Genomic DNA, 72,089 nt, shown 5'->3' with positions numbered 1-72,089 from the left:
AGAAGCATACATCCATAATTGATTCAAGGATTAGAATAAATCAAATATACAAGCATCAATACACCATTGAGACACATGCATATAGAAGAACCTCAAATACTTTATTAATGGAAGAAGTAAAGTTCTGAGAGTGTTACAACCATAAGAGGCCCAATCCAGCAACACCTCCCAGTAGAAAGAAATATCCTCTTCACCTCCTTCAAGCAAATCACCCAATAGTTCTATACTCAAACCAACAGCACTTCCTTACATACACAAGATTCCAGCCTCCCTAGACCTCATGAGAGAGCTCTATATATAGGAGTTTTGGAGAAAGGATGAGTCAGCTTGAGACTGGCATGAAGCTGACTAGTGTCCTCTCCCACTTCAGTTATTCTTCAGTTCTTGAGTCCACTTGGAGTTTCTTGCTTCCACTTGGAGATCTAGATCCTCTTACTCATCACAAGGCGAATTCCCTGATCCAAGTGTCATTTTGGAAGCTTCCTGGGCATTTGACACCTTGCAGAATGGCTGTGCCACTTGGCCAATCTCGCCCAACGCAGGTAGCCTTCATTGCTTTTGACATTCAGCGCAGGTACAAAGTGGAGCAGTTGACATTCAGCGCAGATGCTCAGTGGAGCAGCTGACATGATCCAGAAATAGCTTGTTTTTGAGTGTTTTCAGGTGGAGAACTGATTTTTAGTGCTGTGGTTTGTTGACCTTGTTCCTCTAGGGGTAGGAACAACATGTTTAGGGACTTTGGATCCCTTAGATTATTGACATTTCATGCTTCATGCTGTAAGGCACAAAAATGTCTATAACAGTTGCCCCCTAAAGTATGAGGTCATTTATCGGGTGAAATGCTTTATCAGGAGGATCCGAAGTTCATTCAATCGCTGAGAGGTGCCATGTAATAAAATACAATACAATACATTATTTTTCATTCTGCTTTCATGATCTAGCTGAGGCGGGCATTCCCATGCTCAGCTTTATAAATTCATTTTGGTACATATAACAGACGACCGTCTGATGGTAGACTGATAATTCTCTGCTACAATTATCATCCTTTGAGTAGGATGATCATCTGCTGCAATAATGTACATATCAAATGTCTTTATATCTCCTGAATATATATCGCAGCCCGAATGGATGAAACTAGATCCGGGGTCTTCAAACTCGTTCGATCTTCACTCTAAGTACAAGCCGATCCATGTGAGAATTGCACTGAAGTCGAACATGGAAAGACATCGCTTGATTACCGGTCAATAATGTAAACCGTTAACAAGCGCGAGAGGAATCACCGATAATGATAATGACCCTCAAGGTACTACAGTACAATTCACGTGGTGTGAATATAGGACTTGGCGTCGAACACCATGCAAAATCTTCTGGTCGAAGGTCATTGATGTATACCTGTCGCCGGAAGTGAGAAACTTGCCATTGAGGTATGCAAGCTTCAAAGTACTTGGGGGGTTGTTCCTAGATCAACTTCTTGGATAATGAGCTGAAGTCGACAAGAAGTGATCCGTCAAAGGAGGGCCTTAATGAATCCCACATCAATGACACGGAACGGAGTTAATGATTTTAGTGGAGGCGAAAACAATATGTGAGATATGATTCAGGGTGGCGATCATGGGTGGATGAAGGATAATGTATGGCAGTGGATGGGACACGGTTGACTCTTTCTGAACAACATCTCTTGAACATATAATGACACTGATGTGATGGATCGGTAGCATTACCCAAAATGTGGATGGTTTGGCGAAGACCATGGTGATGAGACCGGTGAATGAAACAACCCAACCCGATGTGATACGGAGGACAAAGTGCCATGTTCAAGAGTGACTTGCTACCATTAAAGCTTTGAGGTTCTCCCAATTTTTCCCCAGTCATTTCTGACCAGTACCTCTTTATTTTTGTCAAGCTTGAGGAGGATAACATATGCCTGTTCTATAACCTGCCCTTCGGGCAAGCCCATCACTATGTTTTAACGAGCCTAGCGATAGGGAAACTCGTTCTCGTCTAAAGACAAGCTTGTCGCTATTTAATTATTTTAACGAGTCTAGCGACAAAGACAACTCGGTTCTTTTCATTTTTAGAGAGTCTGAAAAGATACAGAAAGTTAACTCCAAAATTCCTTTTTCGTCATCTAATCCCTTAAGTCCGAAAAAGTATAAAACAATACAGAAGGGATGAGTTTTCGATAACTTTAACGAGCCGAATAAACACGTGCTCGACCTTTTTGTGTAATAATCCCTCAGGTCCAAAAATATTAAAATCTAGAGGAGGGATAGCTCCTCCGGTCCTTTTAACGAGCTGGAAGGCCAAAACTCGGCAAACTTTTCATATTTTACGAGTCAATTGAAAAGAGCTCAAAGAAGACTCATCTTTTGAGGAACGAGTGATAAACAGGGATAGCAGCAGATTCCAGGTACAGGTTGGAATTTTCCAATCACGGCAGTGTCACAAGGATGGCTAAGTGAAATCACTCTTCGCAGCTGTTCCTCAAAATGGGTAAACAATCATATGGGGGTGAACGATCGGCCAAATGGAATGGAGGTGGCAAGTGAAAACATGACCAAGGATTTTTTATGGCTAATAAATTTACGATCACAATGTTTATTTACTGAAATAGGTTCATTTTTTAGATAAAAATGAGCTTAAACTCTGGAGGAAACATTGCTCACTGCTTATATTTATTTTTTAACGAGCATGAAGACCGCGTTAAAACTGCTCGGATCTTGTGTTTATTTTTTAACGAGCATGAACTTTATGCTAAAACTGCTCGATATACCAGTCATAAGATAAGAAATGTCTTCTGTGAGATCTCTATTTTTTATAGAATTTCATCTTCACTAAGCTTTGCTCCCTCTCATCCTTTCTTTATGCAAGTTCGGAAACGGCTAATCCTACGAGTTTAAAGGGTTAGACCTACAGGTTTAAAGGGAGGACCTAAAAATTTAAAAAAATAAATAGTCGTCCCTTGCTTGCATTCCAAAAGGTTGCATGCCCCCAGGTATAAAGTACAATTTCAAGGCTGCCCCTACTTATCCGATAAAACATTTGTTTTAAAGGGTGAGGCTTGCCTCTTTCTGGTTACCCAAAGATTGTTTTGTTAACACCATCAAACGAAAACATTTCCTCGGCACTGCCTACCGAAGCAGACAATTGTGAATGACTGTTGTCAAACAAGTAACCTTAACAAAAGAATCTTATCCCAGAACAACCCCTCTTCCAAATACGGACGGGGTACGGACTAGTCATATTCTTCCGCGGAAATTCTACCTTATACCCAGGGTTTCCTCTGCCCGAAGCAGACCAGGATGCATGCCCCCTGGGTTCCAGTCCCATCTTTCCGAATCACTCACACTCATCGGGAAGGAGGACTGGGGGTGGAGACATTTCTTGAGTGAATAGACCATTGAGGGTTGGTATTTGACTATTTGCGATGCGTGATCCCGGAAATGAAAGTTGGTCTACGAGCTTGACCACCCTTCCTTCGTGTGGAAAACACATTACTCTAAAGAGTGAGGAGACTATAGCTCCCATGCAATATATGTAGTCTCGTCCAAGGAGTAGGTTATAATCCAAGGGTCCTTGAACGACCATCACGTTCAATTGAACGGTCTTCCCTTTCAACGTAACAGGCACATTGGCGAGGATCCCTAATGGTCGACTGGTTCCTTTGTCAAAACCCGAGAGATTTCTTATCTCAGGCAAAAGCGCCGGGGAACCCAGTGCTTTCCAAGCAATAGAGGAAAGGATACTCACAGATGCCCCTTCATCAATGATAGTCCCAGCCATCACCATTCTATAAATTTGGACTATGATTCTGAATGGTATACTGGCTAGCAACCGGGGTCTGCCTAGTTGGTTCCAATCAAAGGAAACAACCAGGTTGCTTGGTGGTGGGACCGAATACACGGCCGGATACGACCCTGACGATGTTCCTTCCTGCGATAAAGGAATGGGCGCATTGCCCTGAAGCTCATCAGAATCTGTGTTGATGAAAAGAATCTCGATGGTGTCATCCTTATTCTCTTTAGTGAGGGTGTCATTTGAAGATGAATCTTCAGTGACGGTGTCATTTGAGGATGAAACCTCTGAAGGAAGAACCGGGTCAACTGTCGTATCGACCTTTAGACTTTCGTCTGGTCTGGATTCAGTAGGTTCATTTTCAATGACTGACGCTTCAGCTGACCACTTGAGTGGGCCAGCTGTATTTTCAACCAACGAAGGACTTGGCACGAGTTTTTTTTATCCAGGAGGAAGTCTCAACGGTGAAACCGGGCGATCTTCCAAAACACTCTTCGCTTCGTCTAAGAAGGGACAACGGTGGATGGTGTGATCGCCTTCACACAGTCTACAGGGGGATCTTGCTCCCCCCTTTTGTCTTGAACCTTCACTTTCGCTGGTTGACGGTAAGCATTCAACATGGCTATCAGAGGTTGATGCTCCCGAATTGTGCAACCGAGGGGACCAGTCCCTTAGTATCCGGGGAATACAGGGACAATATCTATGGAAGTGGTCTCCTCTACATATGACACATGGCGATTTAGGCCCGGTCTGTGCTGTGTGTGGATTTTTGTCAGATGTCTTTTGCTTGCCCCCAGTCGCCTTAGGCTCCTTCTTCTTCTTCTCTTTCTTCTTCTTCTCCTTCTTCTCCACGGGAGCTTGGCTTTTGCCGGCTCTACCTTTCGAAGATGAAGGATTGGAGGAAGAGTTATAGGAAGTAGAAGGCTGGTGGGCAGCTCTAGACTCATCTAACTGTTGACTCGACTGTTCAGGAACCATGGTGTTCTGAACTACATTGGTTGAGAATATCCAAATAGGCAGGCCAATTGTCAATCCTGGAAGCGATAATGTGGCCATGTGGGGCGCACCAACTTCTCCCCAAGAGGAGAAAGGGCTAGGATTTCCATCATGTGGAATTCCTTGGTTGGGGCGTTCCATGTTCTCAACCTAAAGATCAACGCAGGAATAGGAGGTGATTATGTTCCGTTTAAAATAAATTTTATAATGACGCTTTAGACACAACTTGCTTTTTCACTTTTTAAGAGTCGAGAAAAAGCTAAAGATGACTCTAGTCTCCTTCGATGTTTTAACGAGCCCGAAGTGACAAATGCTCGGATGGACTTTTTCAGTTATAGAGTTTGAAAAAGGCCAAAAGAAACTGCTCTGGAGTTCTAGGCAGAGGGTGTGCCAAACTTTTCGCAAAACCACAGAATACGTTTTACGGTACGAGTGGTCGATCTTCGTGAATGCTGTGTTCACTGCATTGCGATCAGTAGGGCAGCCGACACAGTTTCCTATGGATAAAGGCTTTGATCCTATAGGGGTCTCCCAATATATACACGATGGTACGTGGGAGCACAAGTCTGTATTGATACTTATCGCTTCACCGTGGAGGAATCACCCAACCACTCAACGCTAAGATATCACGTTTAACGACGCCAGAACACGTCTCTAGCTTAGACCTCTATGTGTTTGCGTTATGTTTCAATGCGTTGTTATGTAAATTCAATTTATTTTAAGGTTGATCTTGTTTAGCAGTTTTCCTTTATGGATCACCACGAGATGTATAGTAACACTCCTAAATGCAGTCTAAGATGATAAGCAAACTTTTCAATCTTTCAACTTTGAAAATATTAACTACTGAGGGAAAAGAAAGATAACACCTTTTCACACAGATCATAGAGCACACACTAATGCATTTTCCCTAAATCAACATGCAAACTGTCATAATGCACATGCACAATGCAAGTATTTCTTTTCTCTTTCTTAATGTTTGTGTGACACAAAAAGAAAGCTGTTGTATAACTTTGAATTTAATTTCAAGTGAAAGCAAACAAGCTTGTCCAAAATCAAAAGACACCTTAAGATTTACTTGTTTCGACACTAGAAATATATAAACTCAAACCATATGACGAAAGAAAAAGCTCAATCAGCTATGAACAGCAAACAAACTAACTCTTAAGATCAAAATGACACTTAATCACAGGTCTAGATATAAGAGGCCACAGCAAGACTAGTTCACTTTCATCATGGGAAACTGTAAATGACACAAGAAATACACAAAGAACAAACACAGTTTCTTTATACAACCGAGGCGGAATAGTGGCAAGGAAAGTTGGTTTCAGGTAGGCACATTGACTGGTAACAGGCAGCAAAAACAAGGGTGAAAACAGGGCAAGAAACAACAGGAAACCCCAGTAGCACTAGGCAAAACTGGTCCAACGCAGGTGGTACACAGGCAGTTTGACCTTCAGCGCAGGTAGCCCCTTCGGGAACTGCGCTGAAATGCAGACAGCCTTCACACAGCCTGCACTGAAGAACGAAACTTTCGTTTCTCTTGGTTCCCGGGTCACAGATTGCTAAAAAATTCACAGTTTTTGGCCAAATCAGAAGCTATCAGTCAAGTACACACTAAGGGATGAAAAGGAGGATGAAAAGCTATCACTAAGAGCTTATTAGAGTCCTTGTGAATCAGCTCTTCAAATCATAAACTTGCCCAGAAACTGAGCTAGAGTAGCTGCCCTCTACTTTGCATTTGAAAGATCCAAATGCAGTTCGATTCGGTACTCCCTTTGTTTATGAAATGAATAGCAAAAACACAAACAACCAACAAGATACGTTCCCCAGCGGAGTCGCCAATTTGTTGTTGGGAAAAGTATCCAATACGGAATGACCCTATCCCACTCTAAGGGTGATAGTACCTCAGCAACAACTGAATGCAAAGCTATTCAAGATTACTTCTTTATGAGATGAGAGAGAGAGGAGAAAGGGATCCACTAACCGTTATCTTCCGCTAATGATTGATCCAATCTTCCCTCTTTGCTGCTTGCTCCCAGCTCCTTGCTCTTTCACTGACCCAGCTACACAAAGATCCTGTAAAAGCACAAGAAAAGGAAACTACAAGAAGCATACATCCATAATTGATTCAAGGATTAGAATAAATCAAATATACAAGCATCAATACACCATTGAGACACATGCATATAGAAGAACCTCAAATACTTTATTAATGGAAGAAGTAAAGTTCTGAGAGTGTTACAACCATAAGAGGCCCAATCCAGCAACACCTCCCAGCAGAAAGAAATCTCCTCTTCACCTCCTTCAAGCAAATCACCCAATAGTTCTATACTCAAACCAACAACACTTCCTTACATACACAAGATTCCAGCCTCCCTAGACCTCATGAGAGAGCTCTATATATAGGAGTTTTGGAGAAAGGATGAGTCAGCTTGAGACTGGCATGAAGCTGACTAGTGTCCTCTCCCACTTCAGTTATTCTTCAGTTCTTGAGTCCACTTGGAGTTTCTTGCTTCCACTTGGAGATCTAGATCCTCTTACTCATCACAAGGCGAATTCCCTGATCCAAGTGTCATTTTGGAAGCTTCCTGGGCCTTTGACACCTTGCAGAATGACTGTGCCACTTGGCCAATCTCGCCCAGCGCAGGTAGCCTTCATTGCTTTTGACATTCAGCGCAGGTACAGAGTGGATCAGTTGACATTCAGCGCAGATGCTTAGTGGAGCAGCTGACATGATCCAAAAATAGCTTGTTTTTGAGTGTTTTCAGGTGGAGAACTGATTTTTAGTGCTGTGGTTTGCTGACCTTGTTCCTCTAGGGGTAGGAACAACATGTTTAGGGACTTTGGATCCCTTAGATTATTGACATTTCATGCTTCATGCTGTAAGGCACAAAAATGTCTATAACAGGAGGAATAACTTTTAAACTCCATTGTTGAATAGAGTTCATAGGCATAACCTCTAGATTTATTTGTTTCTTAAAAGATGGAGGCATAGTCTCTGGATTTCTTTGTTGATTAGAGGGTGGAGGAAAAGCCTCTACATTCCCTTGCTAATTACAAGGTGTAGGCATAACCTTTATATTCCCTTTCTAATTAGAGGGTGGAGGCCCATCCTCTATATTCCCTTGCTAATTAGAGGTTAGAGGCACAACCTTTGGATTCCCTTGTTGATTTGATGGCGGAGGCACAACCTCTAAATTCCCTTACTATTGTTTGGGTGGAAGCATAGATTTTGGATTTTTTAGTTGAATTGAAGGGTGGAGGTGGTGAACTTCTCGATTCCATGAGTGGTACCGACTACATGAAATCGCTGGTGGGTGAAGGTGGATGGTCTTATGAAGTCCCTGTTTTAGGTAGAAAATGTGGTTGATCCCTTAAGCATTCATCCTCAAGCTTTGAAATCTAGCTTAGAGGTGACTACTACAAGAAAGATTTGGCTATAGTGTGTCTAAGTTTGGGTGGAGAGTTGAAGTCCTAATCTCAATTGTCAGGATCAATTTATCGAAGTTGAGTGTCTGATCATGACTTTGTTGTCTTCAATGCTATATTCTTGTTTAGTGTATTATTTCTATCATGGATTATAATGATAAATAATGTGGTTTTGTTGCTCAAATGAGCATTATTGTTAATGACATGGATATGGAATGGTTTAAGTTCCTGTGTTGGCCTAAGGCCTGTACTGATTAAGCCGACAGGCTCATTCTACAACCCAGTATGAGGGGGATGAGTAAGTTTGTCTGTGCGCTTGTTGAGTTGACATGCACCCCTTTAAAATAAAAATAAATTATGCTTTAAATACGAAAATATTGTTGGATATAATAAAAAAATGAATATGTTGTAAAATAATTAGAAGTAAAAAAAAAATGTGTGCATAAGTTGTTTAAACCTTATACTTTTCAAAATTATTTTAACTAGAGATTTAAATAAACTATTTGAAGATCTATGCTAACTAATTTATGTCAATATTAACTTCATATATATCTAAATATAGAAATGCTTTTGTTAAAATACGATATTTTAATATTGTATATAAAAAATATTCAATGTGGGCTATTAATAAAATATTTCAATACTAATTAATATTTAATATTTCTACAACCCAATATGAGAGGGATGTGCTAGCCCCACGGGGGTAGGCAAGTTGGTAATCACAATGTGGTGAAGTTCGTTAGAAACGTGGGCTCAGTACTGAAAGTCACAAGTTCAAATCCCCCGGACTAGCTTGGAGCTATGGAGAGGGGCGGGCACAGTTCCCAGGGGTTATAGTGGTAGCGGTCAGAATCGACCCCGTGTTACGCAAGTTGCGAGGCTGCTCCAGTTGCCGATTCCTCTGTAATCAAAGAAACAAAAACAAAAAAAATATGAGAGGGATGTGTAATTATGTCTGTATGTTCATTGAGTAGACATTTTCCCCTTTAAAATAAAAATAAATTATGCCTAAATAGGAAAACAATATTGGCTATAATAAAAAAATGAATATGTTGTAAAGTAAAACATATTAACAAAAGATTTAAATAAACTATTTGAAGATCTATGCTAACTAATTTATGTCGATATCAACTTCATATATATCTATATATAGAAAAACATTTGTTAAAATAAAATATTTTAATGTCATATATAAAAAAATATTCAATGTGGGTTATCAATAAAATATTTTAATACTAATTAATATTGACATTTACTTAAAAATATATTAATAATAAAAAAATTCATTTTAATTTGAATTGATAAAATGTCTTGATGTAGATTTCATGTAAAATATTTTAATAACAATTATGTATATATTATATATCATTTAAATTTTTTTTTGTGTATATATAATGAAAAAAAAAAGTTTTTATGGTTAAAATGTTTATTTTTTCCTTTATATATTATATATAGTATTCAAAAATACAATTTAAATAATGAAAATTACATATTGTATTTTTCTCTATAAAGAAGTTTTCACGTGAAGAAATTTGATCCCTATCGGCTCATGTTAGATCTATACTTAAGATGGATCTATAATGGTATGTATCCAATATAGAAGTTCAATACATATGTCATGAAATGAAATATTCTCAGCTTGTTTGAGGAAGGATGTGTGTGTGTGTGTGTGTGTATTACTTCAGTAAATGGAAGGGTTTCCACCATGTAACCATAGGCTTGTTTTCTACTGGTCATTGGTTTGAGAGTCCTATAGCTCTCTGAACTATTATGAGCTTAATATTCATCTAATGGGCCATAATGAAAATGAACGAGCATGCCTCTATGTATGAGTTATGAAATTAGAAAGAATTGGTCACTCTGATATTATTTCAATATTACTAAGCTCAAGAGGAAGAACTATATATATATATATATATATATATATATATATATATATATATATATATAGTATGGACTAAACCAAGCCCTATCAAAATCTTAAGAGAAATATATGCAATGACAAAACTCAGGAGGGATAAAATTAGACACAAACACAAACACACACACGCACACATATAACTAACCATGTAATCACAGGCTAAAATGTGGCCTTAATAAGCTTAAAAGGGATAACTAGAGGGGCTTGCATATACCCCTATATGTATCTACACATTATGTGCTGGAGGCCTAGGCAAAGGCTCTGTATAAATGTATTAGCGGTTGAGAGTGGGAATAGACATTGCTTACACAAGATTTTATGCCACAGGACTAGGAGTTAGAACCCTAAGATGTGTGAAGGAGCTCACATATAAGTGCCATATAACTAGGAGCCACACCCATGAGAAAAACTAGAGAGATTAGAATTTTCAAATGATACAAACGTCGCAACTGTCCATGTGTCTGAGAACTTTATCCTCGAAGATTTCAAGGGGAGCCATAAGGGAGTGTTAGCTTAATGGGGCCTGACCTAGTTTCAACATTATCTATGCCAAACAACAAAACCCTAACTATCGGCCCTTTCAGCAACAACCCGCGTAGCGCGGGCTGCAATATCACCCGAAGCACTATTGAGGGATGAAAAAACTAGGTTTCTGCATCTAGAGGCCTATGTGATAGGTTCATGTAGTTCCTAGTGCTTATTTCTATCTTCACAAACCCTAACTCTTTTGAAAAATATAATTACAGTAATTTACTTTAAACAACTTCCACATCTTGGTAAACCCTAACTCTTCCGAAACATATAATTAGAGTAATTTACTTTAGAAAACTTCTAGATCTTCGCGAAGGCCTTCAATTATTCATAACATGTATAAACAATAAATATCTACCACTTTCATGCACAAGATAAGCATTAATTCATATAAATTGCATTACAAAGCGAAAATACAAAAACTTGTAGAATTATGAAATATTACACATATACACAAGAATTGGCTCAAAACTGTCTCTATTAGATATACTCATTCAAGTATAGACTCCTTTTCCCTTCACACTCAGTTGTAGGGGCCCATGCACTTAGCCTACGAACTTAGCAAGGTCTTCGCGCACTCCGCTGCAAGAGCCTTCCCCTTTGCCTAAGTATAGGAGACAAACCTTTCCTAACTTATCTGACTTGCCCTTACAGATATTTCTATCAATTCGATCATCCCTTAGACTCATTATGACTTGTATATTTATAGCCTTGATTTTATGATACCATGGTTTTTGGACCATGGGTGGGTCTCAAAACCTTCCTATCACTTACCCACCTAAGGGATTAAAGCCCATTTGGCTCTGAATATCTTTGCACTCCGCTTCCACATTTCATGGACGCTTTACATCTTTACAAAAATAAATTACAAAATTTACCAAAATTTACCCTTGGGACCTCATCCCAATAGGCCCCCAACACAATTTGGTGACTCGTCCTCAAGTCACTCAGCGGGTGCTGCAATCTTGTCCTCGAGTTCACAGAACTCCATCTTCATAACCTACAGATCAGTTGTGCCTTGCATAGCTTCCTATTTTACTTCCTCGACAAGATTTTCTATAGTGGGGCCTTCCGCTATGAGGCCCATAATCCTTCTGTCAATTGGATGCCCTTTAACTTGTTCTGCACATACAGAGTGATTTGGCTGACTTCCTCTGTCCAAGGGTGGGTTATGGCCCTCAGAATGACCTCTTTCCTACACATCTCTTCAATATCAGCTTGGAGGTGCTTTCCTTCACGTAATCATGTGAACCTATAGACTGGAGCCAAAGTGCACGTATTCAACCTTCTCTCATCAAATTGTTGGTTCTTTTCCCTAAGGTCAGTGCCAATCTTCTACAGAGTGGGGTCTTCCTACAGAGATGTCCAAAGTTCAATGGCCTACTCAAATAATTTAGTTTAGTCCTTGACTGCTGCATCTAATGTCGCCATTCCTTTCTTGATCACTGCTTCGCACTGCTCCCGGAGCTCTCATAGATTTGTTGGCTATAGCTTCAATTGCAACTCCGAAATCTATAGTTGTAGTTCAAATCGGACTTGTTCGATTGAATCCTTTGACTCCCTAAATTCTGCAGCTAACTTTTGTATCTTCTCTACAAATTCTTCTTTTCCTGGAATATTGAGTTCAAGCAGTGCATTACATGGCTCTGTAATTGCTACTTCCAAATGCTAGCTACGTGTGGAAAGTTACTCTTTCTATTTCAGTGCATGTGCCTTTTTTGCAAAGATGTGATAGTTGTTGGTCTTGACTTCAGTGATCACCAACAGTGCGCATTGCTACCTTACCCTGAGTTCATTGGATATGCCTTGGTGCAATTCATGTAGGGTCTAGATAGGGAGGGATGCGAGATTGACACCCAGATCCTTGATCTGTGACAATTTGGTGTTGGCTTCTTCTGACTGGGCATGAAGGGCCCCCTCTGGCAACTAAATCAGTCAAAGATCCAAAGTCCTATTGGTGTATAGGACTATCGCACTCACTTGTTAGAGGCTCGCCTAAATCCCACTCGTTTGACCAACACTCGCTTGTAGTCGTCCTATCTAGAGTTGCTTGTCACGAAGATCCTTCTGCACATTTCCCAGTTCTTGCCGGTACTCATGCTTGAATTGGGTCCATAACTCTGTCGTGGTATCTCAAACCTATCTCCAATCTCATCTAAGTGCCCCTTAGTGAGGACTAGGGAATCCACCTGGGAGAATCTATTGGACTTCTACTTCTTTTGTGGTCCCGAGGTAGTCTGCTTCAGTATTTTCTTGAGCACAAATAAGGTTCCTTGCTTCGTGCCCCTGCCTCCTTCAACATCTGACCCCTCATGGTCCTGAGTATTCTAGGAGTTAGACTCCTCAACCTCTATTGTGGTTTCCTTGTCCGTCTGCTCTTTGTTAGCAACTGCCTTAGCAACAACTTCCTTGGCAACAACTTCCTTCTGCTGCGTAGCTTTCTCCCGAGCTGTAGCTTGTGCTACCTCCTTCTATTTTTGTGTTGTTTTGGTCTGCATGGAGGTAACTTCCATTGCCTTACTGGTTCCTGCACCCGAATTTGATGGGTGTAGCCACTCCCCTAGCCATTTCCTAACAATCTCCTGTATATCTACCTCACCCACAAGGTAAGGTAACTTACACCACGTCTTCCTTGGATCTCGTCGCACACAAATTGATCTATTGTGGAAATCTGCCTTGAATTCTAGATAGGGCTCAAGTTTTTCATATAAGGTAGGCGAAAGCCTCAGCCTTTGGTTTTTCACCGTACGTAGATCCATCTTGGCTAGTACCCAAAAAATATTGGTTTCAGTGAACTGCACTGCATCTTTAGTTACCCAGAGCAAAGAAAACTTCGCTATCTCTAAAAGGTCTGGGTCTTGTGGAGGAAATTGACTATCCTCCAACATCCTCCATGCTACTAGTACTATGAGAAGTAATAACTAGACATAATGAAATTCCTTTCCCTCATCGTGGGCCTCGCGATATTTTCCAAAAACTCCTTGCATAGGTATTGAGCCTAGTTGTACTACACTCTTTTGGCACACTGCACAACTAAGGATATTACATGTGTCAGATCCTCATCTGTGTGACACTTCCTGATGATCTTGTAGGCCAAAATATATGCCATGAATTGCACAGCTTTGTTTGAAATGGAGTGGATGGAATATCCGTGTGACTTCTTCACTAGCTTGAACTCGCTCTTCATCTAATCCGTGAGTTGCTTCTCTTTCTTTTTTCCTACAAACACCTTTTCTAGATCTACCCCTTGGGAAGGCAAAAAAGTGATCCTGTGTATCAACATGTCAGTAATAGGGATGGGTTCTCCCATCCAGAGGCACCCATCGTGCACCAGGGTGAGAAATTGTCTAACACACATGGTGTTAATGTTTGTTATGCTGAAGTGTGACACCCATAGGATGTTCATAAGGCCCACTTTCTCAATTCTCGCAACCCACTTCATTGGTTCTAAATGCATGACCCCAGTTTCCTCATAGTAGATTTTTGTCAAATATTTATTCAGCACAAGATGAGGGAACTTCTCATGATCTACCAAGTCCTAATCCTTCAGCTTGAGCGATGGAATGCGGCCCAACAGCATGCCCTCAAACACCACCTTATCTGGAAAGAGTGTTGTAGAGACCATGAATTTGGTGGTGTCCCGGTCCTTAGGCACCTTGTCTTTGCCCTCACGGATTGGATGTACTTTGGAATTTGAGTTATAGGCTCACCCTCTTCGACATCCATCTCCTCAATACCTCCGCAAAGTTCTTCTTCATCTAAGTCAAGGGGCTCATGCAGATGCTTCGCTTTGTCCATTATCCCCTTCTTTTGGATCTCTGTGGGGAATTTTCGCGGTGATTGCCTCACCAGAAATTGCTGCGGTTTTTTCTTCTTTTTATCAGTTGTAGAGGGATTAGGTTGAGGAGAACTAGGTTTTGAAACGCTCGTAGGAACAAGGGTCGGTGCCTCAGTGGAGGGCGTGACTTCTGTTGCATGGGGAGTAGCAGTAATTTTCACTAGATATGGCTTACGGAAATCCTTAGGGATGTTAGCCAATCCTGGCCTTGAAAATATTTCTTCCCAATCTAGTTCAGACAAATAGTTCGTCTCTTGGCACAACACAAGGAAGAAAAACTTAAATTCAATTCTCAGGATGTAAAGTGTTCTAATGTGGGGTGGCATGCCATATTTATAGGTGAATTCAAATTTAAATCCAACTTTTCCCTCAAAATATCTATCATTAATGCATCTTTGGTGGCAGATTTCCAAATATTTTCCCCATAAATGTGCCCTCCCTGCTCCTCCTAACAAAATTCTTTCCACATAATCATCTACAATGCACCCAATGACTAATTTGTGACGAGGTTACGTTGCACCAGCCTTTGTGGCGCAACCCCTGTGGCGTAGCTCCCATCAGCGCCCTTCTTTCTTCCATCGTGCAGCCTTCTTACCTCGTCTTTCCAATTTTCAGGCAGTGTAATTTATAGTCCAGTACTTCCTTGTAGCTACCTGGAGTACTAAGACTATCCCACCATCATATAGTCATTCCACAGGGGCAAGATCATCCTTGTACAACTTCAATCAACTGCCATTGACTCTTCCCGAAAACAATTATCCATTTAGCTCCACGAGTTGAACTGCGCCACCATCTTTAATTTCCTTTACCACATAGGGTCCAAGCCAATGCATTTGAAACATACCAGGAAATTTCATAAACTTGCTATTATATAATAAGACAAAATCATCAACTTGGAAGGTTCACTGCTTTATATGTCGATTGTGCCATGCCTTCTCGAGCTCCTTTTGTACCTATTGGTGAAATCTTGCTAAACACTGATCCTCCTCCAATTCCATCAGCTAGGCGAGGTGCTCCTCCACAGTCTCATGATCAACCATATCGGTCAACACTACAATCTGCAGAATCGAAGCAATATATTCCATGGGCATCACACCCTCCTATCCATAGACCAACCTAAAATGGGTTTGGCCTGTCATCTTTTTACAAGTAGTTCCATATGCCCACAACACTGTTGGTATGCACACATCCCAGTCATTTCGCTTTGCATTGCAAAACTTTGTTAGAGCACTCTCGAGAATTTTGTGGAAGGCTTCAAATGTACCATTAGCTTGAGGATGATAAGGCATACTTTTCTTATGATACACTTGGAATTCTTCAATATTTGCAATAGTCGTTTCATTTAAGAAATGTGTATCCCTATCACTCATTAATACCTTAGGACAACCAAATCGTGACAGAATATACTCAAAGATAAAATTCGCACTGGTAGTTGTGGTACAATCCTTTACCGGCTGTGCTTCTGCCCATCGCGTCAAGTATTTAGTCACTATAATAATATATCATGCTTTAGTCTTCTTCCCTGGTGGCTGGATCAGATCCACAAAATCAATCGCCCACTTATCAAACGACTGTAAAGTTATCTGTGTATTCAAGGGAAATTCATCCCTCCGCGATGGTCTTCCTGTCCTTTGGCAATCATTTCATGCCCTACAATATGCTTTTGCATCATTATGCATCGTTGGCCACTAAATTCCTGCACGCATGATCTTCTACGCGGTCGCTCTTCCTGCATAGTGGCCTCCTGCCACTCCTCCATGTGCTTCTGTGAGGATGCTTGGTTGTTCAAACTATGGGACATATCGGTGTAGTATCTCCTCGAAACCCATTTTATATAGGTGTCCAATGATCATAGAAAAATCAGCCGCGTGAACCATCAAATCCTTCTTTTGATGTGTAGAATATCCTTCTAGGGTTGTGCCAGTTGTTAAAACTGGATTATATCAGCAAAGTGATTTTCTGCGACATAAACAGCAAAGAGCTATGCTTCAGGAAACCCTTATTCCAAACTAGTAGGCTCATCACTAGTCTCAATTGGGGAGAGATGATTAGCACCAACATTCAATCATCCAAGCTTCACAATCACCTCAAAATGGTACTTTTGAAAGAGAAACAACCATCTACAGATCTTCTCCCCCAACACAGGCTTATTGACCAAGTATTTTAGAGCAGAATGGTCTGTATACATCTTGAAGTGCGTGCCTAATAGATAGTGTTACAATTTCTGTAGCACATACACCACAGCCAGTCCTTTGTGCTCTATATTCGAGTAGTTCTTCTCCACCTTAGACAACTTCCTACTCACAAACACTATAGGATGATCATTATCGTCTTCATCTGGTTGGGTCAATACCGCACCCAACGCAATACAAGAAGCATCCACATGCACATGAAATTCCTTTTTCCAATCATGGAACACCAGAATGGGCGCAGTGACCATTTTTTTCTTCAAAATACCTAAATTTTTCTCAAACTCTTCATCCAAGCAGAATGTCGCCTCTTTCTTCAACAATTTCTCCATTGGTGCAGTGATTTGCACATATGCCTTAATAAACTTTCTATAATACCCCATATGGTCCAGTGTCACACACAACTATTTTATGTTCTTCGGGGCCTCCAAATTAACAATAACTACTATCTTTGCAGGATCTACCATCAATCCCTGTTTACAAACCACATGGCCTAGCAATATTCCATAAGGAACACAGAAGATGCATTTTTTCAAATCCAGGGTGATCTGATGTGTGCGATAGGTGGCCAACATAACAATTAAAACATATCTTCTTGAAAAAACTTTGAGTGATGGAATCAAACATTTTATAAGCTTTAAAAGTTGTACAACAAATAAATAAAATACACTTAATTTCTTTGGCATCTTGTTTTCTTTTGTTTTCTTTGTGAATGTGTGAAAATTTTGTACAACCAAAAATTATGAAATGTCAAACTTCTAGTTTAAAACCATAACAAATTTAAAAGGCATCTTATGCTCTAATAGTTTGGTTAAACTTCTATTTTTTAGAAATACAACAATATTAATAACTTTTGCCCAAAAACTATTAGATAAACCATGACCTTTGATCATACTTAGAGCAAATTCAAACATTGTTTTGTTCATTCTCTTAGCCACTTTATTTTGTTGATGTGTATGTGGCACTATATATTGCTATTTAATTCCATTACCTTTGCAATCCTTCATGAAGGATCTTTGTGTATACTCTCCCCCTTAATCTAATCTAAGAATTTTGATATAACTTCCTTTTTTTTTAGCCATATTCTTGAAATTTTAAAATATTCAAATACATCACTTTTCTTCTTGATAAAATATACCCAAGTATATCTATTACTATCAGCAATAAAGATAAGAAAATAATATGCTCCTTCAAGAGACCTTTTTTGCATAATCCACATACAAATAAGAAAATAATATGCTCCTTTAAGAGACCTTGTTTGCATAATCCACATACATTAGTATGTACTAATTCAAGAATTTCAGGTTTTCTCTCTTTATATGTATAGGAAATCCTTTCCAATACTGTTTATCTAGAGAGAATCCTTCACACTCATAATGTTCATACTTAAGATTTGGAATACCTTTTACCATATATCTCTTCTGAAGAAAAATAATATCATTATGATTCAAATTTCCATATATTTTATGTCAAAACGGCTCATTTGACATGGATGTAGATGTTAACGGTTGATGACCTCTCCTAGTTACATCAAGTTTATATAGTCCCCCAACTTTTACCCATGTTGCTACAACTTTATAGTGATCTTGCATATCCTTCACTACACATTGAGATTTCACATATTCAACCTTTTAAACCATGATTTTCTATAGCGGACATAGAAATCAAATTCTTCTTTCTACTTGGTATATACATAACATTTTAAATTTATTTTTCTTGTCCATTATGAAAAGCCACAAATATTTATATACTTCCTTTGACTTCATTGATATCTATTATCTCTCAAATAAACATGAGCACCATTAATGTTTTCATAATATGTATCAAACCAATCTTGTGTTACAAGACATATAAAATGATGCACCAAAATTTGTGAACTAAGCATTGATATAATCATTGTCAATAGATAAAACAACACTAGAAACAAACTAATTCATATTACTTATGGAGGTATGATTGTTAGCAAAGTGTCATGTATGCCTTCTATGTTTGGATTGATCATACCTAATTTTGGGACAATATCTAGCAAAATAACTATAAGTATTACCACAATAGTAACAAGCCTAATTTTTCTTCACATTTGTATTTGTTTTTGTAGGTGGAGGCCCTTGAAATGGCTTATGGTGTGGCTTTACTCTACTTTTTTCCCATCGCCTAACTTTGAAAGCATGTTTTCCCTTTGCTACCAACACCAGATCAAAACTTTGATACCATTGATTGAAGTTTCTTTCATCTTTCTTACTCCTCCATAAGAATAACTTCCAAGTCATCAAAAGTAGGAGCCTTCTCTCTTGTTGCAAGGCATTTGATGAACATTTGGTATTCATCCAACATAACATTTAAAGTTATAGTAACTAGATTAGTGCTAGATACTTTTCACCTAGTATGCCACCTATGTTAGCAAGTTTATCTTTAATTTATTAGATTCTTCGGATGAAATTTGATGATACTTTCATTCTCCTTCATATTAATTAAAAGAAGCTTTCTCTTTGGAAATAGAACTCAATTTGTATTCTTTAGCTTATAGATATCTTTGAGTGTCATCCACATCTCATTAGATTTCTTGAAGTATGATATGGGTTATGATGTTTTTCATTAAGAATATTATTTGTAGCACATTTTACTTCTAGTCTCTCATTACTCCTACTTTTGAATTCATGTTTATATAGCCCATAAGGCTTCTATATTAGCTTCTTCGCCAAAACGTTCAAGACTAAACATTATATTCTTCCATTAATACATCTATTTTAAATTTCCAATTTTCTTAGTTTTCACTATTTGACTTGGTTGATTGATTTGAATAAGATTCAGCGATTGAATTTTCCATTTTAACTATCACTTATTCTCTTATGATTAAAAAACTAAAACCTTTATGAAAATTCCCTTTACAAATTTTGGATTCTAATGGCTTTACTCATAGCCCCAAATTAAAGAAAAACACAAATCCAACTAAACTAATAAAAATCCAACCTCAACTCTAACGATTTGACAATGGTCCAAATATTTATCCACCTCCACTATCTAATCCACAACAATTTGCTTCAGTACTTCAAATAAAAAATTGCTCAGTTTTCAATGGCTCTCTAATTACAACAGCTTGCACGTCCCTTTTTCAATGCACACCAATTCAATGCTTCGAAGGTCTTCAATCTCAACTTAGCACCATCGCTCCTCAGGTATATTTCTTGGTATCTAGCTCCACACATCTCAAAACAGTTTGTTAACATGTTGGCATTCATTTCAACTTGGTATTAATGATATGCTTGTACATGGTCGTAATGAGTGTTGGTGCTATAGTTGATTGGACTGATGCTTAGAGGTTGTATTACAAGTGTAATAATGTTGTGTTTCATTGTTGGTCCAAGCAGTTTATCAGGAAATAAAGAAATGAAAAGAAAACTGAATGGGAAACTGAAATATACACAAGTAAACAAAAAATCTTTATGTGGTAAAGCCTTGACAATGTGTCAAGGAAACCTCCACGAGGCAAGGGATTGGAAATATTTATTAATCAAGACTGATTCTCCATGATACATCCTCTTGGGAATTCACCAATTTAATATGAGCCTCTCCTCTATTACATAACTGCTATTCGTTATGAGCCAACTTACAAAACTAACTCATAGTAATTAATAAATATTTTACTCATAATTATATTATTTATTGTCACATTTGTACAAACTCTACCTTGACAACAATTTTGATAATCCCTTGCCCATGCCCATTCATCATCTCTTCTACAAGCCAAGAGAAGCCAAACACCATCGCAACTTCTCTACTCTAACTAGCTTCGTGAATATGTGTGCACAATTCTCCCACATATGGACCTTCTTGAGAGCTACTTTTCTGCCATCAATCACATGTCCTTGAAAATGATACCTTACATGAATGTGCTTAGTCTTGTTGTGATAAGATGGATTTGTAGCCAAGTGAATAGCACTCTGACTATCACAGAATACATTCAATTTCTCATGCGTCCTTCCAATATCATCAAGTAGACGCTTTAACCAGATTGCTTCTTTACTGGCATCTGAAGCAACTATATATTCTGCTTTGGTAGTGGACAAAGCAACTGTTTCTTGAAGCTTTGGCATCCATCTAATTTCTCCACCTGCAAGGGTAAAGACATAACCTGTAGTAGATCTCTTTTTGTCCAAATCACGTGCATAATCAGCGTCCGCATATCTGGAGACTGATCCTTCACTACCATTAAAGGTTATACAATGGTCACTTCTGCCTCTTAAATACCAAAACACCCATTTCACTACTTGCCAATGTTCTTTATGTGGATTTGCCATGAACCTACTGACAACTCCAGCTGCATGTGAAATGTGAGGTCCTATAGATACCATCGCATACATTAATTTTCCTACAACATTTACATATGGTACATAAGACATATACTTCTTTTCTTCATTAGTTCTAGGACTCAAGACGAAGAAAGCTTAAAATGGGAAGCTAATGGAACATTAATAGGTTTCACATTGTTCATACCAAAATTTTCAAGTACTCTTTCCACATACTTCTGCTGTGATAACCAAATCTTACCATTTTTCCTCTCTCTATGTATCTCCATGCCCAAGATATGTTTTGCTGCCCCAAGATCCTTCATATCAAATGTCCTAGAGAGCTGAGCCTTTAACCTGTTGATCTCTTCCATGCTTTTCTTGCAATAAGCATATCGCCAACATACAAAACTAAGATAATGAATATGCCACTGAAACTCTTGAAGTATACATAATGATCATACTCAATTCTAATAAAGTTCTAGCTCACCATGAAGGAGTCAAACTTCTTGCAGCATTGCCTGGGAGACTGCCTGAGGCAATACAATGATTTCCTGAGCTTACGAACTAATATTCTATTGCAACCTTGTACAAAACCTTTTGGTTGTTCCATATAGATTTCTTCATCCAAATCACCATGTAGAAAATTTATTTTAACATCTAATTGTTCTAACTCAAGGTCAAGTAATGCAGTTAGTGCCAACATAGTACGAATAAAAACAAGTTTTATGACTAGTGAAAAAATATCATGAAAGTCAATACCTTCAACTTCAGAATATCCTTTTGCTACTAGCCTCGCCTTATGCCTTTTGCTACTTCCATCAACTTTGCGTTTCAATTTGAAGACCCATTTGCATCCGATAACACTTCTCCCTTCGGGAAGTTCTACAAGATCCCAGGTATTGTTCTTGGCTAAGAAATCCATTTCTTCTTCCATAGCCATTTTCCATTTGTCGCTATCTGCATCATCCACTGCTTCCTGATAACAAGAAGGTTCCCCATCTTTAGTAATCAATGCAAAAGATGAAGTGGAATATTAATACCTTTTGGGTGTTTTTCTTTCCCTTGTAGACGTTCTTAGAGCGACTAGTTGCTAAATTGGTTCTAAAACTTCCTTTGCATCTTCTTCACCTTTTCCTTCACAAGTCTCTCCTTCCTTTCAACTTTCTGAAAAAGGTCTGGTATCCAACTGAATTTGTTGACTTGGTAATACGTGTTCATGTTCAATTTTTTCAACATTTGATTTTAAAACAAAAGATTCATCAAATGTTACATCTCTACTAATGACTATCTTCCATGAAGTAGAATCCCACAACATGTATCATTTCACCGCATAATCATACCCAACAAAGATATAACATTTCTATTTTGGATCTAATTTTGAATGCTGGTTTTTAGGGATAAGATCATAGGCATCACAACAAAAAATCCTTAAATGTGAATAATCACAAGAGTGACGTGACCAAACTTCTTCAAAAATTTTACAATTAGTTGCAACTCAAGGTGATCTATTAACTAAATAACAAGCAGTGGATACTTCTTCGACCCACAACTCCTTTTGCAAGTTAGAATTATTGTTCATGCTTCTGGCTCTTTCCATAAGAGTCTGATTCATACATTCAACAATGCCATTTTGTTGAGTATAAACAACAGTTTTATGTCTAACAATTCCTTCATCCTTACAATATTGTTCAAATTCTAGAGAAGTAAATTCACCACCATTGTCAATTCTCAAATATTTAATTAATTTTCCTATTTTCTTTCTACCATTGCTTTAAATTGTTAAAAAACATTAAATACATCAACTTTCTTTTTCAAAATAAAGACCCAAACTTTCTGGAAGAAATCATTAAGAAATGTTAAGAAATATGGAGAACCTCCATACGATACAACACAAGATGATCCCCACACATTAGAATGAATATAGTCCAAAATTTCTTTACTATTATGACTTCGAGTTTTAAACCTCTGTTTACATTGTTTTCTATACACACAACGTTTACAAAAATCCAACTTCAAGGATTTCAAATGAAGAAGTAATTTACAATTCATCAGTACCTGAAAGCCTTTCTCGTTCATGTGACCCAATCACTAATGCCATAGGCGAGTACCTTATCCTTATTTCTCTAACACAATCATTGCTTCACTGACCTTAGTACTTCCTTTGAGTCTATAAATATTTCCGGCCTTTTCTACCTTCATAACAACTAGGTCATCTTTTGAGACTTTCAGCACTCCATTTTGACGTGTAAACTTATAACCATTCAAGTCCAACATACCCAAAGAAATCAAAATTTTCTTCAATTCACGTACATGTCTAACATTAGTTAATTTTCTAATTGTGTTATCATACATCTTAATTGTGATATTTACCATTCCAACACTCTGAAAGGATACATTATTACCCATAAATACTTAGCTACCATTTACAACATCATATGAAGTAAACCAATTTCTGTGCGGACTCATGTGATGAGAAGCACCAGAGTCTAACAGCCAATTTTCAACATTCTGAGGGACATTACATACAGCTAAAGTTTCATCTACCATACATCTTCAATAGATAAATCTTCATCAATCATACGTGAATCAAATCGATTTTCTTCTGTCAGGACAGGAAGTAACTCCATATTAAGGCAAAAATGATTCGTCTGTTCTATTCCATCAGGTAGGTCTTCATTATATACATGAGGGAGAGACTGTTCAGTTCGTCTCCCGATGACTGTTCATATTTCATATTTATCTATTTACATAAATTCACCCAATCACAAGGATTAGGTGTCAACATTCCCCCCTTAATTTGAAGAGATGTTGGTGAGTCCAAGCATCATTCTGAATCATTCAAGCTTTTCTCTTCCAAGCGCTTTGGTGAAGATGTCTACAATTTGCTCATTTGTGGAACAATGATGAAGATGGACTATTTTGGCCTCAACATGATGTCGAATCAGATGATATTTAGTATTGATGTGCTTCGTTCGATCATGGAACTTTGGGTTCTTGGCCAACTTTATTGCAGAGGTATTGTCAATCATGAGTGGAGTTGATTGTACTTGTTTTACCTACAAATCTTCAAGAATTTTCCTGAGCCACACAATTTCGTTTTTTGCTTCAGATGCTGCCACGTATTTTGCTTCTGTTGTGGAATCTGCTGGAACTAATTGTTTGTGTGATATCCAGGAGACAACTCCTGATCCAAGACTCATAGCATATCCTGAATTTTATACCCCAGTTTCTTTGTCTCCATCGAAGTCTGAATCAGAGCATCCAATCAAGCTGAAGTCGTCCACCTGTGTATACTTGATTCCAAAGTCTTGAGTTCCCCTTAAGTACCTTCTAAATCTTTTTGCAGTAGACCAATGTCCCTCACAAGGCTTTTGCATAAACCTGGAGAGGATTCCAACAACAAACGAAATGTCTGGTCTGGTAGTAGTTAGGTAGTTGAGACTTCCTACAAGCTATCCATACTTTATTGCATCCTCAAATTCTTTTCCTTCAATAGATGTGAGTTTTAAGTTTTGTTCCATTGGAGTAGTAAGAGGATTGCACTATGTCATGCCAAACATGTTCAACAGATCTCCAATGTATTTCTTTTGAGAAAGAAATATGGACTTTGGATGTTGGGTTACTTTAATGCCAAGATAGTAATGAACATAGCCCAAATCATTCATTTCAAAACTTTTCCCCAATTCCTTCTTTATGGATGCAATGTAGCTTTCATTGTTCCTTGTCATCAAAAGATCATCTACATATACCACAAGATATACAACTGTTTTGCCAACTTTCTTGAAAAATAAAGTTGCATCATCAAGATAAAAATGTTTGAAATTGAGTTTCAGAAGATGCTCAATTAGTTTTCCATACCAAGCTCGCGGTGCTTGTTTAAGGCCATACAAGGACTTCACAAGTTTGCATACTTTATGTTCATGTCCTTTCACAACAAATCCTTTAGGCTGGGACATAAAAACATTCTCTTTTAGATATCCATTCAAGAAAGCGGTTTTTACATCCATTTGATGGACTTTCCAACCGTTCTGAGATGCTAGTGCAAAGAGTGTCTGGATGGTAGCCCATTTTGTTGTGGGGACAAAAGTATCCTCATAATTGACCCCTTCCTTCTGTGCAAAACCTTTTGCCACAAGCCTAGCTTTGTGCTTGTCAAGTGAGCCATCAGTGTTATACTTGTTCTTGTAAACCCACTTGCAGCCAATTGGTTTAATTCCTAATGGAGGATCAACCAGCTTCCAAGTGTCGTTCTTTATGAGGGCATCATACTCCTTTTGCATCACTTCTTTCCATTCATCATGAGAAGCAGCTTCTTTGAAGGAAGTTGGTTCAAAATCTATAGACAATTTCAATTCAAAATCATAAGAAACATCCATATCAACAAGTTAATTAGAGTCATCTACATCACTTCCATTTTTCCAGTTCGAATTTATGGTTCCTGTCTTTCCAACTTCATCAAGATGAACACTTTCAAGTGTCTTTGTTAGCCACTTTGGGGGACCTTTCCCAGATGGTCCAGGTTGCTCTGTTCATTGAGTTGGGACTGAATCAAGATTGAGTCTCCCAATTCTATCAATCACATCACTTAAAGCATCATCCGTTGTTGGAGTTTCATGTGGGGGAGATTGTTCTTCAAGAGAAGATTCCACATGTTGATCTAGTATAGGAATCCCCCCTTCAAGATGTGGAATCTAATTATCAAATTCTTGAAATGATTTTGCTTTTGTGAATCTATCCAAGCGATCAAGTTGCTACTCAACAACATTGTCAGTTTTGGATGATTCAAGAAAAATTACATCTCTAGATACAACAAACTTTTTATTTACTTCATCATAGAGACAATATGCTTTGGAGGTGTTTGAATATCCTAGAAAAATACACTTACGACTTCTAGCACCAAGTTTGTTTCTATGTACCTTTGGTATCAAGGCATAACAGGTGGAACCAAAGACCCTGAGATGCTTTACCGAAGGAACATGTCCATACCACATTTCATATGGAGTCTTGTTTCTTATAGCATTAGATGGACATCTATTCTTTATATATGCAGCACATAGAACAGCATCAACCCAAAACATTATCTTTACATTTTTGAAGAAGAGCATGGATCGTACCATATTTAATATTGTCCTATTCATTCTTTCAACTACACCATTCTGTTGGGGATTATAAGGCACAATTGTTTGATGTTTGATCCCATGTTGGCGAAGATAGTTTTCAAATTCATTTGATGTGTATTCTTTTCCATTATCAGTGTGAATAGACCCAATATGAGTTTGTGCATCATTTTCAATCCATTTATGAAAATTCTTGAATGTTTGAAAAACATCAGATTTGTTCTTCAATAAATAAACTCAACACATTCTGGTGTAATCATCAATAAATGTCATGATATATTTATTTCCATTTGCAGAAGGAACAGGCATTGGACCACATAAATCTGAATGAATGAGTTCAAGTTTTCTATGTGCTCTTGAATGTGAATCATGAAAACACTGTTTGCTATGCTTTCCTAGAATGCAAGCATCACATTGCTTAAGTTTCCTAGGAATTGTAGGCAAACCAACAACACCATTTTTCTTCAATAAGCAGAGACTGTCATAGTTCAAATGTCCAAATCTAGCATGCCATAATAAACTTGATGGAAGTGTACCTTCTTCATGATGAGAAATGTATGAGAAATGTTGTGCATGAGCAGAGGTTCCTTGCAGCTTGAGAAGCCTTTCTTCTTCTATTCCCCTCATGACAAGTGAGTGATCAGATGCTTTTCTTACCTCAAGCTTTCCATCAAACATATGAATGGAGTGACCTTGTTGGTGGATGTGGACCAATGACATCAAGTTTCTCTTGAGCTGTGGTAGGTATAGAACATGATGCAGAAGAAAGTCTGGAAAACCAGGCAGTTTAAGCCTGATTTTGCCAAGCCTTGATGGCTTGATTTTTGATTGGTCTGCAAAGTATACTGCTCCATCAACATTGTGAGTAAAATCTTCAAAAAAAAAATTTCTATGAGTCATGTGGCAGGTTGTTCCTGAATCAAGCAACCAATCATTTTTCCAAGAAGCAAGTGAAGCATTAAATAAATCTTCATTTGCTCCAATGTTACATTATGCCACAACATAGTGAGCGGATTCCGGTGCTTTACCTTTGTCTGTATCATCAGTTTTACCTTTTTGTTGATTTCTTTTCTGCTCAATTTTATCCCATCGTAGCTTGCATGTAGAGGCATCATGTGATCCATTTCTTTTGCAGCATATGCAGTGTAAATCTGCGTTTTCTCCTTGAGAATGTCTGCCCCCCTTACCTCTGAAATATCTTCCTCTTCCTCTTCAACCACCTCTTCCTCTTGTAAAATCTTGAGGAGGATGCTTTTCTTTATGACCAAGGCACACAGCCTCTTCAGAAGATTCAGGGGTTGTCTTCTTTCCAAAAGCTTTCTCTCTTTCAACAAACTTTTTCACAGGAGTGTCAAAGGTTATATCTTTGAGATTTCCATTTTCTTGCAATGACTCAAGATAATTGGAGTAAGTAGGATAAAGTGCCTTGAGAAAAGAAATAAGAGGAATATCCAATTCAATCTTAGTGGATTTGATATCATGCATTATAGACTTTACTTCAGATGTAAGAGCAAGAGGGTCATTATTTTGTAGTTCAAGAGTGAAGAGTTTAATCATGAGTTGAACAACTTCAAGTGCATAATGTGAGTCATAGAGTTCTTTCAGCTTTTGTAAGGCTTCAAAGGCAGTTGAATATAACGAAATATGGAGACTCACCTCTTCATTTATAGATGCTGCGATTAATGCATAAGATTTGTTGTTCTTTTTTTCCTAAATGACGAGCTCTTTGTCTGGGGTAGGCTTTACTGGTTCATTGTGTCCGTCTCCGACACACACTTCTTTCCACAACTCATTGAAAACGAGGGTGTGTTTTATCATCCGGGACCATTGAGGATAGTTCTCCTTGCCAGTGAGAACTATTCCCACCATGGATATGATTGAATGCATTCTGTAACAAACACTTCTGCTGCAAAATTTTACTCCTAATAGGAAAAAATATACATCTGATATGATGGGACAGCAAATTCAAATATCAATTTGCATTCATCTGCACAATGTTAAAGTATAGAATATGGCGGTATACTAAGTCCAAAAAATACCCTCAACAGCATAAAGCACTGCGTCCACTAAAAGGCCGAAGAACGTAGTCCAGACGTATTTGGACTCTCAATATCACAAGTTAACATATATGAACAAATGGCCTACCGCCTTTTCTTGCTTGATTTAGAATTACTAGGTTTGGATGGGATACCAATAAGTATATAAACCCCACAACGATTGTAAGGACGGACATTTAAATATTTGTATGTCCACGTTTCCTCATGAAGAATTTAGAATTGCCAACTTCAAAACCCAGGCGCATTACTTAATATAGAACCAGAGTGAATAGAGTTAAAAAATACGAAGTCTTCATGTGAACAAAAGAGAATTCTAATCTGTGATACCAAAGTCAGAGTAACGAAGTGCCGAAGCGAAACAAAACAAATTTCTTTGCTCGTACTCAATAATCGACATAGATAATGAAACAACTATCCAAAACAACCATATTTTTATATACCATATGTTTTGGAGCCTTGCAGAGCATTCATCGATTGCTTCTTCCTAGTGAGAACATTACATTACAAACAGTCGACATCCCTCCGAGCACACGTCGAATTCCTTAAAACAAAGTCATTTCTGTCGTGGGGATTACACTTCGAATGGGATTTGAAATGCTCGATGTGAATCAGTGCAGACCGCCACAGCAAGGCAAATGGAGAATATTTTTTCGGCAATGGAGGGCATGCTGGGTTTGAACGTATGAGACATAGCAAGTAATCAGAATAGCTACCATGTGAGGTCAATCAAAAATCAGGCCACTCACACCAACGTATATGAAGCAGCGCTTTGTATGAAACATTTATAGAGAACCAGAGAGTGTAGGTAATGCAGCGTTTAGACCTAGCAGCGACTATGGAGGGGGTAAGACTGTATATATGGAATATGGCAAACAGAGAGCGTAGCTAATTGTATGGAGGAGCAGCACAGGTATAAGGAGAGCAGACAAGGGAGTTACAAGGGACATAAGAGCTAAAAAAAAAAGGAGCTGGCTCTGATACCATGTCAGGCTAGGCAGTAACTCCATAAGGCAAAAATGATTCGTTTGTTTTATTCCATTAGGTAGGCCTTCATTATATACACGAGGGAGAGACTTTTTAGTTCGTCTCTCGATCACTGTTCATATTTCCTATTTATCTATTTACATAAATTCACCCAATCACAAGGATTAGGTGTCGACAACTTCCTTCTTTGGGTTTTGAGACTCTTTCCGTTTCCAACAACCTTTCTTGAGCTGTCCAATTTTATTGCAGTACTAGCATTTGGCCTTACACTTTTTACCCTTTGTTTTAGACCTTGAAGAGCCCCTTGTTTTTTCCCCTTTCTTTGACCATCCTCTCGCTACGACAACTTTTGATGTAGAGGTTTCAACATTGGATTTCTTCCTTACTTCTTCAGCTAACAGAGCTTCCACAACTGAAGCAAATTCCAAGGACTCAGTTGTGCTCAAACTGATAGAGGTAATGAAGTGGTCCCATGACTCAGGTAGCGAATATAGCAAGGTGATAGCTTTGTCTTCTTCATGAAATTTAACTTCCATATCTTACAATTAACAAATAAGTGTATTAAAAAAATTTAGATGTTTTACAATTTTTATACCCTTCTTCATCCGAAGACTCTACAATTGTCTCTTTGGATAAATTGTGTTGGTTAATGATTTGGTCATATATAATGTTTCTAGTTTTCTCACAAACCAAGTTTCTTCAACTATATTGAAGAGAACTTCATGTGCTAGGCATAACTTGATGGTAATGAGAGTTAGGGCATCCAAGTCCTCCGAGTCCGAATGTGTCATGCTAGCAAGTTTCTTCATCCCCTCGTCCAATGCTTTGTGCAACCCTTGTTTCACAAGCAAATCCATAATTTTCATTTTCCATAGAGAAAAATTATTCTTGCCCATGAATTTCTCCACCTTGAACTTTTCATTAGTCATTTTAGTTATTTCTTTCCTACAAATCCTTCCTCCTAAGATTTGTGTCTTTCAAATAGGATTTCTTGGTTACTTGAGTTTCCTTTTTTTTTAATTGTATATTGTTGTTACATTAATTGTATTGATATGGTCACCAAAATAACGAGTAACCAAATTAATGAAGGTGTGATGGATATCATCCTAATTCCAATTGGTTGATGCATCTAGGCTTGAGCCTATGGAGCAATGAAGTATGAGTTCCCTGCCTCGAATCAATGAAGTATGAGTTCCTTGTTGATCTGGTCATATTTGGCAATTCAATTTGGTCACTAGGCCGTGTCCATGGAAGTGTTTATAGAGGGGAGGAATGGGTGTGAGGGTGAAAAAGATTTCAATAAACTGTGTTGTAATAGTGTTTGAATCATGTATTGGATGGTGGAAATAGGTTCAACACTATCAAAAATATGAGTAGCACCCAAAACCTTGAAGTTTGATAGCTATAACCTAAATTTACAAAAATTCTTACTCGAATTTATCAAAATCTAATTAAACTAAGACCTGTTGGATCTGGTCCAAATTAATTGTTAGAAACATGGTTAAATTACAGTAACTTAATTTGCCAAATTAAAAATTGAAGTTTTAAGCCTTTGCCCATAAATTAATTAGAAGTTTAGATTAGGTATTTTTAATTTCATTATAGATTCTTCAAATATTTTAAAATCTTATAAAGATAGATAAAATCAATTATTTAACCTGCCCATATGCCCAGCAATTAGGCTAAAGTTGAAGGATTGGATGCCATTAGAGGCTATGAGCCTTTATAAGAGCGGGTCGTCTACTGGACTAGGCCATTTTCAGCTGGGAGGACTCCTCATGCACTTTGCCGTCTGGGCCCGGGGATATAAATTTCTTGCTGGGGTTATATGCTGTGCCCATATCTGGAACAAATGCTGACAACGTCTTTGGTTGGTTTTCTAGTTTTTCTTTATCCATTATGCTTCAGACTTAATTTCTCCAGGTATTTTTGAGGGCTATAGATGTCGGATTAGTAGAATGCGATGGTATAGTTGTATTCTGAATTCTGTGGACAATGAAGAGCTGGTCGATAATTCTCTAGTGTTTGTCCATAAGAAATTATGTAAACTTTGATATAACATTAAATCAAAGTTCAAAGTTCAATTTGTTCTTTGTGAAATGCAAGAAAAGAAGGTCCATATGCATTGGCAATGTAGGGTGTTAACAAAGTTTTTTATGACAAATAAATTCAAAATTTTGTAGTGTAAATGGTATCAGTTTTTTTTACATTTAAATTATCAAATTTTTTTTTAAGTGCAATTTTTTTAGAGTGAAAAATACAATTTGTTATTTTTCATTATTTTAATTGTATTTTTAAACTCTAAATTTAATATATATAAAATCAAATATCGAACAAGCTATTGGACTGGCAGGGATACTTTACGAGGTGGTGGTTCTTAAACAAGATCAATTGGGATCAACGGATTAGAAAACGTCAAAGTAAATGACTGGGTAAACTACAATTATTGGTGCTACTTGCTGCCCATAGTGAAATTTTTTTGTAAAACATAAAATTTAAACATCTTATTCACACAATTGTTTTTACATTATTTTTTTATTTAAAACATAATTTTATTTGAAACCTCGTAAACTTACACATCCCTCGTTTTTAAAGGTAGAATAAACCCCCCAACTCAATAAAAAGATAAATTACCTATAGCTTCTCAACTTAATAAGACGGTCAATTACATATACACATATGCAATGCAATTAAAAGTTAATCATCAGTTTTATTGGTTTTATGTGCTGTGCAATGGTCAATCTCCATGTATTATAGTGTACCTGTCAATTCAAGTTGATGCTTTGGTATGGAATAAGTTCTGAGAGGGGTTTTGCCAGAGATTGGACATACAGCGATTATAAAGAGTGCACACCTGTGAGTTGAGCAAACCAGAACAATGTGTGAGGTGGATCGATGGCAGCTTGCATTTGGTCGATGGAAAAGTGTGATGACGCAATATATTTCTCTGCGAAGCCATGTACACGTTCATCAGTATGAATCACTGCCTCGAGCATGAAGAAAATGCAGTATTGGTTGTTCGCGGGATATAATCTAGTACGTGAGGTGAATCCAGTGATTGTTGTTCGCGGGATATAATTAGAGTGACAGAGCAAGTGTGAGTTCTCAGATATGCGGATGTCGCAGGTAAGCAACTTCAAATTGACGGTGGCTTGTGCAGTTAAAGTGTAATGGACAGTTTGATTGTTTAATCCCCGGAGTTGAACTAAGCAGGTAATTGATGTAGAGTATTGATCTAGTATGTCATGGGTTATGTAAGGATATAGACCAAAGCATACATAACACACAGCAGATTTATACTCACAGACTTAGACAGAAAAAATAGAGAATAGACAAATAGAGAAACAATAATAATTCACAGAGACAAACAAATAGAGAAACAACAAGATTATTCAATAAAAATCAGCAAAATGGATAAAACAATCACTGGAGAATAGAAATCACTTAACATTACATAACAGGCTTGTCCCTTGGCTTGGTTTCCTTTACGAGACAATTACAAATTTAGGAAGAAGAAGGATCTAGAATTCTGTATGTGATTTAGATCTGGAATGATCTAGAAATTAATGGCGGTGTAGAAAAATCTAGAATCTTGGAGATCTAGAAGGATGTGATCTAGAAGGATCTAGAATCGTGCATGAATTTGGCTTCACACTTAACATTCTCCCAATTGAACCCAAATAAGAGTGATCAAATCACAACGAGTCTTACCATGCCTCTACATAAATCATGTTTATTTCGTGGTAGAATCTTAGTGAACATATCACCGGGGTTCCTATCTGTATGGATCTTTTCTAAGGATAACTCTTCTCCCTCCAACACATGCCGGATCCAATGGTACTTTAAGTCAATGTGCTTCGTTTTTGAATGAAATGTTGGGTTTTTCGCCAAGTAAATGGCACTCTAACTATCACAATATAACACATACTTGTCCTGCTTTATTCCTATCTCTCCTAATCGCTGCATCAACAACATCTCTTTACAAGCTTTTGTTGCGGCTATGTACTCTGCTTCTATTGTAGAGAGGGCTACTATTCTTTGTAGCCTTGACACCCTAGTTACTGCTGCACCCGCAAATGTATACAAATAACCTATAGTGGACTTTCTGGTATCCATATCTCCAGCCATATCCACATCTGTAAATTCTTCAAGCACAATCTTATCATGACCAAAACATAAACAATAAGGACTAGTACCCTTGAGATACCTCAAAATCCATTTTACTACTTGCCAATGTTGTTTGCCTTGATTGGCAAGGAACCTAGTCACTACTCCCATTGAATATGCAATGTCTGGTCATGTGCATACCATGGCATACATCAAACTGCCAACTGGTGAAGTGTAAGGAATATTGATCATCTCTTCTTTCTCCTTGTCATCACTAGGACATAATTCAGTACTCAACTTGAAGTGTGTTGCAAGGGGTGTACCAACTGTCTTAGCATCCTTCATACTAAACCTGTCAAGCACCTTCTTGATATATTTTTCTTGTGACAGCCACAACCTTTTGTTTTTCCTGTCACCCATAATCTGCATGCCCAATATCTATTGTGTTGGTCCCAAATCCTTCATTGCAAATTTGCTACCCAAATCTTTCTTCAACCTATTGATCTTATTCTTATCATGCCCAACAATCAACATGTCATCCACATATAACAATAATATGATATATTTTCCTTGATCATACCTCTTGATATAGACACAGTGGTCAGCTTCCAACCTCTGAAAACCATGTTCCAACATGAATGAACCAAATTTCTTGTACCATTATTGAGGTGCTTGTGTCAACCCATAGAGACTCTTCGTCAACCTACAAACAAGGACTTCTTTGCCTTTTATTATGAAGCCTTCTCGTTGCTCCATATAAATTTCTTCCTCCAATTCACCATGAAGGAATGCAGTTTTTACATTTAACTCTTCACATTCTAGGTCTAAAGCAGCAACTAGACCAAGAATGACTCTAATGGATGACATTTTAACAATAGATGAGAAAATTTCAGTGAAGTCAATACCTTCTTTTCGGGCAAAACATTTCACCACTAGCCTTGCTTTATACCTCTCCTTCTTTTCGTCACCTTCATGCTTAATCCTGTACACCCATTTGTTTTGTAGAGCCTTTCTACCTTTTGGGAGATTTACCAACTCCCAAGTTTTATTTTCCTGCAAATAGTTCATTTCCTCTTCCATTGCTTTCTTCTATTCTTTACTGTGCTTGACTTTACAAGCTTCTTGAAAACAATTAGGTTCACCTTCATCAGTCAACCAAATATAGTTTGAAGGAGCATATCTTTGTGAAGGCTTATGAGGCCTAGAAGATCTGTGAACCAACTGTGGTGGTGCATTATCAGGCTGAATCTCCTATAAAGGTTCTTGCAAGATTCCTTCTTCTTGTTGCTCATTATTTTCCACTTGTTGTTCTTCATGCTCCTGAATTTTCTATTCATTTTCTTGTATTAGTGGTATGTTTTCCTGCTGCTCTCCAAACTTGTCAATAACCTTCTTAACCTCCAACTCACCTACAGTCCTCTTGAACATTTCTGACTCATTAAATATAATATCCATGCTTCTAATAATTTTATGCTTCACTGAATCCCAGAGACGATAACCAAAATTTTCCTCTGCATATCCCAAAAATATGCATTTCATAGATTTATCATCTAGCTTAGTTCTATTTTCTTTGGGAATATGTACGAATGCTTCGCATCCAAAGATTTTCAAGTGAGAATAATTCAAATTCTTACCAGTCAAAACTTCTTCAGGGATACCACCATCCAAAGCTGTAGTTGGAGATCTATTTATGAGGTAGCAAGTAGTCCTGAGTGCTTCAACCCAAAAATTCTTCTCCAAACCGAAATTGGACAACATACTTCACACCTTTTCCATAATGGTGCGATTCATCCTTTCTGCGACACCATTCTGTTGAGGAGTACCAGGCACAATCTTCTCATGTTTTATGCCAAACTTGTTACAATATTCCTTAAATGCATTTGAGCAATATTCTCCACCATTATCTATTCTTAAACACTTCAGCGATTTGTTAGTCTCTCTTTCAACAACAACATGGAATTTTTGAAATATTCGAAACACTTCACTTTTATTTTTCATAGGATATGCCCAAAACTTCCTGGATGCATCATCTATAAATGTTACAAAATATGATGCTCCTCCTAATGATTTGATGTTAACAGGCCCAAACACATCTGAGTGTACCAATTCTAACACATTTTTCTTGCTGTCATGGCCACCTCCAAGGAATCAAACCCTTCTTTGTCTACCATATATACAATGCTCACAAAGATCAAGATTGTAGGATTTCAAACCTGGCAATAAATTTTTACCAACAATGATTTTTAAGCCCTTTTCGCTCATGTGACCCAAACGCTTATGCCACATATCTGCTGAATTTTCTTCTTTTGTGATAGCAGCCAAATTTGATTTTCCTATCAGTGTCTTCAATGTGTAAAATGTCCCTGTCTTGGGTCCTTTGGCCACGACCAATGCATCTTTGCTAATTTTCCAACCTCCTTTTCCAAAGCTTGTCGAATAGCCTTCATCATCGAGTCGTCCCATAGAGATTAAACTCATGCACATTTCCCATACATTCCTGACCTGTTTCAACAATATATCTTGTCCATCTTTCATCTTGATCTCGACATCCCCCACTCCAACAATACTACAAAAATGATTATTCCCCAAATGCACTCTACCATAATCACCGGGATTATATGAAACAAAACTATTTTTGCATGGGCTTACATGGTGAGATGTGTTGGTAATAATACTCAGAGGCGGGGTGAATCAATATTATCAAATTCTTTTCAATATTTCTTCCTTATTTATACTTTGAATTATTCTTCAGATATTGATCGTTACTTTGTATGTCAGTACCATAAAATAATGAGCATGAACAAGAAAAACAGATAGTCACACCAAAGAACACCAGATATAAGGTGGAAACCCAATGTGGGTGAAAACCACCTGCTGCAATATGTCTCTATCTTCTTTCAATTAGAAACTCCTTTTACAATGATTTTGTACTGGTCCAGTCCTTTACCACTACGCAGGATGCAACCTGCAGAGAGCTACAACTCTCTCTCATTTTCCAGTCTCTTCTAGAAGGGAGCTACAACCCCCTTACTTCTTTTCTTTCAATGACCACTTTTCATAAATTTTCAAACTGGATCCAAGAAGATCAAATAGTCATCAAGTACATGCAAATCACCCAAAACTTCTTATACAATCAACCAAAGAGTCACCCAACTTCTCAGAATGCTGTAAACAGAAAGGTAGTACCAGAAATATAAACCCAGAACTCTGCAGCAATAGATAAAAGATAATCAACAAATGTTTTAAGACAGATCCGCAGTTTTTCCTTATCTGGACTACGTGACTCCGCACCAAGCCTTATGTTTTCCTGCGTATCCATGCAGAGCGCCTTCTGGTACGCTGCGTATCTCCGCACTTCGCTTTCTGTCTTACTGCGTTCCTCTACTGTGCTAGCGCATTTTATCCTTCTATCGCGCCGCATACTTCTATGTATCTCCGCAACTTCTCCTTCTATCGCGCCACGTACCTCTGACCTTGCTCCGCACTACTTCTTCTGTTTCGCCGCGTGCCTCCGCACTGTAGCCTCTGTTACGCCACGTACCTCTACTGTATTTCCGCACTGCGCTTGCGATCGCACCGCGATCCCACGCACTGTGCCTTTCTGCGGACCGCGTACCACCGCACTGCACCTTTCACCGAACTGCGAACCTCCGCATCTGCACTGTGAATTACCTGCAGACCTTTGATTTGAACCAAACTAACAACCCTCCAACGTGCCACTGACAGTCAGATGCACAGATCTAATCATGCGCCCAAGAGATCACGACTTAATAGATTCACCTTCAAATTTACTTTGATTTAGATCAAGCATTTAACATTGACAACCCAATATTTCAGATCTTAAGATATTCAATTGCAAAGATGCCTTAGCCAAGTGATCTCCTTCCCTATTTATAGTCAAGCCCTTATTCACACCATAGGACAAAACCATCAAATAACCAATACAAGGGATCCAAACCGGGGCTAAATTAGATCCTATACCACGGGCCAAAACCATAGGATCATGAATGATGGGCTAAATACCACGGGCCAAACATAAGAAACCCCACATGAGCACGCTTCTCTGCCTTGAAGTGAGTGAACTCGGGGACCCCACCTTCTGAACGAATAACATGCGGGTATGACCGCACTTCTTGCACGGAGGACCTGCGGGTCCGCACCTTTTGAACCATTCACCTGCGAACCTCTTAATTTCCATCATTTTAAGAGTCTGAACAGACCATTGCCACTTGAGTGAGTTGCCATCAAGTACAACACCTGTATCATAGAGCCATACCAGAATCATAATGCCAACAATCACCCCCTTTGGACTTAATGGCAACCTCAAGATCGTCAACATCATTCTCCCCCTTTGACATCAAGGGCAAAGGGTTATGCTCCCCCTAAGAACATGCTCCCCCTGAATATAAACCAAATCTGCAAAGAAGAACCATAATCCACCAAACACCATAAATGACCATGAAAGAGATAGAGACATATTGCATCAATATTCAGACTAGCATCCATGATCTCCTCCTGTGCTTCCTCCATAATGCCAACAATACATTATATGCTCCCCCTGAACCTGTGCCCTTCGATCTTCGACCAATTCGCAACCCAGCACATGTACGCATATACCCAGATGAACCTTGCGTACAACCAACAATCAGAAAAGATTCAACAACAAGATGATGCATCAACAACCCCCAGCTTTTTCCTGAGGTATTCAAAGGTCTCCGTGGGCAATGGTTTGGTGAGTATATCAGCAACTTGTTCCTTAGAAGGAACATACTCCAACTTGACCTTTTGTTCAAGCACTTGTTCCCGGAGAAAATGATACTTGATCAGTATGTGCTTGGTCTTTGAATGCATGACTGGGTTCTTTGAAATGCTGATTGCACTTGTGTTATCACATAAGATGGAGATCGTTGGTGTACAAGTGATTTGAAAATCCTACAAAGTCTGCATCATCCCAAGGAGTTGAGTGCAACAGGATGCAACAGCAACATATTCCGCTTCAGCTGTAGACAAGGCAATCGAACTCTGTTTCTTGCTGAACCAAGATACTAATCTGGAACCCATAAAGAATGCACCATCACTTGTGCTCTTCCTGTCATCCATGCTTCCGGCCCAATCTGCATCTGTATAAGCATGAAGTGTGAGATCTGTATCTATAGGATACCATAAGCCATAATTTTGAGTCCCTTGAAGATACTTGAAAATTCTCTTCACTGCCTGAAGATGAGTTTCCTTTGGATTTGCCTGAAATCTTCCAACTATTCCCACTGCATGCATGATGTCTGGTCGGGTACCTGTCAAATAAAGTAGACTTCCAATCATAGATCTGTAGGTTGGTTGATGCACTGCTGCTGATTCATCATTTTCACTAAGGCTACATCCTGTGACCATGGGTGTACATACTGGTTTTGCATCTTCCATGCCATACTTCTTCAAAATCTGTTTGAGATACTTGGTTTGAGACAAGAAGATCCCTCCTTCATTTTGTTGGATTTGCAAACCAAGAAAATATGTCAGTTCTCCAAGCAAGGACATTTTGAATTCTTTCTGCATCACCAAGGCAAAGCTTTGACTCATAGCTTCTTCATTGCTGCCAAAGATAATGTCATCTACATACACAACAAGTATTAGCAATTTGTCATTTTCAATTTTTATATAAAGATTGCTATCTGCTGATCCTTTTGAAAAACCTTGTTGATGAAGATATTTGTCCAAATGATAGTACCAAGCCCTTGGAGCTTGTTTAAGACCAAGAGAGCCTTTTTCAGTCTGCATACAGGACTTGGATCATTTCCAAGAATGAAACCATCTGGCTGCTCAATGTATACTTCTTCTTCTAAGTCTCCATTCAGAAAGGCTGATTTCACGTCCATTTGAAATACTTTGAACTTTTGAAAGCTTGAGAGAGCAAGGAACATTCAGATGGCCTCAAGTCTTGCAACAGGAGCAAAAGTTTCTTCAAAATCTATTCCTTCTTGCTGCGCATACCCTTTACAAACAAGTCTAGCCTTGTTTCTAATTACTTCCCCATTTTCATTCAACTTATTTTTGAAGACCCATTTTGTCCCTATAACATTCTTATCCTTTGGTCTAGGAACCAACTCCCAACTGCTATTCTTTTCGATCTGCTCAAGTTCTTCATCCATTGCTTTGACCCAACATTCATCTTTGCATGCCTCTTTTACATTTTGTGGTTCAGTGGAGGAGAGTAATGCCAAATAACTTGAAGCTTCTGCAATTGTTCTTCTTGTTTGTACACCTGCTTCTTTCTGCCCCAAAATCTGAGATTCTGGATGATTCTTCTGAACGTACCTCGATGGAGTCTTCTCTTCTATCCTTATCTGTTCCTCTGGTGCTTCTTGAGGTTCTTCTTCTTCATCATTCTGTCTTTGAGGGTAGTCTTCATCTTCTTCGATATTTTCATGATTTACTTGCCTAAGAATGTATCCTTTTTCATCAACCACTACATCAATGTTGTCAACAATTCTTCCAAGTATTTTATTGTAGCACTTATATGCTTTGCTATGAGGAGAATAACCAAGAAGAATGCCTTCATCTGCTCTAGGTTCAAGTTTTCCAAGTTGCTCATCAATATTCTTAATATAGCATTTGCTCCCAAAATTTTTGAAATGCTTTACCGAAGGAGTCTCACCATACCAGAGCTCATGAGGAGTTTGAGTGCTATTCACTCGGACATTTGTTTTGTTGAGAATAACAACCGCAGCATATGCAGCTTCACCCCAGAAAGTTGCAGGAGTTCCGGATTCATCAAGCATAGCACGAGCCATTTGTTGGACTGTTCTGTTCATCCTTTCTACCACTCCATTTTGCTGAGGAGTTCTAGCTGTAGAGAATTCCCTTCTTATCCCATGCTCTTCACAGAAATCAAAAAAATCATTTGAGGTAAACTCCCCACCTCTGTCGGACCTGAGACACTTAATTTTGTAACCTGATTCATTTTCAACCAAGGCTTTGAAGGATTTGAATTTTTTGAATGCTTCGTCTTTGTGCTTCATAAGTCCTAACCAAACAAACCTGGAGAAATCGTCAATGAATAATATCAAGTATTCTTCTCCTCGAGGTGTCCTTTTCCTAAAAGGACCACATACATCTGTATGGACTAGCTCAAGAGGCATGCTAGCTGATCCTTCCTTCTCCGGAAAGTTAGTTCTGGTTTGCTTTCCAAACTGACATGATTTGCATATGGTGTTGTCTGGAATTTTGATATCTGGAAGACCACGAACTGCCTGGTATTTGCATGCTTTCCTTATTTGTGAAAAGCTTAGATGCCCCAACCTCCGGTGCCATAACCAGTGTTCATCATCCTTGCTCAAATAGCATTGTTGTTGTCCTTCTTCAAATATGTATAGATTATTTGGAGTTCTTCTACCTTTGATCACTATTTCACCTGTATCAAGATCACGAACACGACATCCATTTGATCTAAATATTACCTTGGTTCCTTGATCACACATCTGGCTGACACTCAGAAGATTATGCTTCAATCCATCAACATACAAAACATTTCTAGATTTGACCTTTTCCTTCAACTGAGCAGTGCCTTTTCCTTTTATAACCGCAGGAGTATCATTTCCAAAAGAAACTTTCTTTCCCTTTTCTAAAGCAGAATATGATTCAAGTTTTTCTTTATCACCTATCATATGCTTCGAACATCCACTGTCGATGTACCATAGGTTTTCCTATCCCTCTGCATAAAAGGCTATCCCACATCTTTCTGTTTGTGGTTCCTTTATTCTCCATGTTTTGGTGCTTGAGGCTTGTTCCTTTGTCTGCTGAAACCTGCTCCTGCATTCAGAATCTTCATGACCAAAGTTATTGCAAATAGAACACTCAACTTCATTTTCAAGAGCCAAAAAGTTGTTATAGGTCCTTTTTGTAATCCGAGTCATACTTCTTTATTTTTGAGCTTCTCTAGTCATGATTGTTTTATATGCAACACATTGAGCTGCTTTGTGACCAAATTTATGGCAAGAGAACATTGTCCATTGAAGAAACTTCTGCGGTTATCAAATCTACCGGCCAAATGATTGTAATTTCTATTGTCATCCATTCTTGAAGCAAATTGAGAAGATTTTACCTGTGGCTGGTTGTAGCTATTGTTCACCCTTAAGATGGATTGCCCCTGGTTTACCTGATAGTCTTTGTTTATTCTTGATGTAATTCGTCCCTGCTTTACCTGGTGATCTTCATTGTGCTTTTGCTCATTCCTTCTTGCTGCATCAAGATAACTCTTTGAGGTGGATGCTTGAGATGTTTCTCCATTATACCCCAGACCTGTCTTGTTTAGCGGAGAACGCTGTACATTGATGATCTCATCCAGAGTTTCAGATCCTTTGACAAACTTAAGATTAATAGCCTTTGTTTTCTCAATTTCTTTTCTAAGGCCAACAATTTCACCTTCTAACTTTTCAAGAATTTTTTATTTTTCATCAATTTGAAATTGTAGAGTATCAATGATCACATTCTTTTCTTCTATACATGTCTTGAGTCTAGAAATTTCTTCATAAAAGCTATCCACATCTATAGCATCCATGTAATCATCATCTTCAAAGGCCATTAAAAGTTTATAGTCATTACCTCGTTCATCTTCATCACTATTTGATAGACCATCACTGTCTTCATGAGTGTAGTAGCTCTTCTTATTTGCATTCTGTTTCTTGTTCCATCTAATAGGTTCCTTTCCCTTGTCGATCTTATCCTTATGAGGACATTTGGCAGCATAGTGACCTACTCTTCCACAAGCAAAGCACTTGAAAGACAACTTACCTCAGAATCTTCCAACACCCCTTTGAATATTTTTGACAAAATTTGATTCTTCTTCTTCTTCTGACCCATGTCCTGATTCATAGTACTCTCCTTTGCTTGAAGCCTTGAAGGTAGCTTCTCTCCTGTCATATGGACCTCCTTTCCTCATTTCATAAGTAGTTAGAATTCCATGCAGTTGTGACATTTTAAGATGTTGTAGATTCTCCTTTTCTTCTATAGCAGAAACTTTAGATTCAAATTTAGGGGACAAAGGCCTTAGAACTTTTTCAACCACAACAGCCTCTTTTATTTCTTCACCCAAATTTTTCATACAATTAACAATCTCATCCACATGAAGAAAATAGTTAGCCACACTTTCATCATTATACATCTTTAGATTTTCATACTGAATCCTGAGGGTTTGAAGTTTTGCGCATTTTACCTGATCATCTCCTTCATAGCTCAGAACAATCTTGTCCCATATTTCTTTTGCGGATTTATACTGCAATACTTTCACAAATTCAGATTGAGATAGACATCCTAGAAGAGTATTGACCGTCTTTGCATTTGTTTCATATTTCTTCTTCTCATCTGGATCTGTAGGAGTAGCTGAAGGAAAAGTATACCCTGTTTCTATGATGCCCCATACTTCTGTACCCAAAGATTGAAGATAGGCAGTAACTCTTACCTTCCAATATACGAAGTTTGTCCCATCAAAAATCGGTGGCCTGATTGATGCTTCCCTCTCGTAGTTGCTCATGATGTTAGATCTTCCTTCAAGCGATCAAGCTCCTTCAGAAGGACCTGCTCTGATACCAATTGTTGGAAATAATACTGAGAGGGGGGGTGAATCAGTATTATCAAATTCTTTTCAATATTTCTTCCTTATTTATACTTTGAATTATTCTTCAGATATTGATCATTACTTTGTATGTCAGTACCATAAAATAATGAGCATGAACAAGAAAAATAGATAGTCACACCAAAGAACACCAGATATAAGGTGGAAACCCAATGTGGGTGAAAACCACCTGCTGCAATATGTCTCTATCTTCTTTCAATTAGAAACTCCTTTTACAATGATTTTGTACTGGTGCAGTCCTTTACCAGTACGTAGGCTGCAACCTGCAGAGAGCTACAACTCTCTCTCATTTTCCAGTCTCTCCTGGAAGGGAGCTACAACCCCCTTACTTCTTTTCTTTCAAGGACCACTTTTCATAAATTTTCAAACTGGATCCAAGAAGATCAAATAGTCATCAAGTACATGCAAATCACCCAAAACTTCTTATACAATCAACCAAAGAGTCACCCAACTTCTCAGAATGCTGTAAACAAAAAGGTAGTACCAGAAATATAAACCTAGAACTCTGTAGCAATAGATAAAAGATAATCAAAAAATGTTTTAAGACAGATCGACAGTTTTTCCTTATCTGGACTGCGTGACTCCACACCAAGCCTTATGTTTTCCTGCGTATCCACGCAGAGCGCCTTCTGGTACGTTGCGTATCTCCGCACTTCACCTTCTGTCTTACTGCGTTCCTCTACTGTGCCAGCACATTTTCTCCTTCTATCGCGTCGCGTACTTCTATGTATCTCCGCAGCTTCTCCTTCTATCGCGCCGCGTACCTCTGACCTTGCTCCGCACTGCTTCTTCTGTTTCGCCGCGTGCCTCCACACTGCAGCCTCTGTTACGCCGCATACCTCTACTGTATTTCCGCACTGCACTTGCGATCGCACTGCAATCCCACACACTGTGCCTTTCTGCGGACCACGTACCACTGCACTGCACCTTTCACCGAACTGCGAACCTCCGCATCTGCACTGTGAACTACCTGCAGACCTTTGATTTGAACCGAACTAACAACCCTCCAATGTGCCACTGACAATTAGATGCACAGATCTAATCATGCGCCCGAGAGATCACGACTTAATAGATTCACCTTCAAATTTACTTTGATTTAGATCAAGCATTTAACATTGACAACCCAATATTTCAGATCTTAAGATATTCAATTGCAAAGATGCCTTAGCCAAGTGATCTCCTTCCCTATTTATAGTCAAGCCCTTATTCACACCATGGGACAAAACCATCAAATAACCAATACAAGGGATCCAAACCGGGGCTAAATTAGATCCTATACCACGGGCCAAAACCATAGGGTCATGAACGACGAGCTAAATACCACGAGCCAAACATAAGAAACCCCACGTGATCGCGCTTCTTTGCCTTGAAGTGAGTGAATTGGGGGACCGCACCTTCTGAACGGATAACATGCGGGTATGACCGCACTTCCTGCACGGAGGACCTGTGGGTCCGCACCTTTTGAACCATTCACCTGCGAACCTCTTAATTTCCATCATTTTAAGAGTCTGAACAGACCATTGCCACTTGAGTGAGTTGCCATCAAGTACAACACCTGTATCATAGAGCCATACCAGAATCATAATGCCAACAAGATGCTCCAGAGTCAAAGATCCAATCAAAGCTACTGCTAGATGTATATACACATGCATCCTCTACTGAAACAGTAAATAACACATCACCATCTGTGGCTACAACAGTAGTCTTACCTTCATTTGTGCTGGATGACTTGTGATTTGTACTAGACGGTTTTTGATTCTTTTGTCCTTTTTTCCAGAATCGACATTATTTCTTCATGTGCTCGGGTTTGCCACAATGAAAGCAGATGATTTTGCCTCTCCTTGATTTTGATCGGCTTCTCGATCTTGATCACCCTTGCTGGCCTCGATCCATTCTCCTACCACGATCAGCTAGAGCTAGAGCTTCTCTTCCCTGGTTTTCCGCAATTGACTTGCATCGCAGCTCCTCATTCATTAAACTACTGCTAACATCATCAAACTACAGGGTCCCTGCAGTTTTTGAAGTGCTCATAGCTACAATTAAATTTTCCGAGCTGTCTGGCATAGAACACATTAGCAAAATAGCTCTAATTTCATCATCTAAAATGATTGTAACAGAGACAAGATGATTAGTAATAATATTAAATGCATTCAAGTGCTCAGCAACTGAAGCACCCTCCATTTTGAGATTATAAAGCTTCTTCATCAAGAACACTTGGTTTGATGTTGTGTTCTTCTCATATAGATCATGGAGCTTCTTCCATAACCCTTCTGTCATCTCTTCTCCAGACACACTGAAATAAACATTCTTTGCTAAATGTTGGTGGATGTTGCAATCGTCTTTCTATCTAGCTTATTCCACTCTTCATTTATCATCGATGAGGGTTTCTTTGTTGTGTCCTCAATCGGCAAACACCGATCCTTTAAAATCAGTATATCCTCCATCTGTGATTTCCATAGGGAAAAACTAACCCTGCTCAACTTCTCCATATATGTAACTGCTGTCTCCATTTTCAATCAAATTCACGCCCCAAAACACAAAAACTCCACTTAAAAATAAAACTTTAACTATTACTCCTTAAAATTTAGTAATAATAACCTTCCTTCTTTTAAAATACCCTTTTCAAAATTCTTGCTCCTTTTAAAAATATACTTTTCAAAATTCCAACATATAATTATATATTTTCATAATAAATATAAAAACATATATAATGTTTTAACCTTTTCACATTTCACACATACATATGTTGGTTTGAGAAAAAACTTGACGTATACGTGCAAGCTTGATGTAAAAAAAACTTACGAACACCACGTTTCAACTCCAAACTCCACGGATCTCCACTTTTCAAACTCCAGCAACACGTACGGATCTCCACATTTCAAACTCCAGCGACACGTTTCAACATAGATCCATGACCTTGTTTTTCTTGCAGCAACTGCCTTTTAGTTCCAGCGTTCCTCAACTATTTCCTGGACATATCCTTCAACAACTCTAGGGTAACAACCAACGTTTTAACGAACGTTGCCAGAGTAAGGCGATGGCACTAAGCGGCTTGCACAATGGATATTCAACCCTAGCTCTCATACTAGTTGTTAGATCAGAGCATACATAACACATAGCAAATTTATACTCAGAGACTTAGACGGCAAAAGCAGAGAATAATTCACAAAGACAGACAAATGGAGAAATAACAAGATTACTAAATAAAAAACAGCGGAATGGATAAAACAATCACTGGAGAATAGAAATCACTTAACATTACATAACAAGCTTGGGCCTTGGCTTGCTTTCCATAGCTAGAGAAATTATAAATTTATAGAGGTAGAAGAAGGATCTAGAATCTTGTATGTGATTCATATGGAGATCTGTAATGATCTAGAAACTAATGGCGGTGTAGAAAGATCTAGAATCCTGGAGATCTAGAAAGATTTGATCTAGAAGGATCTAGAATCCTGCATGAATTTGGCTTCACACTTAACATTATGATAGTTGCTTGTAGAAGTGTTGAGTTAATATGCTTCTATGCTTGGGTTAATATGCCACTATGGTTGAGTGCATCGCTCATTGTGTTATTGTCAATGTATTGTCTTGAGAGATGGTAAGTGGGTATGTGTGCATGCTGCTAGGGTTTAGGTATGTAGATGAGCAGAGAGGGTATTAATGTTGCTAGTCAGAGTTTGTATGAAGGATGAGCTCCTAGTAGAGGTTTATGTTTCCTCGGGTTTGTATTGCAGAGAGGGTGTCATGATTTGATGTTGCACTTATATTAAGTAGATTGTGTTTGGGCATAGTCTGAAAATGCATGAAAGGATGGTCCAAAGTGATTGTGGAGGGGGGAGTCGAGCATGGCAGCTTGTTAAAAGGAGTTGGGTTTTTCTAGTTAGTAAAGGTCAGCAAATTGATGTAAAGGGATTGAAGAATAATAAAAGAATAAGAAAACAAAAATAATGTGTGGTGTTTTTCCAAGAAGGGTGGGTTTTCATTTATGTGTATAATTGGTATGATGTTTATGTGTATTTTATGTTGTTTATGAAAGTTTAGGAAAACAAAATATAATAATTTTGTGTTAGGTTTTATTATTGATTCACTCCTTGGTAGTGACCTTACAAAAACAATCTTCACATTAAGAAGAGTCTTTCACCAAAACAATTTTTACATTAAGAAGAGCCTTTCAGTAGAAATCATATAGGAGAAAATTTTGTGGAGACCAATAGATCATAAAACTGCTATAATAACTCCTAGTTTATGAATAATAATATTTAATCTATAATATTAATTATAAATATCAAATAATATTAAATAAGTAAAGAACTAAAAATATAAATATTAACAAGAAACAAGCAATCAAAGTCAAACTACAAACTCAAAACTCTAGTGAATATATATATATATATATATATATATATATATATAGAGAGAGAGAGAGAGAGAGAGAGAGAGAGAGAGACCCTATTAATAAATCATTGAGTCAAGATCCTATAACAAAAATAATAATTAATGGAAACTAAAATATACACATGGTGAAAATAACTAAAAGCAAACCAAAGTAATCAAAATGAGAGAGATAAATGAATTAGGGTCAACCAAAAAATGAGGGTCTCACCTCCTACAATCAATATAAAGAGCGAAGAAAAAACAATAAAGTCTAACATAAAATACTCAAAGAGGTTAAGAAAGAACGAGAAGATAAAATACTAAAAATAGCCAAGAAAGATCAAGATGAAAAAAAAAAATTATGATGAGAAAACCAATCAAAAGAATGTTAACATTAAATACAAATACCTACACAAATATAAAAACAAAACAATTATCAAATAGAAACTTCCAAACCTAAAAAACAAAACAATTCTGAAACAAAATATTGTTCATGCACTTCTCCAAGCCCCTTAGCTATGATACCATGTAAAATTATCTTTGGGTAAGAGTGTGTTATGTTATGTGAATGTGCACATTAACTATATACAAGCATTAGAATTAACTAACTAAAACAAAATTCACACCACATATAAGCACTTGAGTTAACTAATTAAAACCAAATACACATTACATGCAATAACTAGATTTAAACTAAAACTAATTAAAGCTAACTAAATACATATACACTAATAGTTAATTTTTAAAGCAATCTTAAATTATTTTTATATACCATATTAAAATTAAACTCACACAACTTAATATTGCCACGAACTGACTAGCATTAACCAATACTTTTTGCGCAGGTCGACGCTTCTATTATCACGGTCCGAGGAGACCGACACTTTTATTATCGCACGATTTTAGCAGCACCAGAGTTTCGTTTCAGAGCACGACACACATTTCCTAGATAGAATAGCCTACGAATAGTTGTTGTGCAGATCTCTGACATTGAGGGATGTCAATACTATTTCTGCATTCTACTGTCTTTTGCTTCCCGATGTTTAGGAGATTCCTGGTAGTAATTTGGCTGTCGTGGGCTGTGATACAGAAGACGCGTGAGAACATCAGTGTGTAACATATTCACAAATATTGGGTGTAGGGATTTGCATTTGTTGGATATTAAGTCTAAGTCGCACTAAAAACAACTACTTATTTAATTAATGTGTTTTTAACTGTATAAATGAATCTAGAATCTTAAAAAAGAGTGTAATTCAAACTAATATTTAGAAGCTTACTCTTTAGAAATAAAACTCAAATTGTATTTAGCTCATAGAGATCTTTGAGTGTAGTCTATGTCTTATTAGATGTATTGAAGTCTGATATGTGTTATTAGAAATAGAACTCAACTTGCATTCAGCTCATAGAGATCTTTGAGTATCATCAATGTCATATTAGATGTCTTGAAGTTTGATATGGGTTATGATGTAATTCTAACTAATATTTAGAAGCTTAGAATTAGCTTAATCTTTAGAAATAGAACTCAACTTGTATACAACTCAAAGATCTTTGAGTGTTGTCTATGTCTCATTAGATGTCTTGAAGTCTCTATGAGTGTCCTCCATGTGTCATTAGGTGTCTTGAAGTCTGATATGGCTTATGGTGTTTTTCATTAAGGTGTCTTGAAGTTTGAGATGGGGTATGATGCTTTTCATTAAGGACATTCTTAGTAGCACATTTTCCTTGTCTCTCATCTCCCAATTTTGAATTGATGTTGCTATAGCTCCTAGGACTTTTACCTTAGCTTGGCCAGAAGAAATTCACCAAACATTATATCCTTCCATCAATATACATATTTAAATTTCCAATTTTCGTAGTTTTACCATTTGACTTAGTCGATTCATTTAAATAAGACTTTACTATTTAATGTTCCATTTAAAATGCTAAAAATATAAAACCTTTCCCCAAATTCCCTTTACACATTTGGGTTTCTCGTGGCTTACTCACAACCCCAAATTAAAGGAAAATACAACTCCAATTCAGACCAATAATAGTCCAACCTCAACTCCCAGTGTTTGAAAATGGTCCAAAGATTTCTCCACCGCCACTGTCTATCTCGACAACAATTTGATTCAATACTTAGCTCAACACTTTCTCACTTTTGAACTAATCTCTAACATCATCTTACACTTCCCTCTTTCAATGTCCCTCTTTCAATGCACAAAAATTCAATGCTTCCATAGCCTTCCACCTCTACTTAGCACCACGACTCCTAAGGTGTCTTTCTTGGTGCTTAGCTCCACACACCTCAATATAGTGACATGGCATTGATGTCAACCTGTTATTAATTATATGTTTGTACATGGTCCTAATGAGCCATGTACAAATGAGTTATGTTTGTACATGGTCCTAATGATTTGTTGGTGTTACAGTTGATTGGATGGATGCTTAGAGGTTGTATTCGAGTGTAATAACGTTGTGTTGTAGGTGGTGTAGGTTATGGATGAAGGTTTCTTGTGTGTTTTCCAAATTACTCAACAAAAGCAGGTTAAAGTAGGGCAATTTTACTTTGTAGATATGGCAGCCAAAATTGTGAGTTGGTAATAAGCTTTAAGAACCCACATATTCAATGGAGAGATTGGGGCCATGGTTTTGAGCATTGGAAAGAATTTCACAAGCTATTCCTTGAAAATTTCCCATGGTTTTGATACCTTTCCTTGTCAATTTGATCTAGTTAGCTCTTGATTTGGTCATTGTGTTTAATTGTGTTGGTCATTGTGTTGTGTAATGAATGAATGTGTAGTGATTGAGTTGGTTAGTGTGATCTAGTTTCCAAGTGATGCCTTGATTTTGACAAAGAATGGAGAGAAATATTTTTCTCAGTATTCAAAATAGCTAAATAGATTACATAGAAAACATCAACAATAAATGACTAGAGTGAAATTGGACTAAACTGAAGTAAAACCAAACTTTTTATGACACGAGACAACATAATCAAATATGATGACACCTAGCACACAGTGAGATTAATATCTCAACAAACCCTCCTAATCTCAATTGTTACAACACTTACAATGCGTATATGATCTCTTTGAAATTTAAATACATTTATGCCCAATGGCTTTGTGAAAATATCAAGTTGATCTCTTTGAAAATTTAAATACATTTATGCACAAGTTGATCTTTGGAACCACAAAAAGCAAGTACTAGGTATCCATCATTGATAAGACTCTTTGAGAGTAGCAGAGAAGAGCCCAAGTCTCATAAGACTCCAAAGACAGCAAGAGAGACCAAGAAAGTTGAGGAGGAGAAGAAGCCTCCTTTGTTTGAAGAAGCTAATTGTGTGAAGTGGGTTTTGTGGAGAAGGAAAGTCAGAGATTTGTTTAAAAGACCAAGAGGACTAAGCAATTCATTCCTCCATCCAACTTAAAGAGAAGGTAGGTTGAAGTTTTAAGTATGTTTTTGCTTTAATTTTTTTTGAGCGATCAACTCACCTACGCTGTGATACCATGATAAGCAATGGAGAAAAATCATAGAGCAAAGATTGCTCTTCTTAGTATTCAAAATAGCTAAATAGATCACATAGAAAACATACACAATAAATGACTAGAGTAAAACTGGAATAAACTGAAGTAAAACCAAACTATCTATGACACCTAGTAGACAACATAATCAAATGTGACCACTAACTCCAAGATGTGCCACCCAAATTCCACAGCTCGGCTCCAACACTACTTGGCTTCAAAGGACTTTACTTCACAAGACTCACACAGCTAGGTGCTTGAAAACTTAAGTGCAATGGTCCACTTCTTCATGTAGCGGCTATACCATTTCACTTTATGCAGCTCTTAATCAACTGCTGCTAATATTTCAACTTTCGCTCTACTTTCAAATAAGAGAGAACTTGTTGAAAACTCATTGAAGGTATAATTACTTGGTAATGCATTCCTTCTAGGAAGAACTCCCTTCGCTACCACTCTATACTATTGTTCACTCTCAAATCCATTGTCACACGATTGAAGAAAAGTCTACAAGACTACAACAAAAAGTTAAATAGAAACATGAAACGTATTACAAAAAGAGTTACAAAGAAATTATTAATTAATAGTTAAATTTGAAATAATATGAAATTTGATTAAATAATATTGATTATTCATAATTATCATTTATTAATGTTCTCTTAGTTTTCTAGACAACATAAATATTATCCTATTCAATCATATCTTAAAGGTGCTAGATCAACCCTTGGCTGAACTTTAGTATGGGAATGTTAAATTATAAATTAGTAATAGTTAATACTACTCCCCCACCCAAATAGCCGCCTTTGTAGCCGCGGAGGAAGAGAAAATGTGGAAGCCTAGTTGTGGAGGGATGAAGAGGGGTGTGCCAAATGGCTCGGCCTATTGGTTAGTAGATAGGGTTATCTAGCTTCCTAGTTTTTCTTCCTTATTTCATATGTTTGCCACTCGCTTTTTGTTGCATTTAATTTCGTGCTCTATTCTCTAAGGGTTGGTGACTGTGTTCTATGACGATTGGCGAGGCCAACATATTCCTTTTTTTGGACAATTTCTTACTTTTTTTGTGTGAGGTAAGTCCTCTTTCTATTACTTGATTAATTGTAGCTTGAACAAAACAAAATGACATTTTCTAAGAGTGATAAGATGAGAATTACTACTCACTTATCCTAAAAGTCTTGCATCCCGACATTGTCTTTTTCTTTGGAAACCTTGAGACTTGCAATGTCACAATATCTTTATTTCTTCCCATTTACTCTTTACAATCATCTCTTTGCATCAATATTTAACTATATTGGCCTCTTTTATTAACGATTCATGTTTAATGAGTGGGATATCTACTTTTATAAAGACTAACATACTGGATAAATCACGAAAGAATTATCCTAGATCTGTAAAGTGTACAAGCCCAAATAAACTCCACAATGAAAGAGCATCGTATTAATGATAAAATTACTCATTTATACATGTGCAATCTAGGTAGGAGACAGTTGTGTCTGGGTAACTTACTAAATGTAAAAACAGAATGTAAAACTAATTACATATTATACAATAACAATCCCAAAGAATTAGTTAACATTGCCCCCTTCATCCCAAGGGACATCTCACATGCCAAGTAACATTTGAATTTTTCAAACTTTTCATGTCCGAGTGGCTTTGTAAATATGTTTGTGATCTTCTCTGAAGTAGGAAAATGTGCGAGATGAATAACGTTGGCCTCTACGTAATGTCAAATCAAGTGATATTTGGTGTTAATATTCTTGCTTCAATCATGAAACTTGGGATTCTTTGCCAACTGAATTATAGAAGAGTTGTCAATGAGTAGTGGAGTTGAAAGCTTTTGTTTCTCCTACAATTTTTCAAGTATTTTGGGAAGCCAAATGATTTCATTTGTAGCTTGAGCTGCTACAACATATTCAGCTTCGATGGTAGACTCAACAGGAATGGATTTCTTGCATGATCTCCAACTCATGGTTGTTGATCCAAGACTCTTCAAATAACCAAAAGTAAAGACTCCATTCCCCTTATCTCCATCAAAATCAGAATCTGAATAGTCGGTGAGATGGAAATCTACAACTTTGGAATATTTGATGCCATATGTTTGAGTTCCTTTCAAATACTTCAACACCCATTTTACTACATTCCAATAACCTTCACATGGCTCATGCATGAACCTGTTTAGTATCCCTATAGCAAACGCTATGTGAGGTTGAGTAGTAGTTAGAAAATTCAAACTTCCAACAAGTTTCTTGTAATTGTTTGGATCTTCAAACATACTTCCTTCACTGGAAGTAAGCTTCAAATTCTTCTCCATGGGAGTAGTGACAAGATTACAATCCTACATCCCAAATGTATCCAATCACTATCCAATATACATTTTCTCAGAAATGAAAATATATTTGGGTTTCTAATCAAATTCAATTCCTAAATAATAATGTAATAAACCCAAATCTCTCATGTCAAAAACTTTCAATAATTCTCTTTTAACAAACGCTATATAGTCGTCATTGTTTCATGTGATCATCAAATCATGTACATACACAACCAAATATACAAATGACTTTCTAATCTTCTTAACAAAAAGAGTTGCATCTTCGAGATCAAATATCTTATAATTCAACTTGAGAAGGTGTTTAGTTAATTTTTCATACCATGCACGAGATTATTGTTTGAGTCCATACAAAGACTTCACTAACTTACATACCTTTTTCTCTTTTCCATTGACAACAAAACCTTATGGCTGAAACATATAAACATCCTCCTTCAAATCGCCATTCAAAAAAGTTATTTTAACATCCATATGGTGTATCTTCGAGCTATTTTGTTCTACAAGAGAAAATATATTTCTAAATGTGCCCCATTTTGCTGTAGGAGCAAATGTCTCTATGTAGTCAATGCCTTTCTTCTGAATGTAGCCTTTTGCTACAAGCCTTGCCTTGTTTTTATCAAGTGAACCATCTCCTTTGTATTTGATCTTATACACCCATTTGCAACGAATGGGTTTTACACCTATAGGAGGATCCACTCACCTCCAAGTTCCATTTTTAATAAGTGCATCATATTCCTTTTTCATTGCATCATTCCATTCATCACAATTAACATCTTCTTTAAAACAACTATGTTCACTAATTGTACAATGATTGAATTCACAATCATGAGAATCATTACCTGAATCACCTTTAGAAGACATTCTTGTTTCAAAATCATCATACTTTCTTGGAACTTTTCGAGAACATGTAGATATTCATAAAGGTTGTTGAAGTGGTTGTGATGGTTCTTCTCATGAAGTATAGGTTCTTCGGGAACACTTTCTAACCCTGTAGAAAAAACACTATCCTCCAAGTTTTCTTCAATAGAAACATCCTCCTTTATTAAAGATTGAAAAGCCACACATTGATCCAAAATGGGAACCCCCCCTTCAGTGTGTGGAACATCATTATCACATTCAAAATAGAACTTATTAGATGCAAATTTCTCCAAATGAGTGAGTTTCCTGTCAACAGTGGAATTATTTTTATGTGATTAAAGGAAAATAACATCTTTGGAAAAAATGAACTTCTTTTTCTCCTCATTATACAACATGTAAGCTTTGGAAGTAGTAGAATATCCCAAGAAAATACATTTGCGACTCCTAGCACCCAACTTGTTGTGTTGATGTTTAGCAATTAATGCATAACATAGAGAACCAAATACTCTGGAAGAAATAGTTATCTCTGAAAAGTATGGAAATACTTAAACTTTTTCAAAATAGAGTTCTCATCAAAGGGGAAATTTCTAATATAACTAGGTATATATGCATTCCAAATAAAATGAAACTATCTTTGCTAACTTCCTCCTTTGTTTAAAATTAGATACATTCTAAGTTTTAAATTGGTCGTTAATGGTTGATAGTGATAAAACAGAAAACCATTCCAAATCAGCTTTTAGAATTGACTCCTTTGTCATAGGTAGAGCCTCTGGTGCCAGCAAACGTTCATAGTTTCGACAGGGATACCTTTTAACCATGCTATTGTCCATTGTCCTGCTCATTTGAGAGTATGATTAATAGAATGAATTCAAAACATGTTTTTCATATTTTGTATTTCTTTTCCACTTTTCTGTTATTTTGTAAGATAAAAAGCCATTTTCCTGGTTTGGTGACCAGCTTAGTGACAATGCCATTCACTAGTAGTAATTTAACCGAACAAGCTGGCTCATGATGAGACCCCTTGTCTTATAATTCTAAGCCATTACCCTGTTTTGGTATGCAGTATTGGTAATGTCGGTTAAACTATTTCCCTATGATCATGGTAAGCAAGTTTGTAATAAGACCTCTTATCTTTTATATCAAATATTTTAGAATTACACTCTGAGTAATCATAAGCTTTGGTGAGTGGGATGGACAATTTTCTCCTTAAGAGTAAATGGATGAAAAGGTAAGAGTTAAGGATGCTGAAATTGGATTAGTTTCTATTTTGATATTGATAACCTTTTTGTGACCAATTTATAAACATAAAATTATTTACAATATTTCTAAACTTTGGGAAGCGTTTACAAAAATTGAAGTGTAGTTTCAGAATGCAATTACACCTAATTTCCCATAATTATCCCTCTTGTTTAAGACTTCTATTACTTTAAAAGTAAATATCAACCCTACTTGTTTTGAGTAACTTTCAAGTAAAGCAAAGGTCAATGGTAGATATCTCACAACTTTATTTTCTAATGATCCTACAAACTATAAAATTCTAAAAAAGGGGAGAAGGGGTTACCTTCTCAATTGAAGAATTTCATTAAGATAAGGCCATTAACAGGGAGATAATCTCTCAAACCTGATAAATCTTGTAATATGAAGGTCGAATGGCCTATCTTCTCACAGATCTAAAATGGCCCAAGCCACATCTTTTGGAACTTGGTGTGTTTTCCCTTGTCCTCATGGGCTTTGTCCCATTTCAGGACCAAATCACCAACTTGAAATTGTTTTGAACCGGATGAGACTAAATCAAAGGATGACTTGATGATTTGTTGATGTTTTGCATGAATAACCTTGCCTTTTTCTCTTTCCTCTTCTAATTTTAAAATTTGGTCATGTCTAAGTTGAATAGAAGAAGAATGGCTTTCCTCAATAAACTGCACTAGGGCTAGAGAAGGAAGAACAAGATTTGTTGGTAGTACTACTTATTTTCCATATACAATGTTGAACGGGGAAGATCCTATGGAAGCCTTTTGCGTTATCCTATCAGCCCATAGTGCGAATATTAAGGATTTGTGCCATTTTTTATGATTCTGTTCGATGGTTCGCTTAATAATTTTAATCAAATTTTTATTTGTAGACTCTGCTAAACTATTACCCTGGGGATAGTAATTAGCAGAATATTTTAATTTAAATCCTCTTTTAATAGCGAAATCAAACATAGCATTTCCTGAAAAGTAAGATGAATTATAAAAAACAAGAGCATTTGGGACACCAAATCTGGTAATGATGAATTGATCTATGAATTCAATGATTGCCTCAGAATTTGTTGTCTTCAAAGGAATTGCTTCAACCCATTTAGTAAAACAATCAATAGCAGCAAGGATATACTTATGTTGTTTGGAAGAATGAGGAGTAATTTCCCCAATGATATCCAATCCCCATTGCTCAAATGGTTGTTCAATGTTGACTGGTTGCAAAGGGAAAGTTGGTTTTCTTTGCCTTCCACTAGAAGTTTGACAATTTCGGCATTTCCTTACATATTCATGAGCATCTCTAAACAGAGTGGGCCAGTAATATTCACCATTAATGAGTTTATGGGCTGTTGTATCAGCTCCAAAATGTCCTCCTGCTGGTCCATCATGTAATTCCTGCAAGACCTTTTGTTCTTCAGGTTTTTCTAGGCATCTTAATAAGATTGAATCATAATTTTTCCTAAAAAGCACATCATCAATAATTGTGATTTTTTTTTCTTTTAATCTAATGGCCCTTTTGTTTTTGTAAGACATGTTAGGAGGTGCATACCCTTTTTTCAAATAAAAGATTAAGTCAGCATATTGTGATTCCGAATCAGTAATACTTATCTGGTTGATTTCTTCGGTTTGATCTGTATCACCTGATTCTGGAATGTTGGATACTCCTGCCAATAACCTGCAAAAACCTTGGCCTCTAACAATCTTTGTTGGTTTAATTTCTAAATCATATTCTTGAAGTGTTGTAACCCAATTTTTCCTCTTTTCACCTAGTTCTCTTTCGATTAATAGTTGCCTTACTGCAGGGAAAGGAACTATAACTTTTGTGTGGGCTTTTAAAAGAAAGGGTCTGTAATGTTTGACAGCTTTATATACAACAAAGGCTTGTTTTTCTACCTCGGAGTAATTCAATTCAGCACCCTGAAGATTTGAACTATAGAATGAAATGGGTGCTTCCGAATTGTGATCATTAGTCTGTGTGAGTACTAATGCATAAGACAAATCGGATGCGATAGTATACATTGTGAAATGATTAGAAAAATTGGGGGTATTTAAGGCGGGGGCATTAATTATTGATTTTTTGATTAAATCAAACACTTCCTTTTCTACTGATCCCCACTTAAAGACTGAATTTTTCTTAATCATAGTTTGAAGTGGCAAAATGATTTGAGAAAAGTCTGGAACAAATCTTTTGAAAAAATTGATTTTGCCTAAAAATGACTGCATGGATTTTTTATTATGAGGGAAATGGATCTCAGAGATTTCTTTGATCCTATCGGGATCAATATAAATGCCATCTTTAGACAGAATAAAGCCTAAGAGATTTCCTTGGTCAAGAGCGAAGAAAGATTTTTTAGGGTTAAGTGAAATACCATATCTTTTGCAGCGTTGAAAGATTTGATTTAAATCATGCAAATGATTGGACTTCTCCTTAGAAAATACAGTAATATCGTCTAGGTAGACGACTATTGTTCTGTTAATCAACCCTTTAAAAGATATATCCATCGCTCTTTGGAACATCGCTCCTGCATTAATAAGTCCGAAAGGCATTTTCTGATACGCATATGTTCCCCATTTTGTTCTGAATGTGGTTTTGAGTTGGTCATCAGGATGGACCAAAACTTGGTTATATCCTAAGAAACCATCTAGAAAGGACATTAACTCAGATCCTGCTACTGATTGGAGTATCTGCTCCATAGTAGGTAATGGGAAATTATCTTTTAAGCTCGCCTTGTTCAAATTTCTGAAATCTATACAAATCCTGATGTCGCCATTTTTCTTTCTGACTGGCACCATATTGGAGACCCAGTTTGAGTGCCGAACGGGAAAAATAATCTTAGCTTTCAAGAGTTTATTAAGTTCAGATTTTATTTGACTCTGTAAGTTTGGATGTATTTTTCTCAACTTCTGCTGAATTGGTTTCTGTTCGGGAAGCATTGGAATGGTATGCTGGATGATGGATGTATCATATGTCTTTAAATCATCATATTTCCAAGCAAAAACCTATTTATTTTTCCGTAACAGTCTAATGAATGCTTCCTTTTCTTTCAAGGAAAGTCCTAGTCCTAAATTAATGTTTTGAGGAGTTTGCTCAGTGCCAAGGTTTATCAATTCAAACCTTAGGGTAGAACTTTGGAGCTTTGTATTAGTCACAGGTTTAAACCTATCTTTAATATCATAAAGATCCTCAAGCTTCACCACAGTCTTAGGGATTGAATTCTCCTCGGGTTTACCTCTCATTTGAAGGTCATGCTCGTTTTCCTCGATGATTTGATCATCATATGACTTTTCGGAAGTTAAAAACTGTAAAATGTCTTCATCGTGGTTGAATACTCTCCAATTAGTTACATTGTCGGGAATTGATGGCCTAAAAAGCAATTATACTGAAAATCTATCTGGGGTATAGTCTTCGGAAGGTAGGATCTTGGAAGTAACATTGGCTAGCAGGTCGGCTGCCGAATTTTGAGACCTGGGAATAGAAGAAATATTGAATGCGAAAAGTGGGAGGTGAGTTCCTGTACCAGTGATTGATAATGTTTGAGATGGGTGGAAAGACAATGAATTGTATTCCTTACCTATTTGATAATAATTTCAGAATCTCCAAACACTTTCAAATATTGGACCTTGAGGCCAATAGCTTTATACAGTCCTTGGACTTAGGCTTCGTATTCTGTTGTATTATTCTTGCATTCAAATTCTAACCTACAGGACAACATTGTTTTTTCTCCTTGCGGGCTAATCAAAATACATCCTGCTCCTGAGCCCTCACTAGATTTGGACCCATCGAAATGTAACGACCAAAATAAAGAAGTATTAACAATTTTATTTACAGTTTTCTCAATATCATTGAAAAATCTTGACCTATCTGTTTGTGAATAATTTTCGATCTGAGATGTAAAATGGTTTACTGAGAAAGGGGATGGTTGGCCAGTGAAGTTGCCAAAGAATGACTCTAATGAATAATTCCCCAAAATGTTGTTATTAAATGCTATTGGTTGGTTTTCTTGTTCAAATTCAGTAACTGTATGGGTCATATGCTTTTCCCGATCGATTCTTATTTGACTTGGCTTACCCTTATAGGGAAGCCACATATGTGACCAATCAGTAGAAATCTACCCATGTAGTTTTTCAGACCAATCCCTACTCAAGATCAAACCATAAAATTCAGGTATATCGGCGATCAATATATCAATCCTTTGTACTATTTTGGGATCAGTAGATAACCTGATAGTTACGGAGTTGATCTCTCCCAAAACCTGTACTTTAGTCTTGTCCAACTGTACAATATGAATAGCAGACTTCTGGGGTTCAATGTTCAGTTTGGAACAAACTGAAGCTCGCATTATGTTAGAAGATGCCCCTGAGTCAATCAAGTAGTTGTGCAGGTTTCTATTGTAGATCTCATAGGTTAGAAGGAAAGGTGGAGTATGAGAATTTGATCTATCTCCTATTAGGACTACATCAGTAGCTTCGACCATACCAGGAGGTGGTTGACCTGTATCATTTGCAGCTTTAGCACTGGGAAGAGGTGAAGTAGGAACAACATTTAACTCTTTGAGAAGAAATTTTTGCTGATGTTTCAATTTACTAAGTTCAAACATGGTAATGTTTGCCTTGGTCTTTTTCATGTCATCAACAATGTTGTAATCCATTGAATCAATCACTACCAATGTCTTATTTGTTAATGGAATTGTTGAGGTTGAAGGCTGGTTTTGTGGAATTGTTACAGGTGGCTTCTTCGGGAGAGCCTTTTCTTTTGTTGTAGTAGCACCTGCACTTCTTTTCTTCGAAGTTGTCTGAACAGGTTCGGAGGTACCTCTACTCCTGGTAGTGACAGGAAATGCTTCTTCTTCATTTTTTGTGTCAGAGTTAGGTAATATAAAATCCCACATTCCATGACACTCAACAACTTCCTCTTCTTCATCAGTTGGTGTAGCGGTTTCTTCTTCTCCTTCCTCAAGATCTGAATCTGCATTTGATATAACATTTGGTGGTTTTGATTCAGTTTTATTATAATTTCTAAAGGGTCTTTTGGTTGAGGTTTTGGCTACTTGTTTTTTGATTTCAACCATTTCATTTGACATAGTTTTGAGGACCTTTTGTAGACCCTCCATGTCATATGGATCTTTAGGGGTTTTCTTCTTTGAATCATCTTTAAAAGAAACCTTTTTGGCTTTTCTATCTTCCCGAGCAGCTTTCTTATCTAGAGCATTAATACGTTTCTCCACAGCAAGTGCTTCTTTCATGTTTTTAGCTAAAGTAGGTTTTCCAGCCCTATCTACAAAAATAGCTATATTAGCAGGTAGGGTAGTTATATACCATTCGATTCAGATTTGCTCACTTGGTTTGGAGGCCGTTGGGATTTTATTCAAGAGTTTATTGAATCGCGCATTAAATTCCTTAATTGGTTCCCTATGCTCTATCCTAAGATTGGAGAGATCATTTATTAGTTTAGCCAAGGACCTATCATCACCATACTTAGTAAGAAACTATTCTTTGCAAGTCGTCCAACTGGTAATGGAACCATAAGGTAAAGAAAAATACCAGGATCCTGCTGATCCTTGCAAGGTATAAGGAAAAGTCTAATGACAACATCTTGCTCTGTTACTCCCTTCAAATTAACTGCCAACATGAAGTTATTAATATGTTCCTCAGCTTGTGTTCCATCATCTGGGTTAAACTTGGGTAGCCATTTTTCAGGTGCATCAGGTAATGCATGCAATGGAGCAGGAATATTGACTGCACCAGGCCTGGTCCATGGATCTGCCATTGTAACCACATTAGTGGATGATATTACTGTTGAACTTACAGAAGTCTGGGAAGGAGTTAATATTAAGGATTGTGTGGTTTGGGATGCTGTAGTTGCTAATCCTTGATGAACAACAATGTGTGATGAGGGAGTGGATAGTTGACTTTGCACGGGAGAAGGTGAGATGGAGGATGTGGATGAAAGTTCTTCACTTTCAGATCCTTCAGTGTTTTTCTTTGCCTTTTTCCTTTTGGGTAAAGGGAACTCAGTGGGTTCAATACCGAGCTTTCTGCTCTGAAGTCTGGTGAGAGGGTGAGGTAAATTAAACTGCGAAGTCGCACTGCTTTGAGATACCTCAAATTTCTGTGGTGAAATCGAGAAGCTCTGAAGTTTGTGGATAAGAGACTGGACTTCAGGGGATTCAAGACTTAGTTGTTCTGGAGTATGATGGGTTTGAGCAGTGGTAGTTGATTCCTCTTCTTCTTGTTTGGATACTGGAGAACCAGCATGCAACTGGGAAGTACGAGGTGATGCGGAGGGAGAATTACTCTTAGAATGGCCTGCAGATTTGGCATTGCTTGCCATTCACAGTTGAGGCCCTCCTTCTAGCGCCAAAAATGTTGATGCCCCGAAAATCATTGTATCAACATTAGGGGATAACCACCCGGTCCGGACCTTAATACAACTCTTTTTCCGTTTGGAATGGTGGCTCCGACTGGGGATAACGGGACCAGTTTCCTAGCAATAAATAAACGGGATGAATGAATGATTGATTGACCAATCTAATGATAGGCGAACAACTTAATTTATCAGCGAAATAAAAGAATTACTACTAATCCCGGGAACTATTGTACTTTGAAGTCTAGCGCTTGATGATCTATGTTTATTAACAGGCACATAGATGACTCCATCTAATAAACATGGACATTTATTCATTCAAGGATTACTTTGCTTAAATAGTTAAACAAGGTGATTAACACAATATTGCTACACTCATCATTTATATCATCAATACATATATGATCAAAAGAAAAGCATTACCCTAAACATCCAATAGTGGAGGGAATAAAGAAATGATGTTAAAACACATACATATATTCGATAATAGCAAAGATGATCAAATAAAAATTCATATAAAAAGAATGGGTTCAGACATAGATAATAGTACCATATGAGCTGCGAGTCACTCCCAATATCAATCGTTATTTGAAATTCTTCCTCTAACGCAGAAATACTTTCAAACAAAGACAGTAGTGCACATTTGCATAAAAGCTTCTTTGTCAAAATCAGAATGATTGGTCTAGTTTTATAAAAGAATATGCCTGAAGTACAGTAGTGCAACTTCAGGCTTTAAGTCATGTACAAAACTTTACGGCCCTTTCTAAAAACATGAAAGGGTCTATAAATACTGAATTAAACTAACTATCTATGAAACTGAAATCCTACTTAATTGGTATCAAATGATCTTGAATATCTCCTTCTCAGCAACCTGGCAGTCGGCGGCATGAATCATCAAGTAGGTTGTTTGCCTTTAAACTTGAGTTGACTTATTGCAAGCATTGGCTCCACTTCGGGCGGTCTGTTGAAGCAAGAGTTAAGCTAGGCGGCATAGGTGGCATCATGAATATCGGGGATAATATACCCGATTGCATCTGTAAGGCATTTGAGGGCGGCTCTTTGACTGTGTGGTTTTACCAAGAAGAACCAATAGGTGTCCCATGTTAAACTGTTAATTCCAGCAATTAATCTCCCCTTTTCCTCTAGATCTGGATAACATGACTGCTCCAATGTTTTCACCGCTGTCAATTTACCTGGAGTGCATTGGGAAATCATGTTTGACAAGTAGAGAGTATTATTAACCAATTCAACCAAATTACTTGTGGTTGATTTGCATCTTGAAATTGCCCTCTCTGATTTCATTAACTAGCACTGCCATTCTGTAAACAATATTTCTTTATGTGACTCTAAAATTCTTGGTAAATTTGCCGCTTGTCCCTGATCGATATCTTGCCAGTCAAGAAATTCAGTTAATGTTTCTTCAGCTTGATCCAATTCTATTCTAGCCTTTTCTGTTTGTTTACCTATTGATGCCGTCAAATCGCATAGTGGTTCCGCCTGGGAGATTTGTTGACATAGAAGCTTGATTTGTGTTATTAATGCCTTATTTATCTATAATGCTTCTAATTTGAATTCAGCTATCTGTGGAACACCCTTTGTCTTCTCAAGTTGTGCTGATAGTTGAGCAATCTGCTCATCTTTTGACTTCAGCATTTGTTCATTTGTTGCCCTCAGTTGTGCTAAGGCTTCAGACAACTCTTTCTGCTTCCGGATTGCGCTGTGATCAATCCTCTGTTTCTCTTCCTGCAATAGTTGAGTTAATTGATTATTTTTTTTTTTTTTGTGTTAACAATTGCTGTTCTTCCTGCTCTGATTTCTGATGTGCTTCTGTTAGCTGTGCTTGCAATAAAAAGATTTCCTGGTCTTTCGTTTTTAATAAAAGACTCACCTCTCATGCCTTGTCTATTGTTGCTGCCGAATAGGCCCCAGCATATTGTGATAGTTTTGTTAGGTCATCATAGGGGTCAAATTCCTCCTTCCAAACCACTTTGCCCATGACTGTTTGTTCTGGGAAAAGGGAAGGTTGATCAGTCCTTCTTCTCTTCCTCCGTCGTTTTACCACAGCTTTGTGCCTTGGGCTATAGAAGACATCCAAGGGAGGAATTTCTTCTATCTGCAAAATAATTTGATCAGAGGGGTCCTTTGGGATTATTTCTACTTCCTTTGAACTGGGTAGGCCACTGGTTCCACTTGGAACCTGTTGTGAAGTGGTTTCCTGTGTATCTACCGCTTTCGAAGTTTCAGTGTCCTTTGAACATTCAAGACTACTGATAATTGAATCAAATTGCCGCCATTCCTGGAGCAATTTGGGATCAACTTGAGTATCCACATTCACCTCTATGTTGCTCTGTTTCTGCTCTTTAGTCTGGGTTTCCTCTTGCACTTTCTCCTATTTTTCTGTTGTAACTGGTGGTTCCATTGAATGTTGTTATTCAGGCTCGCTTGTTCTTGTTGTTGGGGTTGTTGCTAACAGATCTAGAGGCAGAGTTTGCAACCTCTGTTCTCTAAGTCTGTTGAATTCAACTAACCCTTCGTCTTTGTATTCCATTATGGCCAGCGACCTAACTTGATACATTGATTCAGCTGAGGAGAACAGGTCATCAAACTTATCTTATATATGATCAAACTTTGTCAATTTGGCCTGTTCAAGAGCATTATAGGCGACTTTGTTGGGATCAAATCGCCTGTTAGGGAGAGTCGCTAGAGTTAATGATTTCATATTCGTAGCTTCTTTTTCCACATGTTTAAAATCATGAAAAGTGTATACACCACATCTCAGAGGAAAGGAGGGCTAGAACTGCTTCTTATTTTTCTTTAGAGTTTGTGTAACTCCTTCGGCAATAATCTGATAGGCTATCTCCCTTTCCAGCAGTTTGTCAGGTATGTACAAAGGAAGGACATGAGGTTCGGCTTGGCTGCCGAAAATACTTACATAAGTAAATTTCTCCTCTCCGAACCATCTTCCTATTGATGTCAAATCAATCCCTGCTTGGTAAGAAATTTTGGGAGCAGGTTTATTAAAAATAAAATAATGAATGGGTAACATGAAGTCGTTGCAGACTTGGCACAAATTGTGCTTATAGGAAGTCTTCCACCATTTCTAATGGTATATGTGAATAGGCGTGGGGTCTTGTGGAGTCCACCTCCAGCCGAGTACATGAAACTCAGAATTAAAACACAAGGTATCTAGTATATAAGCATTGTAGTAGAATAGGGGAATAAGCCTTTCTGAGACGGACGTTTTAGTTCTAAAACTAAGAACTGTTGTCGCTAGCTTATCTGACAGTATGGTTTCCCAATCCATTATCTCACTATTACATGCCACCGCCATAAAGGGAACCATTTCTATAGTGAAATTAACAGAGTCGTGCAACCCCCACAACCTACACATCATTATCCCAGCATAACAATACGGAGAACATAGAGAATCAACAGAGTACTTACCCGAAGTTTCATGCTTGTGTTTCACCGAATTTTGCCTCCATTCCCGAATGGGTTCAGATTCAGTTTCGTTCTCATTTTAGAATTTCTCCAGAAATGCCTTGTTGTACTTCTTCTCTGGCTCAGGAAAATGATACATTTGCCTCAAATCATGAGCCTTGAATGAACCAAAGATTCTCCCATCTCTGGTGCAGAAAGTTCTGTCTGTCATTGGGATTTCCCCAATTGCCCACTTTACTACATCCGTATATGGGAGAATTTTTTCCTGAGCCGCTATCTGATGAAGGAAAGAGTCTGCCAAGTCTTTCAAAGTACCATTAGATTTTCTACTGGAACCCTTTGTAGCTTGTACTGCCGTCACCTTTGGTTCTTAGGCTTAGATCAAATTATAGGTACTTTTCCAAGTGGTCTTGGTAAGTCCTGAACATGTAGTATCAGATATTAATCCTTTCTTTTTAGTTGCTGAATCATCGACGGCTTGTCCTGTGGCTGGTGCAGTGGAAGCGACTGTGGTTTTCTTAGACTTCTTTCCCATTCTGCTTGAATCTATTACTTTGGAAGAATTCTGCACAGTAGTGGAAATAAGCGTAACATAGAGAATTGGTAGCGAAAGCCAAATACGAGTGAGATATATTGATCAATGCACGATGAGGGATTAACTTAAAGTGGCCACGGATACAATCTATGAGAAGATTTTTTAAGCTTACTATTTCATTAAATGGCCGTTAAAACCTGCCAATCCTTTAAATGCTCATCATATCTCTTATCGGCCGCATGATTTGTTTAAGCATGCCTTGGACGTTTTGACGGTTGAGAGTAGGTGAATCACTGTTTGAAAGATAAGGCCTTAAATACGAATTAATCGTAATACCTTTGCTTTAACGGTTTTTTGAAGTTTGCGCTTTTGCCTTTATCGCAATCGAGTGTCGGGGAAAACTTAAATATTTATATTGACACCTTTTGGAATCCCCGATCACCGATAGTGACATCGCATCACATCGCATCGGGAGTATGGGCACTTTAAAAAGCATGCATGGTATATCCTCGATCGCCGATATCAATATCGCATCGCATCGGAGCGGAAGGGACGTGATCGCATCGCATCAGAGCGAAAAGCATCTTATCACATCACATAAGAGCGTGAGGCACTTTTGTATGGGAACTTATTATTGTCGATATCTGATAGCCTACTACATGTCATCGCATCGGAGAAAACCAATGGGCCTTTAAGTTATGCCTCCTTTGTCAGTGCGATATGTGATCGCTTTATCGCAATGATAAAAGATTAATTATTTATATTATAAGACCTAATAATTGGTTTGTCAAAATGGTTTTTTATAATGCTTTCATTTTGTTTTTCGGACCTTTTTGAATAATACAAAGTTGATACCAATTAAAAATAAAAAGGGACCCATTTCATATTATAGTTTTATGAGTAAAATGGTATGAAATGGGGGGTTGTTGTAGAGCACAACAGGTTGATACGCCAAGCAAATATATGCTAGCATCTGCTACTATCATAGCTCATGTAGTGGAAACCAATGTTGTTTTTCCTAACATCATGCTAGCACATACATCCATGCTAATCTCGGACATCAATGCCAACAAACTTGCTAATGGTTAGGAAATTCCCAATGTAAACTTCCTGACTTGATATCCGAGCATGATTGTTGACATCAATGGCAACACACTTACTGCCACTAGCCAGATAGGCAATGCCAATTTTCCAACAATCTCCCCCTTTGGCATTGATGGAAACACCTCTTCACTTCTCAACATTCATTGCCAATCCTCATTCTACTTCGACACATCTGCTTGCATGAGACACCAATGGATTTTTATCCTCTTCTTGGGCCATCACAACTTGTTCTCCAATAAGATTCTGTCCCCTTTTAACATTAATGGCAAAGGGATACATGATACTTCTTCTGCCCCATCTAATCAATGACTATAGATGACGAGGGTATATCTTCTATTGTGAATTTTGCTATGTAGACTTCTCTTCAAGGGTTAATAGTTGTTATTGTTCTATAAACTAGAAATATGTGATGTGCTCCCACTAAACCTATATGGCTTCTACTTCGAATTCCTCTAGTTTTTGACACCTTATGGTTGTTGGCTAAATACTGTTGCTTCCAATCCATATTTTTCACCAATTAAAGAGAAATTGATACCAACTAAAATTACTCTCACTATGTTTGTTGTTCGAAATTCCAATCATTAGTGATGATTTGATATTGTTTTCTACTGCCATTGTTGCTTCATCCTCTATGTTCACTTCTTGTGAGCATCTACACGGGGACTGATCTTGTGGACATGTCTTGTTTGAGTGATTCCACTCCACCCATATGTTGTATTTGATTGTCTTTACACAACACAAAATGTTTTTGTGTACTCCCCCTCAAACCTAGCTAGCTTCAATCCTCCTCTATCCTTCAATGCTTATACTTTTGAAATAAACAAGTACATTACTGTAATAAGAAAGGGGACTTAACCATACCTTAAATAAGCAGATGCACCTTTATGTCTCTTCTTTCTAGCATCCCGCATCTCACTTATTTGACCTCCCTTGAGGCAATTCTCTTTCTTTACTCAAGAAAAACAGACGATCTACTCCCCCTGAGAAGATCATCTTCCTCCTTCTTCCAAAACTTCAATGGTCAAGTCATGAGTGTTGTTGGGAAAAGTATCCAATACGGAATGACCCTATCCCACTCTAAGGGTGATAGTACCTCAGCAACAACTGAATGCAAAGCTATTCAAGATTACTTCTTTATGAGATGTAAGAGAGAGGAGGAAGAGATCCACTAACCGTTATCTTCCGCTAATGATTGATCCAATCTTCCCTCTTTGCTGCTTGCTCCCAGCTCCTTGCTCTTTTACTGGCCCAGCTACACGAAGATCATGTAAAAGCACAAGAAAAGGAAACTACAAGAAGCATACATCCATAATTGATTCAAGGATTAGAATAAATCAAATACACAAGCATCAATACGCCACAGAGACACATGCATATATAAGAACCTCAAATACTTTATTAATGGAAGAAGTAAAGTTCTGAGAGTGTTACAACCATAATAGGCCCAATCCAGCAACACCTCCCAGCAGAAAGAAATCTCCTCTTCACCTCCTTCAAGCAAATCACCCAATAGTTCTATACTCAAACCAACAGCACTTCCTTACAGTCACAAGATTCCAGCCTCCCTAGACCTCATGAGAGAGCTCTATATATAGGAGTTTTGGAGAAAGGATGAGTCAGCTTGAGGTTGGCATGAAGCTGACTAGTGTCCTCTCCCACTTCAGTTATTCTTCAGTTCTTAAGTCCACTTGGAGGTTCTTGCTTCCACTTGGAGATCAAGACCCTCTTACTCATCAATAGGCGAATTCCTTGATCCAAGTGTCATTTTGGAAGCTTCCTGGGCATTTGACACATTGAGGAATGACTGTGCCACTTGTCCAATCTCGCCCAGCGCAGGTAGCCTTCATTGCTTTTGACATTCAACGCAGGTACAGAGTGGAGCAGTTGACATTCAGCGCAGATGCTCAGTGGAGCAGTTGACATGATCCAGAAATAGCTTGTTTTTGAGTGTTTTCAGGTGGAGAACTGATTTTCAGTGCTGTGGTTTGCTGACCTTGTTCCTCTAGGGGTAGGAACAACATGTTTAGGGACTTTGGATCCCTCAGATTATTGACATTTCATGCTTCATGCTGTAAGGCACAAAAATTTCTATAACAGTTGCCCCCTAAAGTATGAGGTCGTTCATCGGGTGAAATGCTTTATCAGGAGGATCCGAAGTTCATTCAATCGCTGAGAGGTGCCCTGTAATAAAATACAATACAATACATTATTTTTCATTCTGCTTTCATGATCTAGCTGAGGCGGGCATTCCCATGCTCAGCTTTATAAATTCATTTTGGTACATATAACAGACGATCGCCTGATGGTAGACTGATAATTCTCTGCTGAAATTATCATCCTTTGAGTAGGATGATCATCTGCTGCAATAATGTACATATCAAATGTCTTTATATTTCCTGAATATATATCGCAGCCCGGATGGATGAAACTAGATCTGGGGTCTTCAAACTCGTTCGATCTTCACTCTAAGTACAAGTCGATCCATGTGAGAATTGCGCTGAAGTCGAACATGGAAAGACATCGCTTGATTACCGGTCAATAATGTAAACCGTTAACAAGCGCGAGAGGAATCACCGATAATGATAATGACCCTCAAGGTACTACAGTACAATTCACGTGGTGTGAATAAAGGACTTGGCGTCGAACACCACGCAAAATCTTCTGGTCGAAGGTCATTGATGTATACCTGTCGCCGGAAGTGAGAAACTTGCCATTGAGGCATGCAAGCTTCAAAGTACTAGGGGGGTGTTCCTAGATCAACTTCTTGGATAATGAGCTGAAGTCGACAAGAAGCGATCCGTCAAAGGAGGGCCTTAATGAATCCCACATCAGTGACACGAAACGGAGCTAATGATTTTAGTGGAGGTGAAAACAATCTGTGAGATATGATTCAGGGTGGCGATCATGGGTGGATGAAGGATAATGTATGGCAGTGGATGGGACACGGTTGACTCTTTCTGAACAACATCTCTTGAACATATAACGACACTGATGTGATGGATCGGTAGCATTACCCCAAATGTGGATGGTTTGGCGAAGACCATGGTGATGAGACCGGTGAATGAAACAACCCAACCCGATGTGATACGGAGGACAAAGTGTCATGTTCAAGAGCGACTTGCTACCATTAAAGCTTTGAGGTTCTCCCAATTTTTCCCCAGTCATTTCTGACCAGCACCTCTTTATTTTTGTCAAGCTTGAGGAGGATAACATATGCTTGTTCTATAACCTGCCCTTCGGGCAAGCCCATCGCTATGTTTTAACGAGCCTAGCGATAGGGAAACTCGTTCTCGTCTAAAGACAAGTTTGTCGCTATTTAATCATTTTAACGAGTCTAGCGACAAAGACAACTCGGTCCTTTTCATTTTTAGAGAGTCTGAAAAGGTACAGAAATTTAACTCCAAAATTCCTTTTTTGTCATCTAATCCCTTAAGTCCCAAAAAGTATAAAGCAATACAGAAGGGATGAGTTTTCGATAACTTTAACAAGCCGAATAAACAAGCGCTCGACCTTTTTGTGTAATAATCCCTCAGGTCCAAAAAGATTAAAATCTAGAGGAGGGATAGCTCTTCCGGTCACTTTAACGAGCTGGAAGGCCAAAACTCGGCAAACTTTTCATATTTTACGAGTCAGTTGAAAAGAGCTCAAAGAAGACTCGTCTTTTGAGGAACGAGTGATAAACAGGGATAGCAACAGATTCCAGGTACAGGTTGGAATTTTCCAATCACGGCAGTGTCACAAGGATGGCTAAGTGAAATCACTCTTCGCAGCTGTTCCTCAAAATGGGTAAACAATCATATGGGGGTGAACGATCGGCCAAATGGAATGGAGGTGGCAAGTGCAAACACGACCAAGGCTTTTTATGGCTAATAAATTTACGATCACAATGGTTATTTACCGGAATAGGTTCATTTTTTTATTTAAAAATGAGCTTAAACTCTGGGGGAAACATTGCTCACTGCTTTTATTTATTTTTTAACGAGCATGAAGACCGCGTTAAAACTGCTCGGATCTTGCGTTTATTTTTTAACGAGCATGAACTTTATGCTAAAACTGCTCGATATACCAGTCATAAGATAAGAAATGTCTCCTGTGAGATCTCTATTTTTTATAGAGCTTCATCTTCACTAAGCTTTGCTCCCTCTCATCCTTTCTTTATGCAAGTTCGGACACGGCTAATCCTAAAAACAGATAAATAACCGCTCCTAGCTTGCACTCCAAAAGGTTTGCATGCCCCCAGGTATAAAATACAATTTCAAGGCTGCCCCTCCTCTCCCCCACCTCTATTTTTCTTTGGGTATTCACAGCTACTTGTCGTCTTGCCAGTCTAATGCTAACGATACTTGTCTTCTCGTTATTCTTAACGGGTCTTATGCGGTACTTGTCTTCCCGTCGGCCCAACTTTTGACAGCTCTTTTGCAAGATCGCAAGAGAACAGCTACTTGCGACAAGAGAACAGCTACTTGCGACAAGAGAAGAACACTACTCAAAGACAAAATGTTAATGTTATTGAGGGAGGCTTGCCTCTTTCTGGTTACCCAAAGATTGTTTTGTTAACACCATCAAACGAAAACATTTCCTCGGCATTGCCCACCGAAGTAGACAATGGTGAATGACTGTTGTCAAACAAGTAACCTTAACAAAAGAATCCTATCCCAGAACAACCCCTCTTCCAAATACGGACGGGGTACGGACTAGTCATATTCTTTCGCGGAAATTCTACCTTATACCCAGGGTTTCCTCTGCCCGAAGCATACCAGGATGCATGCCCCCTGGGTTCCAGTCCCATCTTTCCGAATCACTCGCACTCATCGGGAAGGAGGACTGGGGGTGGAGACATTTCTTGAGTGAATAGACCATTGAGGGTTGGTATTTGACTATTTGCGATGCGTGATCCCGGAAATGAAAGTTGGTCTACGAGCTTGACCACCCTTCCTTCGTGTGGAAAACACATTACTCTAAAGAGTGAGGAGACTACAGCTCCCATGCAATATATATAGTCTCGTCCAAGGAGTAGGTTATAATCCAAGGGTCCTTGAACGACCATCACGTTCATTTGAACGGTCTTCCCTTTCAATGTAACAGGCACATTGGGGAGGATCCCTAATGGTCGACTGGTTCCTTTATCAAAACCCGAGAGATTTCTTATCTCAGGCAAAAGCGTCGGGGAACCCAGTGCTTTCCAAGCAATAGAGGAAAGGATACTCACAGATGCCCCTTCATCAATGATAGTCCCAGCCATCACCATTCTATAAATTTGGACTATGATTCTGAATGGTATACTGGCTGGCAACCGGGGTCTGCCTAGTTGGTTCCAATCAAAGGACACAACCAGGTTGCTTGGTGGTGGGACCGAATACACGGCCGGATACGACCCTGATGATGTTCCTTCCTGCGATAAAGGAATGGGCGCATTGCCCTGATGCTCATCAGAATCTGTGTTGATGAAAAGAATCTGGATGGTGTCATCCTTA

This window comes from Pinus tabuliformis, chromosome X, assembly GCF_031772625.1.
Source record: "Pinus tabuliformis cultivar Carrire ecotype Pingquan chromosome X, CPIR1, whole genome shotgun sequence".
Taxonomy (NCBI): Eukaryota; Viridiplantae; Streptophyta; class Pinopsida; order Pinales; family Pinaceae; genus Pinus; species Pinus tabuliformis.
The sequence above is the reverse complement of the archived record's forward strand: the minus strand, read 5'-3'. Positions refer to the sequence as shown.